Source organism: Tasmannia lanceolata, unplaced genomic scaffold (genome assembly GCF_043159265.1).
Source record: "Tasmannia lanceolata isolate RefF3 unplaced genomic scaffold, GAP_Taslan_0.1 ptg000018l, whole genome shotgun sequence".
NCBI lineage: Eukaryota > Viridiplantae > Streptophyta > Magnoliopsida > Canellales > Winteraceae > Tasmannia > Tasmannia lanceolata.
The window spans coordinates 11,704,234-11,776,322 of NW_027518695.1; the positions used below are offsets into that span (position 1 = coordinate 11,704,234).

A 72,089-nucleotide genomic window follows, 5' to 3' on the forward strand; every position below is an offset into this window, starting at 1 on the left:
ATTTAAATACGCCTGGTGGACTTCTTTGAAGTCTAAAAGAAGTTGGGCTGTAGTTACGTTCTCATAGGGTGGCAACTTAATTGGGTCAGGTTTGGGTTGAGGCCAACCCGACCCGAGGAACCATTTACTCAACTTGAGCCCGAACCTGAACCGAACTCAACCCGAACCCGACCCGAACTCAACCCAACCTGACCTGACCATTTTTCGGGTTGAACCCAATGGGTTTGGGTTGAACCCAACCCGAGTTGCACCCCTCATTCTCATCGCTGTCAATGCGTGTGAAATTACGCAGACGCACTCCTCCACCGTCCACCGACGTGCGAAAATCTCTCTCTCTCTCTCTCTCTACCGACGCATTAGTCTACATTTTTTGTTGGCTATGGAAGTTGTATAGAAATATCGTGAAAACATGCTCTATATTGGTTCCCTTTTCTCCTACAAACCGTAACAAAACCCTCAATCTACTCTCCAATGGCAAGAACTCTAGGACTTTTATGGGTTTTTGTCATTGTCTCAACCCCAGCTTTCTCCCAACTCAACGAGTTTTTCTACAGCGGATTCAGCGATGTGGGTACCAACATAAGCTTAAACGGATTTGCTGAGATCCTGAAAAATGGTATTTTACAGCTGACAAACCATACGAGCCGATTGATCGGCCATGCTTTCTACCCTTCTCCCCTACAATTCAAGAACACGTCCGATGGAAATGCCTTCTCTTTCTCCACGGCTTTTGCTTTTGCGATCGTCTCCGAAGACCTCAACATCGGCGGTCATGGCCTTGTCTTCACCATCTCCCCCACAAAAGAGCTCAAAGGCGCCCTTCCCAGTCGGTACCTCGGCCTACTCAATTGCACCAACAATGGTAACTTGTCAAACCACATCTTCGCTGTGGAATTCGACACCGTCCAAGACAAGGAATTCGATGACATTGATGACAACCATGTTGGTATAGATATCAACAGTTTGCAGTCTAACAAATCTGTTAGCTCCTTTTATTTCGTTGGTTCGAGCAAGAACGACCTTAATCTCAAGAGCGGAAAGACGATTCAAGCATGGATTGACTACGATGGTGCGAGAAAGCACCTCAGTGTAATGATTTCGCCCTTCTCTTTGAAGCCCGAGCTACCCATTATATCAGTTGATTTAGATCTTTCCCCGATTATACATGATTCCATGTATGTGGGCTTCTCAGCTTCCACAGGCCGAGATGATACAAGCTCCCATTACCTATTGGGATGGAGTTTTAAGATGAACGGAGTAACTCGCTCTCTCAAACTCTTTTCCCTCCCTTCTCTCCCAAAACCCAGAAAGAAAAACAAAACTGCAATTATCATAGGAATTCCATTTTCAGCTGCTTTTATCATGGCAACAGCCATTTATATGTTTAAAAAGATCCAAAACTTCGAGACGATCGAGCCGTGGGAGCTCGAATACGGTCCCCACCGCTTCTCTTACCGAGAACTGAGGCAAGCCACAAAGGACTTTCGAGATAAAGAGCTCCTCGGATTCGGTGGTTTCGGACGGGTTTACAAAGGAACCCTCCCGAATTCGAAAACACTAGTTGCTGTCAAGCGCGTTTCCCATGAATCAAAACAAGGTTTAAGAGAATTCGTGGCGGAGATAGCAAGTATAGGCCGACTCCGTCACCGGAATCTTGTCCAATTACAAGGGTGGTGTCGACGAGGAGGCAATCTCCTCCTTGTGTATGATTTCATGTATAATGGAAGCTTAGATAAGTTCCTCTTCGACAAACCCAAATCGATTCTGAATTGGGAACAAAGATTTAATATTATCAAAGGGGTTGCATCGGGGCTATTATATTTGCACGAGGGATGGGAGCAGATTGTCATCCACCGCGACATAAAAGCTGGCAATGTGTTGCTAGATGAAGATTTGAATGGACGTCTGGGAGATTTTGGTATGGCTAGATTATACGAGCATGGAGCAAACCCGAACACTACCCAAATGGTGGGGACTCTGGGTTATATGGCTCCCGAGCTAACACGTACCGGTAAGGCCACGACGAGCTCGGATGTGTTTGCTTTTGGGGCTTTGCTGCTGGAGGTGACATGCGGTAGGAGGCCGATTGACCAGAAGGCGATGCCGGAGGAGATGGTATTGGTAGACTGGGTGTCGGATCGATGGAGTGAGGGGAGGCTTTTGGAGGTGGTGGATAAAAGGATCAAGGGGAATTTTGTGGGTGAGGAGGTGGACATGGTGTTGAAGTTGGGGTTGATGTGTTCGCATCCAGCACCAAGCGAGCGGCCTAGCATGACGGATGTGATGTGGTATCTGGACGGGAATGCGCAGGTGCCGGAGGTGTCAAAATATCCGCCGGAGGATTATGAAGGGACTAGTCGCGCATTTGATGATTTTGTTAATTCATATCATTTGTCGTCGGAGAAGTTTGAGACATGTTCGAATGAGTTGTCCCCATCGGTTGATTCGCATTTGACCACTAGTGCTAGTAGCTCGAGGGAGAACGACTTGTCATGAGAAAGAGAGAGAGGGAGAGAGAGAGATTTATCACTTTATATCTTTGTTTTATTTTGTTGATGTATACATTCATGGGTAAGCTAGGGTGAGGCGGACCCCTACCCATATATTAAATAAAGAAAGATGATACAATAGCAGGAACAAGACCACTGCCCAATCCTTAGAACAATATCTAAGGAAGTGACTGAAAAAAATTTCATATACAGTGCCTAATCGATTTGGTGACATGCCTATGTAGTGTGACTAAACTCTTTACATACAGTGGATAATGTAGGTCTCCTGTCATATTCAATTGTTTGTCTTGTGGACCCTCGAGGAGTGGCTATATCGATGAAATCAGGGAGATTAGCTCTAGCCTCTATTTCAACACAAATTCGGGCATAACATAATCTGCTTGCTTCTGTGGTCTCTTGTCAATATAGAGTGGTTTTCCAACTCCACCAGTAGTTTGACTTAAAGCAGATGCTGTCCAATAGTCCAAGGAGAGGCTTGGAAGCCGAATTGAGATGGGAATGGAGGTGAGACAGAGCTTTTCCAGGGGCATGCTAGGGTACCATTTACGGAGGATGAGTGTTTGTCCTCCACTGTTGAGATCTGCCTCCAGCGCTCGAATGCAGTCATCAAGGCTTGTAAATTTGAATAGAAAGAAACTAATTGACAAAGTATTGAGTTGTAACCCCCTTTCAACTTACACTTCTTGGAGAGATGGTCTTTCAGTGCAATGGAGTAGTGCCTCCTTCCGAGAAAATAGCCAACCAAGCAGTTGGCCCATTTCTTCTCCGCCTCTTGGATCTCCTCAGCTAATTTGATTTCTATGTTGCCTTCTTCATCTCTAATGGGAGGGATGTAGTTCAGTTGCGAAGAGTCTTGGCTTTGTTAATTTGCAAAGAGGGCGTTATAGGAGAGGTTCTTGGTCTGTGTTCAGTGGGTTTAGCAATGACTAGAGCTCCCTGATCGTTTTTTGTTAGTGTTTTCTAGGTTGCAGGCTTGTTGGTACAGCTCAACAGGTTAATGGTCAAGTCTTTTCCTTGACTTTCTAAAACTGTTATAGTCTACTGGTTGTCGCCCTTCCACATTTCTATATTTTCCTTTGCCGTGATTGGAGCTTTTGGCGTATTACTAATTTGTGACTCATTCTTCAAGGGGTCATTAATCTTTTCTAATTTCAGTATCTTCAACCTCAGAAAATTTTCCTCAATGGTCATGGTGGTTTGAAGCTCCTGGTTCGTCTTGGAAGATTACTGCACTGAAACGTGGTTTTTAGGCGCTAGTGGTGGTTTTCCAATGGAGTTGTATGCTAGCTCATCTTCTTCGACATCGCGCTGAAGAAGAGCTTTTGACTTGTGCCTGGCTCCTTTATACTTCTTTTGTCTTGGTCCTTGATGAACTGTTTACTATTTCGTTCAAGGGAGTGGGAGTGGTATTAAGCTCATCCTCAATCCTCTTCAACAAATCCATTTTTCGTACAATGACATTTTTGGTAGGGATGTCAGTAGTTCATCTAATTTTCCCACTTTGGCTGTATCCTTCAAATCTTTCACCCATTCACTTATCATAGGGGAGTTTGTAGAGCTCGGCTTGTGGCTAATGAGTTGAGCTACAGATAGTGATGGGGGGAGGGTGGCTCCGGGGGTTTACTATCGTCTTCCTCCATGAACTCTCTGAAGGAAATGGCAGGAAAAAAGAGGAAACTTACCTCTTCTTCTTTGTTATCTCAATCTTGAAGGAGAACAGGTTGCAAAGGAGGCCTCCAGACATGCCAAAACCGTCAACCCAAACCTACTAGATTTAGATGCGAGACCCCTAAACCGACCACTAATTCCACTGCCAAAGAAGAAAGACCATCCAGAACGCAAAATCCTAAAATCTCCACCATCTTTCCTTTTGTAGCCAAAATGACTCTTCTCTCTACCAATGTTTTAGAAAAAAAACCCTAGATTTGTTCTCCTTTCGCTTGAAAGCAGCAAAAAAATATGATAACCTTAGAAAGTGGGGAAAAGGAGAAGAGAGAAGAATGCTTACGATCTCGGCCGCCACGAACGCCTTCTCTCGACGGATAATACATCTCGCCGTGAAATAGAGGCTTTTTCGCCATTTCTTCCCCACTACCCTTTTACGAGGAAGAAATGGGGACTTCTTATGAGCTGTAGATCCACGAAGGAGAATCGAATAAAAACCTTCATTTTTCATGCTTCGAACAGCTCAATACCCTTGGCTTTACTCAATCTCTCTTCTTTCTTCATACAAAGGAAGAAGAAATGAAAATGAAAACCCTAGAGCTGCTCTCAGGGTTGGTAAAGCATCTCAGCCATGAAACACCTTCATCTTTAAACGAAGTTTTATGTTTTTTTTAAACACATTCATCTTCTCCTGCAATGTAGATTCAGGTAGGATAAACGAAGTTTTATGTTTTTTTTTTAAAAAAAAAATTAATATTATCTTTTCTAATTTGAATTTAGGGTGATTTTGAAACGCCTAGGACCACATTATAATTAAAGGTATTTCTGTCAAACTCACTGCTCGGGAGATACTTGAAATTCTAAGAATTGAGAAGGGTAATTTAGTCAATTTGCTTTGACCTAGGGTTTCCAGCAATGAAATTTGCTAGGGACCATCGCACAAGGCATTTAGCGGCTGTGCCGTTGCATGTGATCGCAGTCACTTCATATGAATTAATGAATAAGACAAAATCTGAGCCTGAGGGGCTGTGATCACATGCAACAACCTAGCCGTGAAATGTATTCTGCGATGGTTCTTAGCAAATCCCTATATACATAAATTTTCATAATTGGCTTCACTTTCCCAGACCCCCTAGAGGAAGAAAGAGCAACGATCGAGGAAGATTTTCTAGAATCAGAAGATCGATCATGAGGTAAGAAGTTGAATCCAATAATCTATTTATGCAAAATATTACTGATGGCATGTAGGATAGGTCGTTTAGGGATTATTTAATGGAATATTATCTTGTTTTCATTGCCGGCCACCTAATGCAGGAGCGACGTAACTCATTGTGTCCCACTGGGTGTGCCAAAAAAGTGTTGGTGTTTCCGCGTCTTTCACTTCCATGACTTAAATCAGATCCCCCAAACGATTGTAGTTTGATCATCTCAGAGGGAATAGCATTCTTATCCATCGTATTATTTATATGATAGGAAAAATTAGAAAGAGTGCACCTGATTTGCGAATCGCAATAACCGTATCACGAGAATCAAACCGAGAACCGAATCGCGAACCACGAAAGCTGAATCACAAAATCTGCGTGAACCGAACCACAAGAACGGAACCGCGAGAACCGCAAGACCGGCGGTAAAACCGGTGAAGAACCGGTGGGATCCGACTGAAACCTGCGTGCAAGATCTAAGACCGAGTGCGTGAACTGGTTGGAACCAGTTGTAACGGCGAGAGGAACCGGCAGTGGGTGAAACCGGCTCAAGAATCCGGCAAGATAACCGGCGGTTTGTGCAGATTTCTCTCCCTTCTACTCTCCTCGGTGGTACAAACCAGTGGGAACTGTGGACAATAACTGGTGGAAACCAGTGGTGGTAATAGTCGGTAGGATTCGGTTTAAGCAAGGAACCAACCTCAAAGCAAGAAGCCACACCCACAAAAGACAAATCAGGTGGTGGTAATAGTCAGTGGGATTTGGTTTAAGCAAGGAACCAACCTCAAAGCAAATAGCCACACCCACCAAAGACAAACCAGGTGGTGGTAATATTAGAGAGAGAGAGTTTATGAAATAGGGTTTCAAAAAGCAAAGATCTGTTGCTCTTCTCTCATGTGTGATGTGTGAAATAGAGAGATTTGGGGCTTGACCCGAACAATAAAGAGGGAGTGAAAGGTGGACTCTCTCCCCAAAGATGAGTTGTCGGTTCTTCTTGTTGAAGGACGAGAGTTATTCCAAGGTAGGAGAGAGAGAGAGAGAGAGACAGACGTCTCTTTGGGGAGAAAAAAACCCACGCCCAAATCGTTTTGGAGAGATCGTCCCTTCTTAATTTTTTATTCCAACGAGGGTTGCTAAATATTGCTTCAAGTTTGTTATGTCAAGCAAGGATTGCATGAAGCAATACACCCTAGGTATCTAGTTTAGAATACTTAGTTTGCTGCCTCCAGCCCCTGTATAGAGATACACTAGGGTTATTAACTAATTGATGGACTCTAGCCCATGTAGGCCCACTACACCGGTCCATTATCTTATTGGGCTTATATAAGAACATATCTAGGGTTATACTATATACCCAACAATAACCATGCCACATCCTTTAGTCAACCCAAACGAATAGCATCGTGCTAACTCGGTCCGATTTGACCGATTGCATGTCTGAAGATGAACGTGCTCTACTATCCACCTTTATCATTTCTGGTTCATGCACGTTGTCCTATATGTCCATTAAGTACCATCGTGGCACATGATTCTGCTGACCTAGCCCACATGGACTTTCACTTGTTAATTTGGTCATAGATTAAACCGTAAAATGAGTGTAAACACTAGGGTGTTGAAATTTCAGCTTGAAATTCCAGACATTTAAAAATGGCAGAGAGTTGCCATGGAACCTTTACTTCTCTATTGATTGGCTTCTATAGCAAGGGGCAGTGGCGTGTGGGAAGCGGAAGGAGGTTAGCTTGGACGTCTTCTATCCTTGAAAGAAAATTCCGCTGTGAGAACATTCTCTGACTTGGAAAATTTGAGCAAGTTTGATATTCATGAGGTCCATTCTTCAATTCAGTCTGTGATGAATGACTGGCTCTAAGTTGTGGATGTACCTGTTGCACCAATATATAATAAAAAATTCTGTTGGAAGGTGATCTCCCTTCCTTTTGGTTGGATAAATGCCAGGAACATATGTAAAGTTTGGTTTAGTATACTCGATGTGCTAATAACAATAACAGGATTCCGGTGTTTTTCTTTTCTTACATCTGTCTCCTTTCCTTCTTGATTGTCACGTATACGGCACGATTTTCTCATTTCAGGATTGAATTTTATTAGAAAGCAGTTTATCATGGTTAGATTGTCATTTGCATTGCACTGTTTTCTCATTTCAGGATTGAATTTTATTAGCAAGCAGCATTCAGTGTCCTTTTTAGTTTGTGATAGTATATTCATTGAGGTGTATTACATAGAGGTGTATGGATGACCTTTTCCCTTAAATGGAGTCAATAAAGATCCTCATTAGTCAGCTAAGAAATTGGGCGAGTCCAAGTCTTGAGGCTTTTCATCTTGGCTTAGTTGTGTATAGTCTGCAGATAATGTAAATGGGTAATCTTTATGATATGCCAAACCTAATTATTCGGATGATCTAAACCATTGTCCAAGTCTTGAGGCTTTTCATCTTGGCTTAGTTGTTCATCTTTTGCAGGTAATGTAAATGAGTAATCTTTATGAGATGCCAAACCTAATCCTAATGCCCCATTTGGTTATTAGGTGGAATCGATTGGAAACCGAAGAATTAGGTGCAAAACTAGTCAAATGGTCTTAAATATTACTATATAATGGATCATATATAGTGGGACTTAATTATTCGGATGATCTAAACCATTCATTTAGTGGCCTACATCATAGATAAGTTTTGGTACAAAAAGCTTTTTAAGTTCATGTTTGTAGCCCTTAGATCTAATTAGTGTTAAATGGGTGGTAGAAAAGATACATTTACCCCCTACCATTTCAAAAATAAAAATAAAAAGAAATGATACATTTAACCCCTACGATGTGTGGTCAGTGGAATGTTGGAAATCAAATACTTCGTAAGTTTACCCTGCACATGAGAACAATAGAAATAAATTTAGGGAACGTTTGGCTATGATTATTTTCATGATAAATTAGGCGGTGTTCTGCAAGGCTTCCCATTCTCGCCTAATTAAACAGGCGAGAAACAGATAGATGAGAATTTTTCAAAACTACTATTAGTCGCTTCAAAGAATTCTATTTTTTAGTCTAAAAAGAAGGCAAAATTTTAGAAAGGGATTTTAGTCGGTCAGATAGCCAACTGAGATTTTTTTTAGATATTGTTGCTTTTGTCTTTCTCCGCACCTAAACAGGGGAGAATCCCGTAACTAAATGGTTGCAGAACTTTTTTCATTATAAAATAGCTTCTCCAGGTGGTGAGGGAGAGATGGAAAGGGTTAGAAACCGGAGTGATTGAGTGAAAAGCCTAGAAAACCAGGAAACAAAAATCTCACCACAAAATATGATCGACTTTTTCCTTGTTTTTTAGTCACTTCCCACCCTCAACTCAGTCGTGCCCTCTCAAGTCTCTCCTCATACCGGCACTCTACCCGCTTTCTCACCACTTGAAGAAGCTAATTTATAAAGAAAAAAATTTCATGGTTGTCAGACATGCCCTTAAGAGTAAACCAATACAGGGTAAGTTTACCCTTTGAAATTTCCTCTTGTAAAAACTGTCACGCCCCGAACCCAGAATTCGAGGTAAGGCGCACGTTACAGCCGCCGCACGCCCATAGGGTCGCCCCCACAAGCATGCAAGGCTCCTTTACAATCAACTATTCTCAACATTCAGAGTAACTAATAAATGTGGAAATTTTAGTCTCAATTAGAGCTCAAATGAAATACAAATATAGATTAGGTCCATAAGTCTAAATCCAAACAATTCTTATTAGACGACAATCACCTTAATAAAGTAACAAAAGTCTCTAACTCGAATAATGAAACAAAGCAAGAAATTTCCTAGCTCCAATCCAAGTGCCTGATCTCAGCAAGTCTACTATCACTCCTCTGTATCTGAAAATTGTTAAACCACATAATGAGCTAACAGCCCAGCCGGTTTTTCAAATCCAAGCCAGCTAATAGGAAAACGAAAACAAAGCTGGTGCGGAAAAGAAGTAACATGCCATAAAATTTAGGCAATGCAGAAATTGATAAGAATCAAGAAGATCATTTCTACAGAAGCTATATAAGAAAATACATGTTTTTACAAAAATAGTTCCAACCACTTGATTATGCAGTTTTCCACTTTGAAATCAATGACAAAGAATATATATTTTCAAACACTTGATTTTTGCATTTTTCCACTTGGAAATTAAATACTTAACAGTCTTCTCCGTGGCCAATTTCCAACCTTATTGGCAAGTAGCATACCCAAGGCGAACACTCGTTCGCAGGACTCACAGGTCCTAAAGTGCGCAATGTAATATTATCAATAGCCAGAGGACTCCCTACTGGCCGCCCGAGATCAACCTTACGGGCAGATAAAATTTGATCGGTCAACGTGATCACGTCCAGTGTACTCACCCACTGGCAGGTTGGGCACTAGATCCCCACCAGAGATCAAGCTTACTGGCGGAATCCATTCCATACCAAGACTGTATACAAATATAGAGAAAAGCAATTTAATGTTTTCAATACCGTGCCATAAATTTTGAAGACGTTTCAAACCATTGGGGGCTCCCCCGTTCCAAACCATTGAAACCATATCATATATAGAATGCTTTTCAATAGTGTTTCATGAATTTGAGTTTCCAAAAACATGTTAGTCACAAAACTCTTTTTTGTATAAATAAGGAAGCATGTTCGGACTAAAAACATTTCATGGATAATGACAATTCAACCATTTAGTATGACATGCTAAAAGATATCAGTGAGAAACCTTTTCAAAACAAGTTCCATAAAATGAACTGTAATAAAAGCTTGCAACAAATCTAAATATATGCAAATATACGTAATACACTGACATAGGGTAGGATCACCTACCTTAAGCGCTACTCTAAGAATTTCCTTTAGCGAAGCACCCAGTTGAAACTTGTGGCTGTTATTTTGGCATCAACACAATCAAAGATTTGTCCAAATTCTGTTTGCAAATAGTACAGACTCCCATCAATTTTTGTATGTAACATACAAATATCACTTATATATTTATAAATCATATTAGATGAATGATTTAAGTGACTGTGTTCAAGATTTTGGCCCAAAGTTTGGGGTAAGGGCTATTAAATGGACGCCTTGGATCAATCAGAGGAGGGACCCACAAGAGGAAATATCCCTCATTAGATCTTACCCTCCGCCACTTCTGTAATGCAATGCCAACATACTCATTGCTACGTATAGGCCCCTACCTCCTGTATTTTTTAAGCCTTATGATGATCTCTAATCGCCTGATACACTATCAATCAAACAAAATATTTTTGGTGGGAGAAAGCAGAAAACCTCCAACGTTCAACGAGCAAAAATACACATTGGACCATTACAGCAGACCCATAATAGCGCTTATCAGATGGACGGTTTGGATCACCTGAATGTAGGACCCACTATGCAATAGGAGGTATTCCTACCAGATAGAGGCTTAGGATCAAAGAAAATATAAATACCTTAATAGTCTTAACTGCTGGTTTGTTTAGAATCTTGAATTGTCTCTCCACCTCCATGTATTCTTCTTTAGATAGACTACTTGTTGCTCCTTCAAATCCATAGCTAATAAGAACAAGAGACAGAAGAAAAAACAAGAAGCAAATTTTCTTCCTTCAAACCCATACCTCTTCTCACAAACAAAATACCTTTCTTTTCTTCCTCTAATAAGAATGGAATCCCATCTAACTATGGAAGCAAGGACCTCCCATAAGCCTATGAAGCAGCTCCTTTCTATAGATACGATAACCCAAAATGTCCCCCATAGGAACTGTCCAAAACGATGAGGCTCACATGCCTTTTCTTTTGTTATGCAAGCAATATTTCTAACAAGGAATTATTGACCTGTCATTTTCCTTTTGAATAAATAGAAGCTACCTTATTTTCTACTAGTTGAAAAACTATAGGAGGAAACCTACGAAGCTTGAATCTTGAAATGATAGAGCTTCCAAAAAAATCCTACCTACTAAAGAGACATTCTTTTCAAAGCCAATTTTAACTTTAGTGGAGGTGTTATTTTCGGTCAATCTTATGGTGCTTTCCAAAATGAGCAGCCTTTTAAAAAGAAGGTTTAAATAGACTTTACTCCATTGATGATAATAGCACCCTTTACCATTTTCAATGTCTCTTGCCTAAACATTATGCTTCAAATTGAAAAAGACACCCGCTTCCAAGTAATTATTCTTATACTCGACTTGGTAACGACACTCATTTCTAAGCAATTAATCCCGAGCTTGATTTTTGGTAATGACACCCATTTCAAGAAGTTAAAATGAGTTCAAGCATTGGGGCTGGGTGTTACAAAAACCAAGGTCAAGATCAATGTAAGAAGCAAAGAGAATGACAACAAAGATTGATCATTAGTTCTGTCAAAACTCATAAAGTGCAGAAACTATGACAGTAATGGCGGGTCATGAATCCCCAAAGTGGGCAAGAATTGCAACAATTGGAGGATGGCTTGAACAAGAGCTTGGAAAAGAGAAGATATGACTATCCTCGAACGGTCTACAAATCCTTGGAGAATTGACAACTTGGTGACAGAACAATGTCAGCAAGTTGTGTCTTGATGCAGGAATCGTGGACAGACAATCCAAGTGAATGTACACTCTTTGCTGGAGCTTGTGGAATAACAAACAAGAGTTGGGTGGTTATACATGTTGGACGGCATAGCAAGCAGAGACCGTGTAGTTTTGAACAGCCCACTCACATGGACAATACATGTTGGAATGACAAACAGGGGTGTGGTTGTTTCCTGGCAGAAATTTCAGCAACATGGCTGAAATTTCTGTGTGAGAAACAACAAGCATTAAGGAGTGTTTATAGCTGGAAAAGTTCAGAAAATTTGAACTCAGTTGAATGGAAGAACACAGGACAACAACAATCAATCTCAGGTTATGAAATCTCTGCAAAACAAGGGTCTCTTTGGCGGTTGTAAGTTTAGCAAAATCTGAACTTTAGATATTTCTTGATGATGAACAGGCCAATTCACAGCTAGCTTTTGGCTGAAATGAAATGCTTTCACAAGAGAAGCATCAGAAGAGGAGTATACTTAGTTGCAACAAACAATTTCGTTTCCTACAGTAGTCTCCAAGAATTTCAGCTTTCTCACGATTTTCACATTCACAAGAGATTTATTTCAATGAAGAAGAATGCCTTTTCACATTGGATTCCATCCAACTTTAGAAATCCAAAAGGAAATAGTTACTTCTAAAATTTCTCCCCCTCACATATTCAGCGAAATAGGAAACCAAAGCAGGTTGTTGGGGGGAGAGTATTCTCTGGTTCGATCATCTTCCCCCGTAGTATAATTTTGTAATTTTTGTTATCTCTTTTCTTCTTCTTTCGTGTTTCTTCTTTCTTGTTTTTGTTCTCTGGGTTGCCCCCTCTCGGGTGCTCCCTTTTCATTTAATACAAATCACTATTTCAAAAAAAAAGAAAAAAGACCAACAGATAAAAACTAGGGAAGAAAATAAGGCCAACTACCCTTAGTCAACCAAAACATACCAAAGCAAAATAAAAAACAGGGAAGCATATACTTGTTATTTAACAAAAATATCTAAACCAAAATCAGTAATTTAAGAAGCAGTGAAAATATGGCAGTCTTTGCGCCGGGAGTTATAGCATTCAATGTCTGCTTTGAATGGGACCAAGACACTTGGGTCCCATGATGCTCTACATATTCAACTTAGAATGATTAATAAAGTTAAAATTATAATATCTTCTACTACTAATAATAATAGCCAAATTTGAAAGCATGTCTTTTGATAAATAACACCCGAGACTAATTTACTTTCTTTATATTAACAGAATGGTAGCTAAACACTTTTTTTTTTCATGGAACATTACATTCTTTTACCTGTCGGCGACATCATTTTCAAGGGGAAAGACAATTTTAGTGGCAACCAAGAGACCCTTGGTTGCCATGATTCCCCTTCAGATACCTCAACCCAACCTGCAAGAAACCCTTGGAGCTCCCTATTCCACCGAAAGGAAGACTCTTCATCTAAGCTTAAGTTCTATTCTCCTGATAAGGATGACTGGTAACAGGAAAATCCTTTTCAAGGATGAAGAAACTGCTGAGATCGGTAACAAATGGAAGAGTTCTCTTGTTGGGTATTTCATTGGGAGGCGGCCATACTTCCTCAACCTAAGAGAAAACCTCTCGAGGAAATGGAAACTGAAGGGAGAGATGCAGATCTTTACTTTGAGCAATGGCTACTATCTTTTTCACTTCACATGCTCGGAAGACAGCAATTTTTTTCTAGAATCGTGCGATCACTCCTATGGAGGAAGACCAATGATTTTGAGGAGATGGAGTCCTGGCACTCCTTTTGAAAAGCTTAAACTTACTTTAGTTCCCATCTGGATTCGTCTCCCAGGTCTACCTCTTGAGTTCTGGAGTACAAAATGAATTAGTATGATAGCGAGTTATATTGGAAATCCGCTATATATGGATACTAAGACCTCGGAACAAACAAGACTCAATTTTGCTCGTCTTTGTGTTGAAGCTGAGGCAAGCTCCCCCTACCCAGGATCCATTCCTATCCATTCCTCCAGTGGTATACATAACCAAGCTGTTGAATATGATTGGAGGCCTTCTGCCTGCAATCAGTGTGATAACTTCAGCCACTCCTCTGAAGCTAGTCCCAAAAATATTACTTCCTCAACTGCAGTAAGGCCATCCCATTCCAGCAAACAAGTTTGGAGAGCTATTTCTTAGCCTAACAAGGCCCTTGAATGCCCAATCCAAGAAGACAGTCCTTTGAATGTACCCAGATTCCAAAGTTGCAACCTAATCTTACTCATGAAAATGCCAGAGGAATTTCTAGCGAAGTTAAAGCGCCAGTTGTCACGCCCCGAACCCCACCCTGGGCATAGGACGTGGCATCGCCATACACCTGCAAGACGAATCTCACAAATGTACAAGGCTACAAAGCAATAGCAGAAAATAACCTGGCATTTCATAACTAAAATATCAAAGTAATGATTAATAACTGCGGACCATTACAGTTAGATCAATCTCAGCTCTCCCCTGAGTCAAAGCAAAATGAATTAATAAAGTCTTTACATACTATTTAAGTACTCACTTTCAAATAAACTAAATTTCTGAGCCAAAGTCAAAATTTCATAACTAAGCGTCTTGCTCCCCGTTAACCTCACGAGGATCAAAACCTGAAACTAATATATAACCACAGTCAGCTGAAAAGCTCAATACATAATAAAGCACTACTCTAAGCACAGTCTAACATGATAGGATTTCAATAGGATCAGATAGTCAAAGTCAAAACTGAGTTCAAAGGTCTTAGCTATTTCATAGGCACAAACAGTTATAAGTGCATGTCAACTATGGTTCTGAATTGAAGGTGCATAAAGCAAATTCAAAGTCTAAGTTTGGATCAAAGTCAGAGATTTCAGAGTTCATATACAGAAGGTTCAGAGTTTAAATACACTTCAGAGTCATCGACATGGTTCAAAAGACATGTTATTGCTTATACACCGACAGTCCACGGTGTTCGGAAACAGTTCTTGAAGTTCAGATACAAGTCGACAGGGCCAGCGTTTTATCCCACTGACGGGCCAGAAGTTCCAATGTACTACCCCCACGGTGGGTCCAGAGTTGCCAAATGTTTTACCCCCATATGGCAGGCTCCAGAAATTATCTAAGCCTCCACAGAAGTGTTCAAAATGTTCAAGGTTCATATTCAAATGTTTCAGAATATTCAAAGTTCAAACTAATAGTTCACAAGTTCAGAGTTCAGAACATGTGTTCATAACAGTATTTCAGAATAGTTATTTCAAATGTTCAGAAGAGTAACAGTAGGTGAAACAGAATAGCATGATTGACTCAAAGCTAATTCAGAAGTTCAAAGTATCAATACAGGTTTTCAAAGTCAATACTTATTCAAACGAGAAGGGTTTATAACACCCAAAGTAGTACGTTATTACGTACCTCAAAGAAGTTTGATTACTTTCTTAATCCGGACTACGATTCAATATCTTGATCTGGAAAAAATGTCGCGTCAGTCGTCCGAGAATTACGGACGTCTGAGGATCCTACTGTCGCCAAACGTGGTACTCACAAATGTCCGCTATTTTTCGGACGTCCGCCCCACGCGCGAACCCAGATTTCTCCATAACGCGATTTTTTTCCGTTTTTGCACTAAAACAGCCATAACTCTTTCGTTTGGGGTTCAAAACGTGCGAGGTCGGATCCGATGGATTCGTATCGGCGAGAGGATTCCATTAAATCCAATTTCACGCTCCGAATTCACATGTATAATTTAAGAAAGAAATCACCAAAGATTCTACGTCGAATCTCCAAAGTTCTAGTTCCTGAATTCATATTCATATATATTGATTTTGAGTTCTTTGGAACCGTAAATCAACATCGGATCCAAGAAAACTCAAGATCTGCCCAAAGATTTTATTTCTAATCCATATTAATCAAAGTTCTTGTTTCTTTTCTCTTTTCAAACCCTTGTTTTAGGATTTCTAACTATCCAAATCTTTTATAGTTCATAGATCTTACCTAGATTCGCGGTTTCGACTCCGAATTTGCGATCTACATGCTCTTCTCCTTCTCTTTCTCCAAATTCTTTCTCTATGGCTTAAACAAAATGTTTAGGGTTTGTTTAGCCATAAAAAGATGAATTTATAGGCTTAATTAGGAAGCCCTAATCTGAGTTAAACGTGAATAGACAAAAACGCCAATTTAAGTGAGGGGTATTTTTGGGTATTTACACCAGTCAATATTCACAACCCTTTCTCTGCTCTTGAAATTCTGGATGGGGAAGAAAGCTCTCTTGCACCTACCCAAGAAGAACCAAATCTTCCTATACACCATCACCAACCAGAACACCATCATGATCAGGAAGACACCTCTGTGTTTGCCTCTAACTCAGAAGTAGAACCTGGAACTGTCTGTCCCTCTTTCCTTGTTCCAAATGTTGATGCTTCTCGAGAAGCCCCCCCTTCCCACTCCAATTCATCCTTATCTCCTTAGAGCAATGTCTTGAAAAAAAAAAATCCTACAGAGGACCTCGATGAGGCAAGGAGCGATGATTCAGAAAATTAGTTTTCTGATGAAGAAGCAGAGAATGAAGAAGAGAATAAACTAGAAGATGGTGAAGAAGATCGCCCTCAACAGAAGCAAAATGAAACCCCCCATCAAAGGTTGAGAAGTTGAGGAAGAGCATAAGAGCTAGGAAATTTAGCCAAAAGATGAAAGAAGTCTTCGGTCACTTGGGGCTAAAATGGGGCCCGGCTCTAGAGTTCACGTCTATTCTCTCTTGTTGTGCTTGTTTTAAGTTTTGACGTCAAGGGTATCAATGTCCTTGGTTGTTCGGCCCCCTTCCTTAGCCATTGTGAAAAGGATTGGGGCGTTGTCTTCTTCCTTTTATTGTATCATCTTTCTTTAATCAATATACTAGTAGGGGTCCGCCTAACCCCAGCTTACCAATATATAAAAAAAAAGACGCTTCGGCTCGGTTTGGTTTCACAAAAGCCCAGATTTTGTAGGATTTTACTTGGATTTTGGAGTTTAGGCTATTTGAAATCCCTGCAGACTACTAGGGATGTCTCCTAGTCCTAGTTATCCCTTCCTTGTCTGGTGAGGTATCATCCTCCTCCGAACAAAATCCAAGCATTTATTAAGAATGATGATTTTCTCTCTTTTTCTCTCCTCTCTATCAATATTGGTAATGACACCCCCTATCACAACTCAATGTGGTCAACCACCAAAACACTATTTACCACTATTATACTAGGTAAGTTCTTGGTAAATCCAGGCTTGTTTCCTTCCTGTTGACTACTTATTATGCCAATAATCTCGAGTTTCCTCCCAAATAGAGAGGAAAGAAGTAATTGCGAATTTTAATTATACTTTGTTTTACTTAGAAAATGATGTCTTTTTACTTTCCTTCTATTTAATGTGCATCCAAAGGGACAGTATTCAACCACAAATCCTAAATATAGATTGATCTGGGGGCAAATATAGACCACACTTAGATATAACTTGAGATTAACAGTTATAACGATGGACTTAAATGATGGTGATTACACCTATCCGATTGCCACTCGTTATTGATCCTTAGAATTTAGTCCTAAGGGTGGTTGTCCACATAGTCAACTCTAAATCTTCAAGCATTTATCATGCTACTCCACTAATGTACCATAATTCCTCGAAGATAAAGAAGAAAAAGAATCTTCTATAAGGTTGTTGTAAACTTGGGCCTCTTGTTTTGCCTGCTAAGGTCATGCCGGTTGAAAAGTCGACCAACCACTTGTGCAATGCGAAAATGCGAAAGAAGACCAGGACGTGAATTCTAATCCCCACCAAACGCAAAAGGCACTGGAAATGACCAAATTGTTGGTATATTTCACTTTCATCTTTATTTTTCAAACGAAAACTGTTTTGGAAGTGTTTTTCAACTTTGGATTGTAAATCAATATCATGACATCAATGGATACACAGAAAGAGAAAGTAGACAAACTAGTGTAGAAGCACATCTAAATAGAGAAGCTCTAATTCTATACAATCTGAAAATAGAGATAGATGGATAGTTCGTGATGCAGGTGTTTTCTCGCCATAATGCAACGTACAGTTTTTTAACCTAACTTTTGGACTACTAAATGGTAGATCTCTAAAAGCATCCTTTAAAAACGTATGGGTGCATCCCTTAAACATTAAATACGTTTTTATACGTTATTAAGAAGGTATCTAACGGTCAGATTTAGAAAGAATTAAATGGACGTTACCTTTGGGTTTAAAAAGAAAAGACACGTACGATTGGGTTTAAAATAAACATGACTCTTGGTGTTTAAAATAAACACAACTCTTGGTGATTAAAAAAAAATTAATCTCGTTTAGAGAAAACCCAAACTCAACCCACACATGCCCCGACACGGCACGGCTCGGCTCGGGACGCCCGCACGTGTTTTTATTTGTTCCATTTGTTCTTTGTACAAGTCCCAAGGCAAACAAATTGAATGCCCTTGAAAGGCCCAATACCCACACATGCCCCGACACGGCACGGCTCGGCTCGGGACGCGCGCGCGTGTTTTTATTTGTTCCATTTGTTCTTTGTACAAGTCCCAAGGCAAACAAATTGAATGCCCTTGAAAGGCCCAAGCCTTTGCTTAAAAATCCCTCTTATATGGATGGAGGAATCTCTCAATCAAATTTCCCATCTTGGACTAAACTTTTGAGAGGTGAGAGAGCTTCCTTCAAAAGCACTTTGAAATTTTGGTGGAAACCTAAAAATGAGAGAATCTCGTTGAATATTTCAAACTTGGGTGGGAAACTTACACAATTGGTATCTTTTTCAAAAGTAAAAAGACTTCTTCATTTTTAGTATTAAAATACTAACACTAACCACTTTATCACATTTAAAGAATCACCCTCCACTAAAACTTTGTCTAAGCAATCTTTCCCCAACATCCTTATTCCTTGGTGTACCGTCATCATCTCCGTCTCGTTAGAATCGGCGACTCCAATAGGGTCTGAAAAAGCCTATATTGTATTGCCATTTTTATACCTTAGGATGCCACCTATCCCCACCGATCATGGATTTCCCATGTTTGAGCTGTCAGAGTTCAATTTTAGGAATCTGACGCTAGGACGCTCCCAAACACAAGCAATTACCGTCCTTGCCTCCCTACTATTACACACCATTGATAATTCTTTCCGTAGTTCATGTAATGAAACAAATCCAAAGCTAGGCAAGGCTCTGACTGAAGCAATTGTAAGGGCAATGACCTTTATGTATGTAGAGGCAATCCGGAAGTCTTCCATAAAGGGCATTGTATGAAAGAAAACATAAAAGGTTTATTAAGGGCAATGACCTTTATGTAGAGGCAAATCCAAACCAAATTACCATTTTGTTCAATCCGGAAGTCTTCCATAAAAGGTTTCATAGAAAAGGGCCTCCATATAGAAATGGATGTGACATTGCACTCCCCTCCACTGGTTCATTACTTCATTTCGGTACCACTAATACGGGAAGAGCCAAAGCATAATGTTTTTTTTATTCCAAAGAAAAACAACGCGGGTGTGGCTAGCAAGAAGCAGACAAGAAATATCCTCACCGAAAGCATTTTTCATGTGGAGTAATGCTAAACTCAAGGGCAGCGTTGAAAAAAACGAGACGAAAAGGCGCCCATTGGGTGCCCAAACACATGGTCCCACATTTTTTGTGGTGATCCAAACCATTCATTTACAAGGCCCCATCATAGATAGGGTGTGTGCCAAAAATCGGCTCCATTGGATCATCCTAACCCCTCCAAAAGCGGAAGGCAAAAATGGGCAAATTTGTGGCGAACGATGTCCGTCCATTTTGCCCTCCACTTTTGGATGGGTTAGGATGATCCTATGGAGCTAATTTTTTGTACACACCCTATCCATGTAAGGGCCTTTCAAATGAATGCTTTGGACCATCCTAACAATATGGGCCCACATGTGTTTGGGCCCTCAAGCTCATATAAGCTATATGAGCTTCAAGCTCACAATCATTTTCTTCTTAATTATAATACTCATTGACATGCATTTTTTCAGTGCTACCATCATTGCACTTTGGTGATGTGAACCCCATGGGGGTGCACTTTCATCTCATTTTTACACGGGCGTCTTTGGTTTAACATTCCTCTTTCATTGGACACGTAGGAATCGATATTGTTCTATATGGTTTAGGGCCTAGGGGAAAAACATGTGGAAACATGTGTAGTTTGACACAAAGGACACGGCTTTTGTATGCAGCACGTGGTGCGCCAAGTGGGTTTGGTGTTGCCCCACGGCGCATATAACACCAAATCGTCAACAAGTCAGGGCAATCTTTTAAACGTTGGCTATTGCTGTGGATGACAATTGTTTCTACAAGAATAATGAAGAAGAAAAGAATATATTCGGAGTGGTCATAGACATGGGGTCTTCTTTTCTATAGTGACCCCTGTTTGGAATTCCATAGAGACTAAACAAAGAGTATCATAGAAAGACTGCCCCAATGAAGTGGTGGATTTGCGAATTGTTTTGGAATATGTGCAGGGATGGAGACAGGAATTTGCTTGAGGGGGTGAGAGAATGGTTGTTATGGCATGTTGGGTCCCACTATTTTACACTTCATGTTTTGATATGTTGGGCCCACTGTCTCCCCCTAACCCATGCGCATAAGGTCGAGCCAACAATTTACACCTCATATTTTGATGTAGTGGGCCCACTACTTCCGCCTGAGTGGGGCCCACTATTTCACATCATGAATAGCATGGCCCAAGAATGTTAGGCCACGTTTGGATACCCACAAGATTTAGATTTGGATTTAGTTGATATTTTGAACGGGATTAGATCCTTAGATTTCCAAATCAACTACAATAGTGCAAAAAAATTTTATTGTCAAATCTGTTCTGCGAGACATTATTTGGAAATCAATATTTGTGGCAACTTCCTTCACCGTATTTGCTCCTCGACGTTGCTCTGGCAGCAGCGAGACGTCCCTCCCTCCATCTCTCTCTTTCTCTCTCTTAAAACATGATCATGAAGATGATTGATGATTTTGTATCCAAAACTCAAATCCAAATCAAAATACAAATGCATAAGGTATCCAAACAGGCCCTTAGTGATTTAACCAAGATTTTATATGTTGATTTAACCAAGATTTCTTTCTATAAAGAGAGATTCCATATACCGACACAACTGCCAGAGTAAAAGAATGTTGTATCTTTCATTACCATGTCAGTGGAAGTAATATTATATAAACTCATTGCAAATGTGGAATGTATTTTGGAGGAAAATGACATCTTGACTGCCTTGTTTTAAGAAAATTTGACAGCTTAGGTTCGAATAGATGTTGAAATGCCGCGTGAGATTCACTTTACAACTTATTGACCACTTAGGTTTATCTTAATGAACAAAACACAAATATTCCCTTACCACTTTCTCAAAACATTTTTACTTTTCACATTTTATGGTTCAATAGTAGGTCTCTCTCTCTCTCTCTCTCCTTCTTCACTTCTTCCATTTACCATTTCTTCTTCCTTTTCTTTTCTTCGCTCTGTTGTCTCATTCCTCCTATCCTTCTTCTTCCTATTAGGTTGCATTCTTCAACGCTTCTCATCCATCCTTTTCCAGAGCGGGTGAAACGTTATCATGTTGAGTGAATTTGCTTTGTTTGAAAAATATGGAGATTCAAAAAAAAGTAGAAGAAGAGTAGAACAGTTCAGTGTTGCGGAATGTCATTCCCCACTTTTTTTTTAAATTTTCATTATGCAGATGTTAAAGTATAAAAGATCTAATAACTCCTTCCCCAACAACTTAAGCTTTTGGAGTAACTAGTGGTTTGACATGGTATCACACCAAAGGTCTTGAGTTCAAAACTCTCTGATATTAAAAATAAATCAACATATGATGGCCAACCCAAAAGAGGGTCTACATGTGCCACGTGTAGGCCAACCCTGAAAAAAAAAAGAGGGGCTACATGCCTACATGTGAGGGGAGAGTATTAAATTATAAAAGATTGAATAACACCAACAACTTAAGCTTTTGGAGTAAGTGGTTGTTTCACAAGGTATTAGAGCAAAGGTCCTCGTTCAAGCCTCCTTGATAGTAAAAATCCACATGCAACCCAAAAGAAGGGCCACATGTGCCACGCGCAGGCCAACCCTAAAAAGAGGGGCCACACATGAGGGGGAGTGTTAAAGTATAAAAGATTCAATAACACCTTCCTCAACATCTTAAGCTTTTGGAATAACTGGTGGTTTGACGTGGTATTAGAGCAAAGGTCCCGAGTTCAAAACTCCTTAATAGGTGGCTTGTTTCCGGCTACAATTCTAACGACGAGCAAAGGTCCTGAGTTCAAAACTCCTTAGCGGGTGGCTTGTTTCCGGCGACAATTCCAATGACAAGACGAGGCACGATTCGGAGGCAACAAAAGGCAACAAGTTTTCAAAGCAAATTACTAAGTTTTTTTTATTCCATTACTTGAATATTTATAGGAGAAAATCTCCTTTACATCGTTGATTTAAAATGAAAAAGGAAAACTAATAGTAACTAAACTATTCCTAAACTCTATCCCTAGAAAATCTCTAAAACAAATCCTAAAAGATCTCACAAATCGTCTAAAACTTCTTTTCCTAAAATTTCTCAAAGATCAAATCCTACTCTAAAAGGAAGTCTGCTACGACTAACTCTTAGGAAATTAAAATTCAAATAAAAGGAAAAAAAAAATCTAAGAAATCCAAAATTCTTGAACCTTGTTAGCCGTTGATCTCTACAATCCGGAGGGATGCACCTGCATCACAAATATGCCACGTTCTTAAGTCATCCAAACAGATAGTATCATGCTGATCGGGCCTATTTGGCCGATTGTCTCTTTTAGGATGAACGTCCTCTAATGAGTGTCTAGTATTTACTCACTCACATCATTTTGGTTCATGCAAGTTTCCCTATATGTCCATTAAGTGCGAGCGTGGCATATAATTCCTCTAACTGAGTCCACGCTTACGATCAATTGTTGATTCAGTCATTTGTGACCCAAAAAAACCCAAAATGGGTGTAAACAGAAAATGAAAATATGCATTTTTCTTGGTATGTTCTAATTTTTTGTTTAAACATATTAATGACGTACACTTTTTGTAGCTTTTGTCGAATGAAAAGGGGAAATGGTAGTGCTAAACCAATTATACTTTCAATTTGAATAATCTCAGTTAGTATACACTTGCTTCCATTGGAATCTCACCATTAACGAAGTAGAGGATAAAAATAAGGAAACAAAATATATATTGGCAATTTTCGATACATAAATTAGGCACATTCATCATTTCATCATTTTGACTTCACTTCGTTTTTTATGTCTTCTTTCATACAATGAACTGAAAAAACTCGTCTTTCAAATGGTTTTGCTTCCTTTCTTTATTTCTTACTGAAAAGCATGATACTATTGTACGAGAAAAAAAAGGTCATATAATTTCTCTATTTAAAGAAGCCTCCTGGTCTTCTTTGAGACAGAGAAGTGTGAAAATTATACAGACCCGTCTCTCTCTCTCTCTCTACACCTACCCATTTGATTCCTCTACATTTTATGTTGGCTGTGAAAGTTGGTCCTCTACATCCCTATCCTTTTCTTCACCAAACCCTAAGAACCCTCATCCCCCCTGCCACTAAACCCTCGAATCCACTCTCTCCAATGGCCAAAACTCTCAGATTTTTCTGGGTTTTTGCCATTCTCTCAACCCCAGCTTTCTCCCAAATCGACCAATTTTTCTACAGCGGATTCAACGATATGAGTACCAACATAAGCCTAAACGGATTTGCAGAGATCCAGAAAAACGGTATTCTCCGACTAACAAACGAGACAAGCCGATTAATCGGCCATGCCTTCTACCCCTCCCCCCTCCTATTCAAAAACAAAACCGATGGAAAATCCTTCTCTTTTTCTACCTCCTTTGCTTTTGCCATAGTCCCTGAATACCTCAAACTCGGTGGCCATGGTCTTGCCTTCACAGTCTCCCCTTCAAAAGAACTCAAAAACGCCCTCCCAAGTCAGTACCTTGGCCTACTCAACTCTACTGACGTTAGTAACTTCTCAAACCACATCTTTGCTGTAGAATTTGACACTGTTCAAGACTTCGAATTTCATGACATAAATGATAACCATGTTGGAATAGATATAAACAGTATGCAGTCTAATATATCTGTTACCCCCTTTTATTTCGATGGTTTGATGAAGAAGGAAATCAATTTAAAGAGTGGTAAGACTATTCAAGCTTGGATTGATTATGATGGCCCCAGAAAGCTCCTCAATGTAACGATTTCGCCTTTTTCTTTGAAACCCAGTAAACCGATTATATCATTTGATTTAGATCTGTCCCCAATTATACAAGATTTTATGTATGTGGGTTTCTCTGCTTCCACAGGCCTACTTGCAAGCTCTCATTACTTATTCGGATGGAATTTTAAGATGAATGGAGAGGTTTTATCTCTAGATCTTTCTTCCCTCCCTTCTCTCCCAAAACCCAGAAAGAAAAACACAGTCTTTCTTATTGGAGTTTCCTCCTCGGTCGCTTTTCTCATGGCAACAACCATCTTTACTTCAATTTACATCTTTAAGAAGATTCAAAACGCAGACGTGATCGAGCCATGGGAGCGCGAATATGGGCCCCATAGGTTCTCCTTCAGAGAGCTGAATCAAGCTACAAAGGGATTCCGTGATAAAGAGCTCCTCGGATTCGGTGGTTTTGGACGGGTTTATAGAGGAACCCTCACGAATCCAACAAACCTAGTTGCTGTTAAGCGCATTTCCCACGAATCGAAACAGGGTTTAAGAGAATTTGTGGCGGAAATTGCGAGTATTGGGCGACTCCGGCACCGGAATCTGGTACAATTACAAGGGTGGTGCAGGAGGCGAGGCGATCTGATGCTTGTTTATGATTTTATGTGTAATGGAAGCTTAGATAAGTTGCTATTTGATGAACCCAAAAGGATTTTAAATTGGGAACAGAGGTTTAATATTATCAAAGGGGTTGCATCTGGGTTGTTGTATTTGCATGAGGGATGGGAGCAGATTGTTATACACAGGGATATAAAAGCGAGCAATGTGTTGTTAGATGGGGATATGAATGGAAGATTGGGAGATTTTGGTTTGGCAAGATTGTACGAGCATGGGAGTAACCCTAACACGACTCGTGTGGTGGGGACTCTGGGTTATCTGGCTCCTGAGTTAACTCGGACGGGGAAGGCGACGACGAGTTCTGATGTGTTTGCTTTTGGGGCTTTGTTGTTGGAAGTGGTATGTGGTAGGAGGCCGATTGATGCAAAGGCAATGCCTGAGGAGATGGTTTTGGTAGATTGGGTGTGGGATATGTGGAGTGAGGGGAGGGTTTTGGAGGTGGTGGATAGGAGGTTGGAGGGGAATTTTGTGGTTGAGGAGGTGGAGATGGTGTTGAAGTTGGGGTTGATGTGTTCTCATCCGGTGCCCGGCGAGCGTCCGGAAATGAAGTATGTGGTGAGGTATTTGGAAGGAACTGCGCCAGTGCCGGAGGTGTCAAGACGTCCACCGGAGGATTATGGAGGGAAGAGTCAAGCATTTGATGATTTTGTTCATTCGTATCCCTCGGAGGAGGAAAAGAGCGACCTGCCATGAGAGAGAGAGAGAGAGAGAGAGAGAGAGAGAGGAGTTTGTGGGGGTTATAGATGTGCAAGATTGGATCAAGGTAAGATGAAGGAGGGTTTTCTCTTTAGTCTTTTCTTTTGAATCTTGTATTCACGAAGGATTTCACTTGGGGTTATAGCCTCTTCTTGGTTGTCTGTACAAACTATACTGTTCGGATGGACGAACCCAATCCTCTGGGTTGTGGAGGAAAACTTAGTTGTAAAATTCTTGTCAAATAATTTGAAAACTTTTTCTTCTTAATAAAACCCCTTTTACGGTGCTAAATCTTTAAATGGGGATTGCTTGAATTAAAAACGTCCAAGCTTTTCCACTAACTAGCATACGGACATAGCTGGAAGATGATTGACCCCCTGGATCACAATAAACAATGCTTCGCTTGAGTATGGGGTCTTGCTCTTGGGATCACATGTCTCCCAAGCCTCATCAATCAGCTCGTGTATTTTATTTTCTCTTACTTGTATTGAGTTTCTCTTCAAGGATATCACAGCCTAGTTGTTCTACCCTTTTCCTTATGTATTGTTCTAAGGATTGGGCAGTGGTCTTGTCTTGTTCGTGATATTACATCATCTTTCTTTATTTAATATACTGGTAGGCGTCCGTCTAATCCCAGCTTACCCATTTAAAAAAACTTAGTATAGGGACTAACATACACATAATTAGCTTAGGGACTCGTAAACACACAGTCAACAAAAAAATATTACAACTCTCCAACCACTTTTCTAATTTACGAGCTCTTATACTCGTTGGAAAGAGCACCTTTAATATGATTCTGCCATTAAAAAGAATTCCTTTTTTCCCACACAGACAATAGGGTTGGAGCTTGAAATTGATGCCACAGAAAAGAGCATCGAGAACCATATCAAAAGGTTGGTTTTTGTGAAAAGCCGTGATAATGGAGGTGTGATGTGGTATTGGTTAGAAATCTCCTCCAGGAGACATCACCTTTAAAACGTGAAAAAAAAAGAAGATAAAGTAAGAAAGATAGGAGTGCAACTCTGGTCGTCCGGTTCAACCCAAAAAAAAAAAGTCAGGTCGGGTTGGGTGTCTTTCGGGCTGGGTTTTCCTAACCCGGGTTGAGTTTGGGTCGGGTTGGGAGAAAGGTTCAACCCAGACTTGTCCGGTTCAACCCGAAAAAAAAAATCTGGTCGTGTTGGGTGTCTTCTGGGTTGGGTTTTCCTAACCCGGGTTGAGTTTGGGTCGGGTCGAGGTTGAGGGCTTGGACAACCCTACCTGAGCAAAACCTGGCATTTTTTTTATATATCCTTGTTTTTAGTTTTTAGTAAGCTTAAAAACTGGCTTGGGTCGGGTCAGGTTGGGAAAAAGGGTTCCTCACGGGTGAAAATAGTAAGCTTAAAAACTGGCTTGCGTGTGTGAAAATATCATCTCCCTTTTAAAGAGTCCCCACCAAACCCGAGCTTACCTACAAAAATAAAAGGAAAAAAAGAAAATGATATTTCAAAGGGACTTTATTTTATTGTCGAACCGTGGAGGCATGCACATGGGAAGCATATGTGCTCTTATTTATGACTAGATGACTAGAGAAAAAAGTCTTTCAAAATGGAGATATATTTATGTTAAATATGGTTCCAAATGACCGGTAAGCCAGACTTCTAATCAAAACAAACATAAACAACATGCTCTCACACACAGACCGATATCACAATTTCCATATGCACACACCACGAGATCCATAGTTTTCATTGTCCTTGTCTTTTAGTGAAGCCGATAAGTTGGAGTAGCCATTAGAGGAGTGGCTCTAGGGATGATGAGGCTAAACTTCTCGCTCATATCCAATTCACTGGGCTTCATGCCATTCGGAAGCTCCCAATCAAAGCAATGCATCAACTGTGCTAGTATCAATCGAACCACTAAAAGGCCCAGTGAAATTCCAGGGCAACCTCTGCGCCCGGATCCGAAAGGAAGGAATTGGCAATCCATTCCCCTGTAGTCTATGTTGGAAGTGGCAAACCTCTCTGGGTAGAATTCTTCTGGGTTGGACCATGCACTTGGGTCTCGTCCTATTGCCCATGTGTTTACAATGACGCGTGTCCCTTTCGGTATATCATAGCCGTTGATCACAATATCTTCCATGGCCTCGCGAGGAACGAGCAATGGAGACACAGGGTGGAGCCTTAGGGTCTCTTTTATCACCATGTCTAGGTACTCTAACTTTGCAAGGTCTGATTCCTCCACCATGCGATCCATGCCCACCACATTTGCTAATTCATCTTGAACCTTCTTCATCACTAGTGGGTTTCTGAGAATCTCTGATAGCACCCATTCCGTAGTGGCAGATGACGTATCCACACCACCTATCAACATATCCTGCAAACAAATGAATCAATGAATTGTCTTGGTAATATTTATGTAATTAATGGGATTAATTTTTCCCTAGGTAAGCAATAGATTAATTGGAAAGAAGAGGGAACTGATCTGACAACAGGGGAATCAGCCCATTAAACAATGTCCCTTTACATTAGTGTCTTAATAGCTAGTTAGACAACCTTTATTCGTCATGAAAATTTTCATTTCGGGAGGGGGAGATGTGATGACTTTGTTAGCAAACCAGTAGTTAGTAAACTAGCTAAGGGTTCTTAGTTTTGCAATTGGAAATGGTTGAAAATGAACACAATTCTTGCCATTAAAGGGCTTGTTTGGATTGTAAGAAAAGTTTGGAAGCAAATTTTTTTTCGACAATTCCTTTATTTTCTTAAGCTTGGATTGCCAAGAAAAAAAATTGTACTGGATGTTTTTTCTTTTTCTAAGGCCCTGTTTTGACTGCAGGATTTTCAGCAATTGTGGAAAGGAAAATATTTCTAAAATTTCTTACCTTTTTTACTAACTAAAAAGTAGGGGTGGACATGGTTCGGTTCAGTTCGGTTCGGTTTTGGGGTATAACTAGAACCAAACCATATATAATCGGTTCCCTGAAATTGAAACTAGAACTGAACCATATATGTTTGGAACCGAACCGAACCGAACCAGAACTATATATAATCGGTTCGGTTCGGTTCTGGGTTTACCCGACCTTCACCAAATGTAGATATTTTGCCTAAACGTATTTATAATCGGTTCGGTCCTGTTTATATATGAACTACAAAGACTAACATGCACGAATTTGGAATAATCAGGCACAAATTTGGGCAATGCGAAAATTATATATGACCTACAAACATGCACAAATTTGGAATAATCAAGCACAAATTTGGGGGGTGAATTAAAATTTTAAAGGCAAAGCAACACGTTAAAGAGGGGTGAATTAAATGGGGGTGGGGTGATTTTATCAAGCGATGAGGCATTGGGTTTTAAGGTGAGGGTCGGTTCTCGGTTCGGTTTTCGGTTCCGGGATCCCAAACTCAGAACCGAACCGAATTTCCATCGGTTCCAGGGCATCATAACCAGAACCGAACACCGAACCATATGTGCCGGTTCGGTTCGGTTCCTCGGTTCGAACCGGAACCATGCCCACCCCTACTAAAAAGCATAACTTAAACCAACTCTAATCGTTTTTTTTGCTTAGAGGGGCCTTCAATTTATCATAATATCCCTCTAAACTAACTATAATCATATCATTTCCCAAAAGAAAAAAAATTTCCAAAGAAAATATTTTTCTTTCAGAAATATTTTTCTCACAATCCAGGGCCTAAAGAAAAATTTGTTCCTTTTCTTTCAAAAATATTTTTAGGACATTTTTGGATTAGAAGAATTTTTTTGGAAAAGTTTGGACAGGAAAAAAATTTCTACAATTTCCTATTTTTTTACCCACAAAAAATACAACTTGAATCAACCCTATTGGATTTTGATAATATCCCTATAAATTAATCATAATGGCATCATTTCCCTGTAAATTGCAGAAAGGGGAAATTTTCAGAAGAAGAAAAAATATGTATAAGAAATATTTCTCTTGCAATCCAAACAAGGCCTAAAGAAAAAGAATAAAAAAATGTGTATATTTCCTTACCAAGAGGAGCCCTTTGATGCTGGTTCGATCGACTTGAAACTCACTGTTTTTGGATTCCATGATAGACAACAACGCATCGATGAAGTCTCTGTGATGCCCCTCCTCCCTGGTAAGAATATGCTCGTCGATGACCTTCTCGAAGAAGTTGTCGTAGACCTTGCTCAGCTCTTTCATTTTCCGGCATAGGCCTTGAAGGTCCATTGATTTGAGGAAGGATATGAAATCTGCTATATTGAAAGATCCTGCCAACCTCATAGTCTCCTGAATGACTACCTTAAATCCTCCCTCTCCCAACTTCTCATCCATACACTTCTGCCCGAATAAAGTCCTACATGACATGGCCACAATAAGGGATGCTGTCTTCATACTAAGATCAACGGAAGAATGGGCCTGGACAGCTCCCTTTATTGATTCAATGAGGGCTCTTAATTCCTCTTTTCGCACTGATTTGAAGGACTCAATCTTTTGGTTGCTAAGCAATTCTATGGTACATAATTTCCTAGCGTTACGCCAATAGGGACCGTATTGGGAAAACCCGAGCCCCTTTCGCCCGTAGAAGACAATATTTCCAAACTCACTGATGGGTCTGGTGGCGAAAATGGCATCGTGGGTCTTGAGGAAATATTGTGCCACCTCTGGAGAAGACACAACTATGGTTGGAACGAGTCCAAGACGTATGGACATGATCGGACCATATTTCTTGGCTAACCCATGAAGGGTCCGATAGGGGAGGTCCCCTAACATATGGACCATATTTCTTACCTGTTTAGCTGTAGTTCTCGCATGTTTAGCTGTAATTCTCTATCTTTATTAGGTTACTGATCATTATCCTTTACTATGATCTACTGATGTTTGCTCATTGCGCAGGTTTATCTTCTTAGCTGTAACACTTTACGGTATTTCTGCATTTTCTATCTGTCATTTACTGCTTTCTAGATGAGATGTGTTAGGATTTTATATTATGCGCTATATATTCGCCCCATTGTAGATAGGCGCTATGTGCACGCCGTAGGTTTTTATTTTTGCATTTTCTATCTGTCATTTACTGCTTTCTAGATGGGATGTGTTAGGATTTTATATTAAGCGCTATGTATTCGCCCCATTGTAGATAGGCGCTATGTGCACGCCGTAGGTTTTTATTTCTACAATTGCTATCTGTCATTTACTGCTTTCTAGATGGGATGCGTTAGGATTTTATATTAGGCGCTATGTATTCGCCCCATTGTAGATAGGCGCTATTGTAGACACCCCATTTTGACCGTACCCTGCACCTCCATGTTTTGTGCTTAACTTTTTCAAATTAGTGTGGTAGGACCTCAAATTACACTAGTAGGCGGTTGTCCAAGCGAGTGAAGGGGGTTGAATATACCATTTTCTCATATGAAAAGGGGAGTGAATTATATGAAAGAAGAGCTGTCCATAGAAATTGAAAGGGTCGGATTTATCATTTTTTCCTAGGGCTTACTTGTACCCAGGCCCCCATGTAATGTGAAGAGTAACCACAAATGCAATATGTGGATGTCCAGAAAAGAGAAGGGGGGTGCTAAAATATCATTTCTTTTCCTTTGCCCTCGCTATTGCCCGAGCCACCCCTATAGGATTAAAAGAGTAGTGATAAAATACATTAAATAGGGTTGTCCAAGTAAGAAATAGGGGGGGGGTCGAATGACTCATTTCCTCTTTAAAAAGAGAAAAACGAGTTAGGGTTTCGAGGGGGGGAGCCACATTTTCTGAGGAAGAGGGAGAGGGGCAGCCGCAAGAATGGCAGAGAGAGGAGGGATGAGGGTTTTGGTGGCTGGCCACCACTCCAACCATCACCATCATCACTGGTGATGGCACTTGAAGCATAAGGGGGGCAATTGCCCCCCTTATTTTTTTGTGAAAAATATCTACTTGAATATTTTAATATTTTTTTTTATACTTTATTGTTTTCACTTATAAGTAATAAGTTATAACTTTCATTTCTTATAAACCTCCTCTGTCCTCACTCCTCACGAGTTCACCGTTCAACGGTTCAAGGCAAAAGAAAACCCTAGCAGAGTAGCTGCCTCTTCTCAGTTTTCACTTCTCACCGGCTGTTCATGCCGCGGCTTCATTTTTCCGGCAAAAACGTAAACTTTGCAGCCAGGTACTCACTCTCTCTCTCTCTCTCTTTATTTTTTGCCCGTTTTTTTGTTGAAACTTCAAGCAGACATTTCTGCTAATCTACTATTCTAGACTTTCTAGTCTTTTGGGTCTGATTTGGGGGTTTCTATATGCTCTCATTTTTTGATTTTTTTGCAACAATTTCATGGTAGCCAGGGTTCAATTTCTGATTTGGGGGTTTTTGATTCATTCGGTTTTTAGTTCATTCGGTTTTTGGTTCATTCGGTTTTTGGTTCCACGCATAACGGCATGTGGTGGAAAGTCATAAAGGAGGGCCTTTACTGCCTGTAAATTTATTGTTTTTTGTTACTACTACATTTTCTAAGTTAGTTGGGAGAGAAAGAGAAATTTCCAAATTCCAATAATCTGTTTGATTCAGAGCATTCTGTATTACTTTTGCGGCCCTCTACTGTTTGATGACGCATCAACATTAACTAGAGGCACCATTTGAAAATGAATCGACACTCATCTCACCGCTTGGTCCAGTGACTCCCTTTTCATAGAGGAGGTGTTTGATTAAGATAGAATAAGTCTGATGATTAGGCTTGCATCCAACAATAATGAAACAGCTGCTGCGATTCTCACTTGATGTAAAAAAACATGACCTCTAATTCTCTAAATGTGGACCCAAGCTAAAATTGAAGGCTGTGTTAAGGTTGTGTTAAGCTCCTAAATCATTCTATCATTAAATGCTAATACACAGCTCATTGGTGTGGAGTAGAAACTTCAGACAAGTGGGCTCATATAGTCATTTACAGAGCAATTGTGAATTTGTGAGCGGAAAGCTCTATTGTTTGAGTTCATCATAACTTATTCCAAGATTTCTTTTGGCCACAGTTGCTTCCTGTGGGACATGATCCCGCGAGAGGGGCGTGGGGCGCGAGCCGCCGCGCGCTCTCCTTTGGTCTCTCGTTCCCACGCGATTGGCGTGTGCATTTTAATATTGATTTGAATTCGTCTTTCCTGTGGACTTGGGATCACTAAGGCGATCCGAATTCCACACGAAAGAGACTGACAGAGTCGCCACCTAGATGTGGGATCTAGGACCCATAATTAACCAGAAATCTAGACTCGCTACCTGGTTACGAGAATGGAAGGTATGGGGAGTTATCCACCACATGCACCATTCTTGTCCGATAATCGGTCTTCGATTCCAAAAGCTAACTCTTTTAAATTTATTTTAAATGGCTCATTCAACTCTATGTTAATGTGCGAACTAAGTGACATGCATCCTAGAATCTAATTTCAATGTGAATCCTAGATGTGTATCTTGATTTATTAATTTGTCTGGATTCATTCTAAGTGAAAGTTCTCCTAGAATTCTAATTTCATGGAAAGCCCTAAATGATTTGATTAAGCATTTACAAGAAAATTAATATCCAAAACACCACAATTTGTTGTGGTGCCGACTCGCGGGTGGTATGCCGTCAGACATCCAAGCTGCCTACGTACCCAAGCCTCACTGGGATCAGAGTCGACGTAGTTCGGTGCACCTAAGCCAAGCTACTTATGCCTAACTCAACTAGGACACCGACCTAGACAGAATTGACTGTTTCAACAGTTTTGAGAGAAGTTATTTAATTCAAGTTGAGGATTTTATTATCTTAGGATTTCATCTGAGATGCTATATGATTCTTATCTAAATGCAAATTGTTCCTTAGACTAATGCAGGTTTGCCTACATCCTAGGTTACTAGGCTCGTCTTAAGGAAATATTGGGTGACTAGTGTGACTAGACCTATGGCACGGTTGTTATACATAACAAACGTCCGTGATGAGGCTGGACTCCTAACTCTAGGACTCCCTAAAACTTAGGACACGACACAACACTAGTGTTCCTAAATTGGGCTCTAATGGTTCTTAGATTGGAAACCATAATCCAATGGTTCCGGAAGACTCGAGACAAATCAATTCAAATTCTTGAAGTTAATTAATTTCAGATTTCATGGATTTTCGATTTATGGACACTTGAGGATTACCAATGGTTCTAGGGTTCACCAATTTCGGCCCAGAATAGCATCCAAGGAAGGGAATCGTGCGTTCTTTCCTTGCGCAATTTAATATTTAGGTTATAACATCTTATTGCCTGGCATATCTCAGGATTTCCGTGGACAGTAACCTCGGAGCCAACAACATGCTATAGCTTAAGTATTCAAATTGTCAAAGATCGGTTGCAATTGGGATACGATTATGGATGCACTGACCATTTTTCCAGGGAATTCTAATGATCCTAAGATTTCTGTTTCAATGGATTAAGGAGTTAATGTGTGACAGAGATTTAAGGTTCTTTAGAAATATTCAGATGATTTTCAATTAATTTCGGATTTTCAATGAATTTTATCAATTTTAAACATATGAGTGATTTTACAAGTGAAATTGTAGCAAACGAATTCGAAATGAGTTGAAATTTCTACAGCAGCAAGATATGATGAAATGTAGCTTACGGAAAGAGTTTTACAGATTTTTACATTAAGCTCATATTTAATTTCGATTTAACAATTGATTGACCAGATTGCACAAATAACACAGAAACCACTAGAAATATGAATCTAAATTCAATGAAATTTCTACATTAATAAGATATAAGTAAAAATAACATACTGAGAAATTTTCATGAATTTTGGAAACCATTTACTATCAGTTTCAGATTTTTTAATTTTCAGACCAGATTATGAATTAACCCTACATCCCATATGAAAACAGATCCAAATCACTTGAAACTTTTACAGTAACTAGAAATGTGAGATTGAAGACTACTGTAAAAATTTTAAGAATTTTAGTTGTGATCTGATGTCAGTAACAATTCCTCCAAAAGCTGGTAAATTTCAAAGAAAGCATAAAATAATATACCAAACAAATTCTCAAAATTCTCAAAATTTCATGGTAGAATGTACTGGTATCATATTAGTTTCCCACGAAATTTCATTAATTTTGGAATTCATTTAGTATATATTTTATTTTCGAAACACTCATGGAGATCATGATTTTGAGCATACATATTTAATTTTCAACTAAATCCAATTAAATACTAAAAATCATGCAAATATACCAAATAATTCTAGAAAAATCTAAAAATTAAGTACCTACCTGTGATCGAAATCCTCGCCGAATCCGAGAGCCGAAAAATTCGAAAATCGCACCGCCGCTTGATCCGCTTCCGCTTTCTTTCTCTTTTTCTTTGTTTTATTTTCTTTTATATTTTTTTTTATATGGAACAAGGGAGAGAGATGGGGAGAAACAAATAAGGAGAGAAAGTAGATAATGATAGTGTGAGAGTGAGAGAGTGAGAGATATTGAGGGAGAGAAAGAGAAAACTATCCAAAAACAATGTGTTGTTTTTTTTTTTTTCTCCTCTCATCACCTCTCTTTATATAGTGAAAAACTTAGTGGAGAGGTGGAAATAAACAATGAGAATGGTGGGTGTGGTGGAGAATAATGGAAATAAACAATGAGAATGGTGGGTGTGGTGGAGAATAATGGAATATATAATGGTAATGGTGGGAATTGTGGTGGGGAATAATGGAATATATAATGTGAATGGTGGGTGTGGTGGAGAATAATGGAAATAAACAATGGTAATTGTGGGAATGGTGGTGGGAATAATGGAATATATAATGGTAATGGTGGGAATGGTGGTGGGAATAATGGAATATATAATGGTAATGGTGGGAATGGTGGTGGGAATAATGGAATATGTAATGGTAATGGTGGGAATGGTGGTGGGGATAATGGAATATATAATGGTAATGGAGATAATGGTGTTATTTTAAAGGGAAAAATGAAGTTAGTGGAAATGGTAGAGAAAGTTAAGTCATGCTAATGGTGAGTCCCACATCAGCGGGTTCCGCACAAGCGGGTCCCACATCAGCGGGCCCTACACAAGCGGGTCCCACATCAGCGGGTCCCACACAAACGGGTCCCACATCAGCGGGTCCCACACAAACGGGTCCCACACTAGCAGGTCCCACACTAGCAGGTCCCACACCAGCGGGTCCCACACAAACGGGTACAAATTCTCCCTAGTTTAGATTTTCTGAATAATCCTTCTCAACATTTAGCGGGAAAATGCGAAACACGACGGAAATGACCAAAAATATTTAGAAATGTAACAAACGGATGCGGGAAAGAAAGACATTGGAAAACCGACGGAAAACAAACCCTAATTTCTTTATCGATTAAGGTAGAGCAAAATGGGGTGTCTACAGATGCCCCTCTTTGGTAGAGATGACGTAGTCATCGAATACCAAAGTCAAAATGACAGAGCCATTTTGCGTAGCTTTAATCGACAAAAGACTCTGCACAAAATGGAACTTAGACGCAAACATTTACTACCTAATGCAAGGCCCTAAATGAAATCCTAGAATTAGAACATAATAAGAAATCCTGATGCGGTGCCGTTTACAAACGAGCAACGAGAGAATGAGATACCACTTTCGAATGGATTCCGAACAGAAAGAACAAAGATCGTTCTCAAGCGGTTTTTTTTTTTTTTTTTTTTTAAAAAAAAGAAAATGAGACATCTTTCACAAGCGGGCTCAAGGAGGATAAGAGACCATTCACAAATGGACTCAGACAATGAGGTACCATTCACAAACGGCCTCAAGGAGGATATGAGACCATTCACAAATGGACTCAGAAAATGAGGTACCGTTCACAAACGGGCTTAAGAAGAAGATGAGACCATTTACAAATGGACTCAGAAAATGAGGTACCGTTCACAAACGGGCTTAAGGAGAGGACGAGACCATTCACAAATGGACTCAGAAAATGAGGTACTGTTCACAAACGGGCTCAAGGAGAAGATGAGACCATTCACAAATGGACTCGAGAAACGAGGCACCGTTCACAAACGTGCTCAAGGAGAACATGAGACCATTCACAAATAGACTCAGAAAATGAGGTACTGTTCACAAACGGGCTTAAGGAGAAGACGAGACCATTCACAAATGGACTCGAGAAACGAGGCACCGTTCACAAACGGGCTCAAGGAGAATAAGAGACTATTCACAAATGGACTCAGAAAATGAGGTACCGTTCACAAACGGGCTCAAGGAGAAGACGAGACCATTCACAAATGGACTCGAGAAATGAGGCACCGTTCACAAACGGGCTCAAGGAGAATAAAAGACCATTCACAAATGGACTCAGAAAATGATGGAAAATGATGTACCGTTCACAAACGGGCTCAAGGAGAAGATGAGACCATTCACAAATGGACTCGAGAAACGAGGCACCGTTCACAAACGGGCTTAAGGAGAAGACGAGACCATTCACAAATGGACTCGAGAAATGAGGCACCGTTCACAAACGGGCTCAAGGAGAATAAGAGACCATTCACAAATGGACTCAGAAAATGAGGCACCGTTCACAAACGGGCTCAAGGAGAAGATGAGACCATTCACAAATGGACTCAGAGAATGAGACACCGTTTACAAACGGGTTCAAGGAGAAGACGAGACCATTCACAAATGGACTCGAGAAACGAGGCACCGTTCACAAACGGGCTTAAGGAGAAGACGAGACCATTCACAAATGGACTCGAGAAACGAGGCACCGTTCACAAACGGGCTCAAAGAAACAAGATAGCTTTGATTGATGAATTCAACAATGAAGAATTTAGAGTTTTTTCATGAACTTGAATTTGACATAGGATTGGATTTGATGAATTTTTGATTTTTCAGAAATAAGGCACCGTCCACAAACGGGCTCAAGGAGGACATGAGACCATAAATGGACTCAGAAAAATGAGACACCGTTCACAAACGGGTTCAAGGAGAAGATGAGACCATTTAGAAATGGACTCGAGAAAAGAGGCACCGTTCACAAACAGGCTCAAAGAAACAAGATAGCTTTGATTGATGAATTCAACAACGAAGAATTTAGAGATTTTTCATGAACTTGAATTTGACATAGGATTGGATTTGATGAATTTTTGATTTTTTGAACTTAATGAAATCGGGGATGTTACAGATCGTGCTTGACAAAGATATCGGAAACTAGGACTTTGACGAATGATGAAACGGCAAACCGTGACGAATGATGAAACGGCAAACCAAAGAACCATTACTAACAAGAATGGATTAGAAACACTTTTATGAAACTTCAACAAGATTTTTCTCAAAGAGACTGCTGGTCTTGTCTTTGGGGATTTGGATGACTGAAACCTTGAACAAGACACTTGAAATTGGTAATCTAGAACAACGGCTCTCTTGGATATAATCATGGAAAAGTGGGACTTGCCTCTTGATAGGTGTTTAGATAAACATTTCTTGACCAAGATAGTATTTAACTAACTGGAAGGAAATTCTGAATTTTAACGGTTCATCTTTCTGAGAAATTGGCTCGACCATCATTGCATCTGAGGCTCTTCCAAGCTTAAGATGCCTTCCTGGAGTATGATCTTTTTACGGAAACTGGGCTTTCTGATGTTTCTACTTCTGAATTCTTCTGGGTTGATCATCTTTGAAATGAAGCTGTTTGACTGGATTCTCAAGCTCTTTCAGGTACAATCGCAGGGAGCTGACGAAGCCGGGCCTCCTTCACCGAGACAGTTGCATCATTTTGGACACAAGGACGACGATTGACTCTTTTTAAAGAGAAAACTTATATAAAAGACACTACTCAAAGGATTGAGGAGCTCTGAAGGAATGAACATAGAATAACAACGATTGATTAACTATACTGACAGACACAGTAATGCTTCTGACTTAGTTAACGTTTTATTTGGTAAGTCTATCCTTTCAAGGAATATTTTTTTTCAATTGGTAAACACTGGACTTTTTCCTTAAAATAGTAATGCCTCAATGATTTAATTACAACTCCTAGGATTGCTTAGCTCCAATGCCCCCCAGTTTTGAGGATGTCACTTGAATTTGCTTGAACTTCAGTTGATCTTCAGTCCTGATACCGGCTGTAGCCTTCTTACAATGATTCTCTTACCATGACCAAGTCACCTCTTCAGGGTTTTTAACTTGGCGGACCGTGGTAGCCTTAACTTTTGCCTGAACCGCCCTTCTAGGTTTTCGATTCAGCAGGCTATCCCCTTAGCTTTTGCCTGAACCGCCCTTCTAGGTTTTCGATTCAGCAGGCTATCCCCTTAGCTTTTGCCTAAGCCGCCCTTTCGCGTTTTCAACTTAGCAGGGAATGATCTTAAATTTTGCCTAAACCGCCCTTTCAGGTTTTCAGTCTAGCAGATCTTCAAACTCCATTTTTTTTTATTCATCATCATTTTTTTTTTTTCGGGACCTAGATCATTAGTTCTGAACATCGGAAGGACTTTATAGGTAGGATAGGGCTTTTCAAAGAATGGCTTAAGGTTCAACAAAGATTTCGACCGAACCTGTGAACAGGTTGCCTACATATCCCAAGGTAGGAATCAGGTCGTGTGTAGTTCAGGGCGAATGCCCCTAGTTTGAAGATAAATTGTTCGAAGGTTTATTGATTTTTCTTTTTTTTTTCTCTTCTTTCTGGAATAACTGACTTCTCTTCTTTAGGAACTTGTCCCTCTTTTTTCTGAAAGGATTGAATTTCTTTTTCTTTTTTTTGGAACGATTACATTTCTTTTCCTTTTTTCTTTTTTTTTTGAATCGACCGAACTCGGTTTAACCGAGCTGCCTACGTACCCCAGTGTAGGGATCAGGTCTCGCGTAGTTCGGGGCAGATGCCCCTAGTTTGACGGGTTTTCAAGAAAATTTTATTCAGGCTCGAAGGGTTTGCAAACAGGTATTTGTTTTGACATTGGGTTCTGATTTTGGGATTTATTCGGCCAAAGGAGGCCTTCCGATGTTCAGATTGGGAATCGATCTAGGTTACTAGAGTCCCTCTGGTACTGATTATTATTTTTTTTTTCATTTTTTTTTTTCGGAGTTTGACGGCATTTCCAGGTAAGAGATAATGGATCTTCTTCTTTCAAGATTCTAATACGTGCTTTCGACTTTCATAGAGCGAAACTTGTTCTTTGACATCGTCCATTTATGGATTTGTAACTCTTGATATCTGATGACCACTTTTCAATACTTGCTCTTGAACTTCTTATCTTGAATTTGTTAGCTTCATGTTATGAATTTGAGAACCAAGGTCATTGATTGGAAATATGAAAGTTGTTTCCACTCCATGCCCTTTGCATAGCATATGATATTCACTTCATTCTTTCTTGAACCTTCTATCTGGGTCTTTCTCTTGGCATTAATGGTAACGCTTACCGGACCATCTTTTTATCCTCAAAATGGGTTTACCAATTCTTCACACTCTTCAGAGGGTAATGTATTTTCAATCGGCATTTACTGGATCAAGGTTTCAGTGCCAGTGTTTACCACTTTAATTTCATCTTTGAAAGGCTGAGATTGGCGCTCCTCCTCTTGTTCAAGTAATCGTTGTGAATCAAGTGGAGTTTCGTCAATTTTGTCCTCATTTGAGGAGGGAGTCTTATTTTAAGATCAGAAGCACACTTAAGAAATAGACACAAGTGAACTATTGGAACTGAAATTTTATTTAAAGAAAAAAATACTACATCTCACAACCTATCCTGAACATGTTCAGGATTCACAACTCTAAAAGAAAAGCAAAAGATAACTTGCCTGGACTAGGCATTAACCTTGAACTGTAGAACCGGACTCAACAATTGTACTGACCATGATGGCTGACTCAAAATAAAATAATAAACGACTAAAACTTTAACTGACGCAACTGTCTAGCTTCGGAGGCTCGGCGAAAGCTGGCTCATAAATGGTACTTTCAACTTCTGATTCTTTTCATTGCAACCGGACCTGTGCCCCTTTGAACCTTCAGTTATTTAAGCATTGCGAACGGCTGGCGGCAGTACTGCATGATTTGATAATGGGTTATTGGTAGCAACGGAACTTGGCTCAAACACAAGGCTTTTATTGTCGAGCAACCTCTGGATTCTGAATTTTAGGGCAATGCAATTATCAGTGAGATGGCCAGAATTTCTATGGTATTCGCAGTGTTGATCTGTTCGCCAATTTGCTGGTAAAGGATTAGGAAGAGCCCTAATGTCGGGCAGGATTATGCGACCTGAGGCTAGACACTCCTTGAGTATCACAGATGGTGGAAGAGGGAGAGGGGTAAATTCTGTCTGGGCCTGTGGCCGAGGTGCGACAGCAGGTTGGGTATAATCCATCACCATGGGGTTCTGAGGTTTTGAAGGCTGAGGCTTGGAGCGGGAAAGGTTATTAATTTCAGCTGATGGAGGCTTCCTGAATTCTTTGGTATTCGGGTTACTTCGGTTGAACACACCTTGAGCCATAGCCTCCTCTATTTGGGTGCCTGCCACGATAAAGTGTTTGAAGTCCGGATAATACTGCAACGACATGTGATACTGGAGCTGGGGGGAAATATTTTTCATGATTATTTGGACCTGCTCTTCCTCAGAAGGGCGCTCCATCATCTGAGCTGCTATTCTCCTCCATCTTTTCACAAAGGTCAGAAAGGATTCCCTCAAGTCTTGCTTTGTCCTTTCCAAATCCTTTCTGGTGATTTCTGTCCCGTCATCATATTTGAATTGCCTGATGAACTGCTCGCCGATATCCTTCCATGTCCTGTAACGAGTCTTGTCCAAGACCATGAACCACCTCCTGGCAACCTTGGTTAGGGAAACCGGGAACAATTGAGCCATTTGCTCAGAAGATAAGCCTTGAGGCTGACACATGATGGTGAACATTTGCAAATGTGTGATTGGACAACCCACACCATCATATTTATCAAAGTCCGGCATTTGAAAATTGGCTGGGAGACGGATTTCTGGGAACAGTGTGAGGTCACTTGGATTGAAACCACCCTGGTCCTGAAACTGAATGTCCTGAACCTTCCTGGTAAGACTTTCTAATTTCTCCATAACTACTTTATCAACCATGGACTGAGAAGGCCTGCTGCGATCTTCGCTGTACTGCTCTTTTTCAAAATCTTCTTCAGTTTTGTCAGGGATAGGAATGAACACTGGCTGGGCAGTGCGGCTGAAGTAACTGTATGGTGCATGGACCCTTTATCTTTGGACAACGATGGCCCCAACTTTTCAGAAAGCTGGGCCTTGATAACTTGGTTCTCTTCTTTGAGTTCTTGAAGCTGCCGGAGAATCAAGGTGAGAGTATCGGTAATAGCAGCGGGTGGAAGACTACTGTTCTGGTTTTCTGCCATTGGGGAGGATGAGGATGGGAAAGAAGGAGATGCTGGGGTCCTCAGAGAAGGTGGCGGGGAGACAGATTTCCTCTGCAATCGAGAAGAGATCCGAACCCAAGGAATAGTAGGGTTAGCTATGGTGTTTAGTGCCCTGTCATGGAAATAATGAACACGAGGTATATGAGCTTGACATTCATGGAGTGTTTCTTCTCAATGACTGAAAAATATTACACATTTAAGCAAGTAATTGGGACAATAGAATGAATCCAAATGATGAGGGGAATGCCCTTAGTTCAAGGATTATAAGAGTAAACTCTGAAGGATTTAGCAGAAATATTCTTGAAAAAGGTAGCTCCTAGAGGAGGAAGAGATCAAGGGTACAGGCAAGATTGGATCATCAAGATTGCACGATCAAATGATTGAGACACAATTTCCGCCAATGAAGACACAATCGAATCCCACAAGAAACGAATGATAGACACATGATCAAAATGTGAGATTGCATAGGGTTACTTTCAACGGGTAGATCAAGAATAACTAATCCTATGAGATCTTTGGAAATGATGGGATTTATATCCTAACCCCAAAGGAAAAGTTTTTAGTCTTCGCACATTTTAACAGTGTTACCTGAAGGCATCAACCCTAATCCTAATCTAGCGGAGTGGAGAGAGGATCTCGACTCATGACTTTGTTTGTGTACCTAGGACCGATCGTAGCCATTGGAAGATGGACTACGGCCTAATCTAGACACAAATGGGTAAGATATCCTAAACTAGGCTCACACATGTGGTGCACATGTGTTCGTATACTGCATGCATGTGTGGGTTAATCTAGGGGTAAGGCCAAGAGTCCCCTTAGCGCGAATCCATGTTCGATATACTGTACCAGTGTCCGGCGTATCAGTACGTGAACAAGAGATCCGTTTACGCACCATAAAGGTACTAGGCTAAGGGTGGAATGCTTCTCTAGCACAGAGGCACCAGGTGATGAAATCCCAGTCAACCATGCTAGATAACACTCCGGGTTCCTAAAATAGGACGTGTGTGCATGTGAAATGCAAGGGTTTAGATGCAAGTGATGTAAGTGTGTGCAATAAGTTCGCGCAATCTATGATGCCTTCAGGTTTTGTTAAATTAAGTTCGAGTAAAATATGATGAGAAAATAAAACGAGACAAACTAATCTAACAAGTATAGAGTTTTTATGAGCCAGTTAAATTAAATTCAAATGAATTATCTTTTGAAATTTTAATGAAGTTAGGTGATCCCCAGCAGAGTCGCCAGACTGTGGGACATGATCCCGCGAGAGGGGCGTGGGGCGCGAGCCGCCGCGCGCTCTCCTTTGGTCTCTCGTTCCCACGCGATTGGCGTGTGCATTTTATTTGTTGATTTGAATTCGTCTTTCCTGTGGACTTGGGATCACTAAGGCGATCCGAATTCCACACGAAAGAGACTGACAGAGTCGCCACCTAGATGTGGGATCTAGGACCCATAATTAACCAGAAATCTAGACTCGCTACCTGGTTACGAGAATGGAAGGTATGGGGAGTTATCCACCACATGCACCATTCTTGTCCGATAATCGGTCTTCGATTCCAAAAGCTAACTCTTTTAAATTTATTTTAAATGGCTCATTCAACTCTATGTTAATGTGCGAACTAAGTGACATGCATCCTAGAATCTAATTTCAATGTGAATCCTAGATGTGTATCTTGATTTATTAATTTGTCTGGATTCATTCTAAGTGAAAGTTCTCCTAGAATTCTAATTTCATGGAAAGCCCTAAATGATTTGATTAAGCATTTACAAGAAAATTAATATCCAAAACACCACAATTTGTTGTGGTGCCGACTCGCGGGTGGTATGCCGTCAGACATCCAAGCTGCCTACGTACCCAAGCCTCACTGGGATCAGAGTCGACGTAGTTCGGTGCACCTAAGCCAAGCTACTTATGCCTAACTCAACTAGGACACCGACCTAGACAGAATTGACTGTTTCAACAGTTTTGAGAGAAGTTATTTAATTCAAGTTGAGGATTTTATTATCTTAGGATTTCATCTGAGATGCTATATGATTCTTATCTAAATGCAAATTGTTCCTTAGACTAATGCAGGTTTGCCTACATCCTAGGTTACTAGGCTCGTCTTAAGGAAAGATTGGGTGACTAGTGTGACTAGACCTATGGCACGGTTGTTATACATAACAAACGTCCGTGATGAGGCTGGACTCCTAACTCTAGGACTCCCTAAAACTTAGGACACGACACAACACTAGTGTTCCTAAATTGGGCTCTAATGGTTCTTAGATTGGAAACCATAATCCAATGGTTCCGGAAGACTCGAGACAAATCAATTCAAATTCTTGAAGTTAATTAATTTCAGATTTCATGGATTTTCGATTTATGGACACTTGAGGATTACCAATGGTTCTAGGGTTCACCAATTTCGGCCCAGAATAGCATCCAAGGAAGGGAATCGTGCGTTCTTTCCTTGCGCAATTTAATATTTAGGTTATAACATCTTATTGCCTGGCATATCTCAGGATTTCCGTGGACAGTAACCTCGGAGCCAACAACATGCTATAGCTTAAGTATTCAAATTGTCAAAGATCGGTTGCAATTGGGATACGATTATGGATGCACTGACCATTTTTCCAGGGAATTCTAATGATCCTAAGATTTCTGTTTCAATGGATTAAGGAGTTAATGTGTGACAGAGATTTAAGGTTCTTTAGAAATATTCAGATGATTTTCAATTAATTTCGGATTTTCAATGAATTTTATCAATTTTAAACATATGAGTGATTTTACAAGTGAAATTGTAGCAAACGAATTCGAAATGAGTTGAAATTTCTACAGCAGCAAGATATGATGAAATGTAGCTTACGGAAAGAGTTTTACAGATTTTTACATTAAGCTCATATTTAATTTCGATTTAACAATTGATTGACCAGATTGCACAAATAACACAGAAACCACTAGAAATATGAATCTAAATTCAATGAAATTTCTACATTAATAAGATATAAGTAAAAATAACATACTGAGAAATTTTCATGAATTTTGGAAACCATTTACTATCAGTTTCAGATTTTTTAATTTTCAGACCAGATTATGAATTAACCCTACATCCCATATGAAAACAGATCCAAATCACTTGAAACTTTTACAGTAACTAGAAATGTGAGATTGAAGACTACTGTAAAAATTTTAAGAATTTTAGTTGTGATCTGATGTCAGTAACAATTCCTCCAAAAGCTGGTAAATTTCAAAGAAAGCATAAAATAATATACCAAACAAATTCTCAAAATTCTCAAAATTTCATGGTAGAATGTACTGGTATCATATTAGTTTCCCACGAAATTTCATTAATTTTGGAATTCATTTAGTATATATTTTATTTTCGAAACACTCATGGAGATCATGATTTTGAGCATACATATTTAATTTTCAACTAAATCCAATTAAATACTAAAAATCATGCAAATATACCAAATAATTCTAGAAAAATCTAAAAATTAAGTACCTACCTGTGATCGAAATCCTCGCCGAATCCGAGAGCCGAAAAATTCGAAAATCGCACCGCCGCTTGATCCGCTTCCGCTTTCTTTCTCTTTTTCTTTGTTTTATTTTCTTTTATATTTTTTTTTATATGGAACAAGGGAGAGAGATGGGGAGAAACAAATAAGGAGAGAAAGTAGATAATGATAGTGTGAGAGTGAGAGAGTGAGAGATATTGAGGGAGAGAAAGAGAAAACTATCCAAAAACAATGTGTTGTTTTTTTTTTTTTCTCCTCTCATCACCTCTCTTTATATAGTGAAAAACTTAGTGGAGAGGTGGAAATAAACAATGAGAATGGTGGGTGTGGTGGAGAATAATGGAAATAAACAATGAGAATGGTGGGTGTGGTGGAGAATAATGGAATATATAATGGTAATGGTGGGAATTGTGGTGGGGAATAATGGAATATATAATGTGAATGGTGGGTGTGGTGGAGAATAATGGAAATAAACAATGGTAATTGTGGGAATGGTGGTGGGAATAATGGAATATATAATGGTAATGGTGGGAATGGTGGTGGGAATAATGGAATATATAATGGTAATGGTGGGAATGGTGGTGGGAATAATGGAATATGTAATGGTAATGGTGGGAATGGTGGTGGGGATAATGGAATATATAATGGTAATGGAGATAATGGTGTTATTTTAAAGGGAAAAATGAAGTTAGTGGAAATGGTAGAGAAAGTTAAGTCATGCTAATGGTGAGTCCCACATCAGCGGGTTCCGCACAAGCGGGTCCCACATCAGCGGGCCCTACACAAGCGGGTCCCACATCAGCGGGTCCCACACAAACGGGTCCCACATCAGCGGGTCCCACACAAACGGGTCCCACACTAGCAGGTCCCACACTAGCAGGTCCCACACCAGCGGGTCCCACACAAACGGGTACAAATTCTCCCTAGTTTAGATTTTCTGAATAATCCTTCTCAACATTTAGCGGGAAAATGCGAAACACGACGGAAATGACCAAAAATATTTAGAAATGTAACAAACGGATGCGGGAAAGAAAGACATTGGAAAACCGACGGAAAACAAACCCTAATTTCTTTATCGATTAAGGTAGAGCAAAATGGGGTGTCTACACTTCCACATTGAGATTTCCCCCTTGCTGTGTAGTTTCCTAATTCCTCCATAGAAACCATCTGCTTCATTTCCTCTAGCTCTGTTAAAATGAAAGTATCAACAATCATGTGCAGGGAGCAAGTAAAACTTTCAATTGTTAAATGTATCAACAATCATGTGCAGGGAGCAAGTATCCTGTTTTGGTGTATTTCTGGGCGTAAACAATAAAAATTTTAACCACATGATTTCAATCACTTCACCAAACATTTTAAATTTTAGCCACATGAAAATTATATATAACTTGAACAATGTGATAGTACAATTGAAAAGTTACTAGTCTAGATGAAATTAAATGGATAAGAAAAGCTAAAAGGTATGATTAGATCTTTCTAACCACTATTATGACAATGGTTAAGTTTTGTAGTTTATTTTTGTTGGGTTTTCAATCTATTGGGTTCTGATTTGTGGAAGCTTTTTATTTAGGGTAAGTCATTACTAATTGTTATTGAATCAATAGTTAGTGAATAATTTCTTTAGCATTCTTTTACATTGATATAGTGATTGATAATTAAATATTTTTTTGATATAGTGATAGAAGTTCTTTGTCTTTCTTGTTTGTTTTTTTAGGTATGGAAAAATATTTTTCGAGAGTACCGTCGTTAAGGTTGATAACCCCTCCTACAACTTCAATTATCCCCACCAAAGAACGAGAAAATTCTAAAAGAATTCGATTGGAACTTGATCCTAAAAATCCTCCTGCTGATCCCGGATTAAGAAGGCCAATAATTGATTATCATCATAATGATAGGGCAAAAGTTCGAATGATATACTTAGGAATGGGTCCAATTCAACCACGTAATCATGATTTTCCTCAAATTATGCAAGGAAAAGAGAATAGGCAGTTTAATCAAAAGTGGTTTGATGATTATCCTACTTGGTTGGAGTATAGCATTGCAAAGGACGCGGCTTATTGTTTGTGTTGCTATCTTTTTAAATCGGATAGTAAGGAGCATGTGGGAAGTTGTGATGCTTTTGTTGTTAAGGGGTTCTCTAATTGGAAGAAAGTAGAAAGATTTGGAAAACATATAGGGGGTCCTAATAGTGCTCATAATCAAGCTTCGAGTAAATGTGAAGCTCTTAGGAATCAAGAGCAACATATTGAAGCGTTGGTAAATAAGCAAACAGAGCAACAACAAAGTGACTATCGAATTCGCTTGCATGCTTCAGTTTTGAATGCTCGATTCCTTTTAGAACAAGGTTTACCTTTTCGCGGGCATGATGAATCTTGTGACTCGCTTAACCAAGGAAATTTTCGTCAGCATTTGAAGTTCATGACCATGATTAATGAAGATATGAAGAGGGTTTGTGTGGAGAAGTGTCCTGGGAATCTCAAACTAGTGACTTCAGATATCCAAAAGGATATAGTGAGTGCATGTGCAATTGAAACCACTAACTCAATCATTAAAGATCTCGGGGATTCATTGTTTTCTATTTTGGTTGATGAAGCTCGTGATGTTTCTAGCAAGGAGCAAATGGCCGTAGTTATACGTTATGTAGATAAGCTTGGGCATGTGGTTGAGCGTTTGTTAGGTATTACTCACGTTCCCAACACCACTGCTACATCCCTTAAGGAAGAAATTGAAGCAATATTGGCCAAGCATAAATTGAGCATATCGAGACTTCGTGGTCAAGGATATGATGGGGCAAGTAACATGCAAGGGGAGTTTAATGGTCTTAAAGCACTAATCTTGAAGGAGAATGAATATGCTTACTATGTTCATTGTTTTGCTCATCAATTACAGTTGGCATTAGTTGGTGTTGCAAAAAAAAATATGAACATCTCCGATCTCTTTTTTTTAGTTACAAATGTAGTAAATGTGGTTGGGGGTTCTTGTAAGCGCCATGATATTCTTCAGGAGATTCAACTTGCAAAAATTAAGGAAGCACTTGAAAATGGTGAGCTTTCAAATGGACAAGGACTTAATCAAGAGACCACACTCAAACGTGCGGGGGATACACGTTGGAGCTCACACTATAGAACACTGGTTAGTTTGGAATATATGTTTTCCTCTATTCTTGATGTGCTTGATCTTATTGTCAAAGATATGAAGTTAAGTTCAGATCAAAGGCATGAAGCACATAATCTCTTGAAATCATTGCAAACTTTTGAATTCACATTTTCCCTTCATTTGATGCTAAGTTTATTGGGAATTACAAATGAATTGTCGCAAGCATTACAAAGGAAGGATCAAGATATTGTGAATGCCATGACATTAGTGAGAATATCAAAACAACGACTACAATTGATGCGAGACAATGGATGGAATTCTTTGTTAGATGACATTTCTTCATTTTGTGCTAAACATGACATAGAAGTCCCTAACATGGTTGATACTTATGTTGTTCCCGGAAGAGTGCGACGGCATGTAGATAAAAGAACGGTCTTGCACCATTTTCAAGTTGAGTTGTTTTTTCAAGTTATAGACTTGCAACTTCAAGAGCTCAATGGTCGTTTCAATGAAGCAAATACAGAGTTGCTTCTATGTGTAGCATGTTTGAATCCAAGTGATTCATTTTATGCATTTGATAAAGAGAAGTTGATTCGACTCTCTAAGTTTTATCTAAAAGAATTTCCGGAAGTTCAATATTCTACAAAAGAATTAGACAACCAACTTGAAACATATATTCTTGATATGAGGTCTAATACTCACTTTGTGAATTTGAAAGGAATTGGAGATCTTGCTGAAAAAATGGTTGAGAAGGGAAAGCATGCCTTGTATCCACTTGTTTACAAGCTCATCACATTGGTACTAATTTTACCAGTAGCAACTGCAACCGTTGAGAGGGCCTTTTCTGCCATGAAGATCTTGAAAAATCGATTACGCAATAGAATGTCGGATCAATTTATGGCCGATTGCTTGATTCCATATGTTGAGAAGGATATTTTTGGTAACATCGATGATGAGACAATCATGTGTCGTTTCCAAAAAATGAGACCGCGTCGAGGAAGCCTATAAAATTTTCTTATGGTCATGTTATTAGGTTTTGCACTCTAAAATTGTAAGATGTCATTTTTGTTTACCTCAATGTATGTTGGTGATGGAATATATATGAGGGTTTTTTTTGGAAACTATAATATTGCTTTCATTTGTTTGGAGAAAAAAAATTACTATAATTTTTGCCCCCCTTATTCAAAATTTCTGGCATCGCCCCTGACCATCATCATCATCATCTCCATCAAACCCTCTCCACCATAGCAGCCACCACTCCAACCGCCTCCACCAACCACCATTAAATCCGCCCAACCTCCACTCTCACCATCTTCGCCTCTAACCCCCATCTTTATTAAACCCATTCCATCTCTTTTCTCAGCCACCATCTTTACATCCATTAAAACCCCTTCCCATCTCCTCCACCGAGCCACCATTTTCATAAAACCCATTTCATTGTTTATCCCCACCATCACAGCCACCATCAAAACCCATCTCCTACGATTCAACCCCATCTTCTTCCCATCTTATCTTCACCAAATCCCTCTTCAGTTAAAACCTCCACCATCACCGTCCCCATCTAAACCCATCTTCCCAAACCCACAAATCACCACCTTCATAACCCAACTATCAACAAAAATAACCCCTCCCTCAAAACCACCCACCAACCGTTCGACGAAATTCCTCAAGTGGACGTCGCTTCATGGACGTCCTCCATTGCTCGCCTCTGCAAACAAGGCCTTCTCTCCAAAGCCGCAACCACATTCTCCAGCATGCTCCCTTCCGACATCGAACCCAATCACGTGACCTTTGTAATTTTGCTCTCTGCTTGCGCCAATTTCCCATCCAAAGCTTTCTATTTTGGTTGTTTAATTCATGGGCACGTCCTTAAATTATCTATGGATGAAGACAATGTAGTACTGGGAACTGCCATAGTTGGTATGTATGTGAAATGCGGTCGTGCCAATTTTGCCCACCAAGTGTTTGATAGAATGACCGTGAAGAATTCGGTTACTTGGCATACGTTGATTGACGGGTATGTGAGGAATGGTGATGTTGCCAATGCAATTTTGTTGTTCGATCGGATGCTGAGAAGAGACAAAGTGTCGTGGACTGCAATGATTGGTGGGTATCACTGCCGAGCCAACCACTGCCTCAACAGCTCTATCAGCAGTGCACCCTGGTATCATTTTTATTTCCCCCCTTTTATTCTAGTTTAAATTTGGTACGGTCCCTTCTTTGAACATATGGTGTTTGGTTTATAGAACTGATTTTTTCATTTGATGTTCTTGCCGTTGGTTTTTGTCCCTGGGCGATATTATTATGGTCAATTTTTAAATCGTGACTTTATCTTTGATTCATTTTTGCATGCCCTGTATGTAAGGGAATTGGACTATACCTGAATTTCACAGATGGAGTGGCCCAACAAATCTGTTCTCACTCGATTTCTTGGGTTTGGATCCAAATGCACTAGGTTTAATCTTGGGATCCGACAACCTACTTGTGATGGCAATATTGTGTTTACAAATCAATTTAATAATGCTTCATAGTTTAGTGGGTCTAATGCATCAATTTATATCCTTCAATGTCTTGGATCTTTATTAATTCATGGCCTGATAATATCCATATTGTTTGATTATTTCATTTAGTTTGTCAGGTTTGTGATAACTGAAGCTTTAGATAGCATTTGTGCACGAACTATATTGCCAGTTTTGTGTTTTCAAGGTGTTTGATAAAATTTCAAAATTATGTTCCTGATCAACTTGATTTGATGATGGTGTTTTCCTAGCCTTTGGATGTCTCGATATGAGAGTTAAAGTTAAGAGTAGCTTGTCAGGGCATTCTTTCATGACCCATTTTTGTTGATTATGCATTGTTAAATTCTATGTCTCTTCACATCGCATAACCACCTAGTGTTATTAAGTCGTGTAAAATTTAGAGCATAAGTGTTTTTCACCTGAGCAAAAAAAGAATGCCCTAGATTAAAATTTGTTTTAAGAGTCTACATCGCTCCGTAAAGATTTTAACTCTCCTTGAATGGTTGTTACCCTTTTCTTGAACTGTGGAATTAATATCTTTTGAATAAAGGTGATTAGTCATAGGTGTTTGGGTAATGAGTCGGTGTCTTGACCCGACTTATAAAATTCTCTGGGAATTGTTGATTCAAGCTGTAGGGTTTCTAATGAGAGAATCATTTCGGTTAGTAGAGCGGAGAGTGTAGAGTGGAGGATTTATCATTAGAGCCTCTCTATCCATTCGTTGCCCTTCAAGTCTCTTCTCCTTACCTAGGATTTCTTACGAGACTTAGGGGTCCCACCTCTTTCTAAGCCAGCACTTCTTATGGGGCTCGGGGGGTTTTCTTCTTCTTCTATTTCATCATTTCCTGTGAGGCTTAGGGATGCCCTTCTCTCTAGGTTCACTACTTCTTTCAGGGTTTGAGGGGTTTCCTTTCTTTTCGGGATTGTTCTTCATACGTTCCTTGGGATCCTCTTCGAGTTTCGATGTTCCATCATGTTTTGGGAACACTTTGTCGGGTAGGGCGATGAAGGCGCTAGCCCAAGCCCATCCTTAGGGGACTTGCTCAGTCCAAGTAGCGCTCCCCTCCTTTGTATATAGGAGACTTGCCCAGTCTCATCATAACCCTTGCTTACGTCATTTGTGTCTCGGAGACAAGCCTTGTCTCATATAGAGAGTTTCCCCTTTAGGAGGCTTACCTAGCCTCATGTTAGAGCCTTCCCTGCTTGAGATCTTAGATTGTTTTCTCTGTTCTTGGGGCGCTATCTTTCTTGTTGTGGTTTGTCTCTTTGAGGCGCTAGTTGCTTATTTGGGGTTTTCCCTTTAGATTTAGGGCTTTGCCCTAGTTTGTGGTGTTACTTGCGTGTTCCCTTTAAGATTGAAAACATTTAAAAGTCTAGAGCATTGGAAAAGCTTTAAAATCCAAAAACATTAGAAATTTGAAATTCAAAAACATTGAAAAAACTTTAAAAATATCAAAAAAATTTAACAAACAGAAAAATCCAAAATCATCTAAAGTATTGAGTAGTTTTAGGAGTGTAGTAGGAGAGTTCGATTTTCGAACTACGTTGGCTTGATCCTCTTTCACGAGGTACGTAGTGCAGCTTGGGATTCTTATCCCAGGTCCAGCCAAACCTTTGTAAATAAATCATTCAAACTCTTTAAAAAAAAGTACAAAAATATTTCATAAACCTGTTTTCGAAAAATCTTCCTCTAGAGTTAGGACTTTGTCCTAGAAAGAGAGTTTTAGAGTTAGGGGTTTGTCTTTGGTTTTAGTCTTTGATTTGTTATGTGCTTGTTTACGTTTGTTTTAGAGTTAAGAGTTTCTCCTTGATGTGTTGTTTGATTTGTTGTGTGTGGTTTGTGTTAGAGTTAGGAGTCTGTTACGCCTCCGTCCGGTCAGTTGGCGATTCACATCGCCGACTGATGACTAGGTTTAGGATGCGCTAGTGACCCCTTTGTTTTCCTTAGGAAACACAGCCTAGTTACACATAGGTTGTAGGAATCACCTGCATTTAGCTTAGGGCTAACTTGCATTTATTTAGGGCATATAGGGTGTCCTAAAATCTACAATTCACTGGGATTTAAATAATCGTACAATAAACTTTAATAATTGGTCTGGTCTTTTAGATCGAGTCTAGCATAGAGGGCTAGGCCTCTTAGGCATCATAGTTTAGAATAGGTGCGAAGAACTACGTTGCCTTGATTCTCGTAGAGGCGGGGATACGTAGGCTTCTTTGGATGAATACCAGACCATCCGAGGACTCGGGCTAAATCGTTTAGAGTCTTAGGATTTGTTGTGTTGTTATATTGTATATTTTGTTGTGTTTTCTTACTTTCTTGTGCAGACCTATACCTTTAGCTGTAGCATGCATGTGTTCGTCCATCAGAACTTAGACACCTGTTAGGCATGTCACTCATAACCTAGTTGTCATTGGGTGACACATCTTTTATCTTACTTTATGTGTGTTTATTATTTCATCCCCGAGTCATGCATGATTAGGTAGACGTTCACTCGGGGATATTTGTTCCAATTTCACATGATTTTTACCCAAACTTCTTCAAAGTTAATGAAAATGGCATAAGAGACCAAGTGTTCGCACTCGGGCGAATTGGGGGCGCTCTTCAGACCTTCTCCATTCGTCATCAGGCACGGACCTTTTGTATCTCTGGTTATCCATTGCAAACAGAGCATTTGTTTTGGTTCTATGGCGTGTCCATGGATGGCGACTTTGAGTTATTTTCAGATATATCTTGGTTTCGAGCCCTGGCTCCGGATCAGGATGTATCTTTTTCTTCTTATATCGCCACTCATGCTATGCTGTGAGGGTGGCACCTGTTTCGAGAGTTCCTTGGTAGAGCTCTCCTTCACGTTGTGGAGATCTAGAGGCTGTAGGGACTCGTTCCCCCACCGTCCTCTGATCGGGGTCCACAGCTATGTGCACGCCGTAGGTTTTTATTACTGCAATTGCTATCTGTCATTTACTGCTTTCTAGATGAGATGTGTTAGGATTTTATATTAGGCGCTATGTATTCGCCCCATTGTAGATAGGCGCTATGTGCTCGCCATAGGTTTTATTTCATTCTTCTATTATTTGCCTGGCATTTTTGTTTGTTCCTTATTTCATTTACTATTCATTATCAACTGCTAATTTTAGATTTCCTTTCTTGTACAGACCTATACCTTTAGCTGTAGCTTGCATGTGTATGTCCACCAGAATTTAGACACCCATTAGGCATGTCACTCGTAACCTAGCTTTGCTTAGGTGACACCATCTTTTATTTCATTTTTTGTATGCTTATTTCTTTATCCTCAGGAAATGCATGTTTAGGTAGACGATTCCTGAGAATTGTTCCTATTTCATATGATTTTCGCCCGAAACTCTTTAAATTTAATAATAAATGGCGTAAGAGACCAAGTGCTTGCACTCGGACGAATTGGGGGTGCTCTCAGACCTTCTCCATTCGTAATCAGGCACAAACTCATATATATATCTGGTTATCCATGGTATACAGAGCATATTTTTGTTTAAAGGATCCATGGCCGTATACCGTGGATGGTGACTCTGAGTTTGTTTAGGTACGTTTCGAATCCGGACTTGTTCCCGAATCGAGAGATATCTCTTTTATATCGCCACTTGTGCTATGCTATGAGGGTGGCAACCGTTTTGAGAGTTCCTTGGTAGAGCTCTCCTTTCACGTGGATGATCCTAAGAGGCCGCTGGGGGCTCGTCCCCCACCTCTCTCCCGGATCGGGGTCCACACATTCTAGCTGGTTTCGAAATGATTCTGGTTTGTTAAAAGCCTGATCTTCTCAGGCACCTAGAGATACAAAAGTTTTGTTGGATTTAAATTCTATTTGATTTCATGCTCCAGCTTTGTTATAATCTTCTCAGGATATTAAGTGCCGCATATTGAACACAAAGAGGGTGCTTTTGTTGTGAAAATTAGAATTGTAAAAGAGGACTTCCTTGTTTAGGCATATGGCAAGAAATCTTCTTTGTCATTCTAGGCATGAATTTGCGCTATTTGATACCCTTACAAAATAGCTGAATCAGCTGATTACATATTAAATTTTGATCATAGCATAACTTTGAGCTATATGTTTTAGTCATAGTTATCAAATGCATTTGTCGGTTTGCCCTGCTTGCGTATAATCATGGTTGAGTTGAGATGATAACTGCATTAAATACTGTTCATGTGCTTATCAGCCGGATGAATTGGATACCCCCACCTAGCCATGGACCTGATTTTGGAAAAATATTATTAGTTCAGCTATGCTTTGATTGTTACGAAGCTTGATTTGCCGCTCATTTCATTTGTCTTACAAAGATTCTGTGCAAAGTGATAATATTATCCTAAATTCTTTCGGAGCCTGTCTGAATTCTTTTTTTTTCCCACCTCACATTTATGTTTTGTAAATCATTTATAGGCATATGGTTGTTGTCCCATATGTTTCACACCTCACACTTATGTTTTGGAAATCATTTATAGGTGTATGGTTGATGTTCCATATGTTTCACACCTCGCATTTATGTTTTGTAAATCATTTATAGGTGTATGGTTGCTGTCCCATATGTTTCACACCTCACATTTATGTTTTGTAAATCATTTATAGGCGTATGGCTGCTACCCCATATGTTTCACACCTCACATTTATATTTTGCAAATCAGTTGTAGGTGTATAGCTGCTGTCTCATATGTTTTCACACCTCATAATTGTGTTATTTTTTTTATAGGTGCATAACAGCTCTCTTTATTTTCGTATTAGCAACCCTCACTTCAATTTTGATAATAATAGCCTGTCATTGTTTTGTTCAAGCACACACAAGGCATTATTTGGTTGATTGTTTGCTTTGTCATAAGCTGCATAGGCTATTCAAATGAGGTTTATGTTATCTAGATTGCAGAATTCCTTGGTTAGTTGAAGGTGCAAGTAAAGGCCAATGAATGAATCTTTACCTATTATCTTTAAGTGAATCAGCAGACATGTGTTGCGGCAATAGGTTTATGTTGGTTGTGTTACATTTACTAACCTGGTTTGATTAAGTTTTGGATAAGCTTGGTCTGTTGAAGAATGCGAGTGTCTTATCAGTTTGGTTTTCGATCTTCATAAATTTTGGTGTAGTATTTCTTCCTTTAGAAGACTTTCCTAGTCTTTTATACTTGAATCATAGATAGTAGTTCCCTCCATTGCAAAGGGCGATGAAGGCGTTAGCCCAAGCCCATCTTTAAGGGACTTGCTCAGTCCAAGTAGAGCTCCCCTCCTTTGTATAGTAGACTTTACTAGTCTTTTAGACGCCTTTTAAATATCCATTCCTTCTTCATTGCAAGGGCAATGAAAGAATCACTTAAACCCCCATTTAGGAGACCATGGTGGTCTCATTAACGAGTAACATTAGGAGACACGCTCTGTCTCGCTAGGCGGCTCCCCTCTGGGGACAAGCCTCGTTGCTTGGAGCCTCTCCCTTTAGGGGCTCGACCTTGGTTTTGTGAAGAGAGCTAGCTCATAGGAGGCGTGCCTTGCCTCATTTATGGAGCCCCTATTTGGAGACAAGTCTTGTCTCATTTAAAGAGAGTTACTTTTAGGAGGTTTACCCAGCCTCATGTTAGAGTGGTCCCATCTTCTAACGAGTCTTTGACTTATTTGCCTTCTCTGTTGGTAGTGCTATTAGAGAGTCCCTGACTCGTTTGCGCTCCCATTTTAGTGTGCTTAGTTAGAAGTTTTTTCATTAGAGACTAACTCTGTCTTATTAAAGCTTTGCTTACTCGGGTTTTTAGATCGTTTTCTCTGCTCTTGGGGCTTGTTTACTTGTTGTGGATCGTCTCTTTGAGATGCTAGTTGCTTATTCGGGATTTTTCTTTTAGATTTAGGGCTTTGCCCTAGTTTGTGGTGTTACTTGCGTGTTCCCTTTAAGAGTGAAAGCATTTAAAGGTCCTAAAACATTGAAGAATTTTAAAATCTAAAAATATTAGAAATTTGAAACTCAAAAGCATTTAAAAACTTTAAAAATATCAAAAACGTTATCCCCGGAGGAGCGTGAAGAATTAATCACTTTGTTTAAGGAATACAAAGAAGTTTTTGCTTGGTCCTATGATGACATGCCGGGATTAAGTGAAGACATCATCCAGCATCGTCTTCCCCAAATCCCAGGTGCCAAGCCCAAAAGGCAAAAACTTCAAAAATTAAAACCAGAATGGGAATTGAAAGTCCATGATGAAATCCAAAAGCTATTAGATGTGGGCTTCATCCAAGTGGTTGAATATCCCGAATGGCTGGCTAACATAGTACCGGTGCCCAAGAAAGACGGAAAAGTTAGAATGTGTGTGGATTTTAGAGATTTGAACAAGGCAAGTCCCAATGATGACTTTCCTTTGTCGAGCATTGATCTCCTGGTGGATAATACAGGTGGTCATGCTTTGTTATCCTTTATAGATGGGTTTTTCGGATATAATCAGATCAAGATGGCCCCTAAGGACATGATAAAAACTGCGTTCACCACTCCATGGGGAACGTATTGCTATAGAGTGATGCCATTTGGGCTGAAGAATGCTGGGGCAACCTATCAAAGGGTGGCTACCACCTTACTGCATGACATGATTCACAAGGAGGTCGAAGTTTACGTCGATGACATGATTGTTAAATCTAAGACTCGACCAGAGCATGCCGTGGTCCTGAGAAAGTTTTTCGAAATGATCCGGAAGTATAAGCTTCGCTTGAACCCGAGCAAGTGTGTATTCGGGGTTACTTCAGGGAAGTTGTTGGGGTTCATGGTTAGCAAAAGAGGAATCGAGGTAGATCCTCAAAAGATCAAAGCATTCCCAACAGAGTCGCCATCCTGTGGACCCCCGATCCGAGAGAGGCGGGGGGACGGGCCCCCCCAGAAAGTCTCTAGATCATCCACGTGAAGGAGAGCTCCACCAAGGAACTCTCGAAAGAGTGCCCCTCACAGCATGAGTGGCGATGTAAAGTGAGATACCTCTCGATTAGGTGACTAGCCCGGATTCGAGACGCACCTTAAACAAAGAAAGAGTCGTCATCCAAGGAAGTAGGCCCTGGATCCCATGCTGTGCTCTACCTGCATTAGTTAGGGCATATAGGGAGTCCTAAAAATTACCATTCACTTGAACTTAAGTAATGGCGCAAGAAGCTTTAAAAACTAGTCAGATCTAGTTGATCGAGTCTAAGATAGCGGTCCTAGAGGGTTAGGCATTGTAGTTTAGCATAGGTCGCCGAACTACGTTGACTCTGATTCTTCCCGAGGCCGGGATACGTAGTGCAGCCAGGATGGATGGCCATCCTGGTCCGAGTCAAGTATCACCTTAGAGTTTAGGGTGTGTCGTGTCGAGTCATGGGTTGTGCTGTATGTTTTGCTGTGTTTTTCTACTTTCATGTACAGATCCTATACCTTTAGCTGTAGCATGCATGTGTTTGTCCACCAGAACTTAGACACCAATTAGGCATGACACTCATAACCTAGCTATTCTTAGGTGGCATATCTTTCATTTCTTTTTGTGTGTGCTTATTATTCATCTCCGAGACATGCATGGTTAGATAGACGTTATCTCGGGGATATTCGTTCCCATTTCGCATGATTTTCGCCCAAAACTCTTCAAAGTTAATAATAAATGGCATAAGAGACCAGGTGCTTGCACTTGGGCGAATTGGGGGCGCCTAACTCCTTCCCCATTCGTCATCAGGCACGGACCTTTTATATCTCTGGTTATCTGTTGCGACAGAGCACATCATGAGATCCAGGGCCTACTTCCTTGGATGGCAACTCTTTCTTTGTTTAAGGTGCGACTCGAATCCGGGCTAGTCCCCGAATCGAGAGGTATCTCACTTTACATCGCCACTCATGCTGTGAGGGGCAGTCTTCGAGAGTTCCTTGGTGGAGCTCTCCTTCACGTGGATGATCTAGAGACTTTCTGGGGGGGCCGTCCCCCCGCCTCTCTCGGATCGTGGGTCCACAAAACCGCGTGTCTTCAGAAATCATGTGATTCCCGTAATACATTTATTATGGTCGGCGTGTTCTTTTGGCGGCAGTTTCTAATACCATCGCTATTTGTAATTTATCGTGACAGTATATATCCTTCTGTCACAAAAGTAATAATGGGTGGCAACGTTTGGCGCCAAAGTCGGAAAAGTAATTCGCGAGTGTTAGTAATAGTTGTTACTGCGTGAGGGTTCCGCACCTCACACAGTAACAATAGTTGCATATTTATGGATCAATTACCAATGGGGGACAAAATTTAGGTGGAATTATCAACAGGACCCATGCTTTTCAGAAATTATCAACGAGGGACGAAAGAGGTCTTGTCAATAAAAGCTGGACGAAAATGCTCTTTTCTTAAGCAACACGTTTTGATACTGGATAACCCCAACCCCAGAGACTTGAAAACCCGTTCCAAAACTCCAGTACCCTTGGGCAATTTTAAGGGTCTTGATAAGCCCATTCGTAAATTGGTAACTCCATTTTGATACTAGATAACCCCAATCCCAAATACTTGAAAACCCCCTTCCAAAACTCTAGTACCCTCCGCCAATTTTCAGGGACATGATAAGCTCATTCGGAAATTGGTAACCCCATTTTGATACTTGATAACCCCAATCCCAGAGACTTGAAAACCCCCTTCCAAAACTCCAGTACCCTCGGCCAATTTTCAAGGCTTGATAAGCCCATTCAGAAATTGGTAACCCCATTTTTTATACTAGATAACCCCAATCCCAGAGACTTGAAAACCCCCTTCCAAAACTCTAGTACCCTTGGCCAATTTTTAGGGACTTGATCACCCCATTCGGAAATTGGTAACCACATTTTTTATACTAGATAACCTCAATCCTAGAGACTTGAAAACCCCCTTCCAAAACTCCAATACCCTCGGCCAATTTCAAGCAGGGGCGATGCCACTTGAAAGGAAAGGGGGACAATTGCCCCCCTTAATTTTTTGGAAAAAAAAAAACCTTTATTTTTTATTATTTTTTTATACTTACTCCCTTTTAAAAAAAATATGCCCCCCTTTCCAATCATCCCTAAGATAGAAAATAAGGTTAAAATTTTAATTTTACCATTTTTATCTCCCTTCCTTGTGCAAAATTTACTATAATTTTTGCCCCCTTGTGAAAAATTTCAGATAGAAAAAAAATTACTATAATTTTTGCCTCCCTTGTGCAAAATTTCTGGCATCGCCCCTGTTTTCAAGCACTTGATAAGCCCATTCGAAAATTGGTAACCCTACTTTTGAGAGTTACTAACCCCTTTCCAGAGAGTTGATAAACCCTTTCTACTACAAAACCCCTACCTATAGCAACTCTTCTAATGGCATTACAATTCTGCTCATGATAGAAATAACAAAAAGAAATGGATGTTGTTTTCATTAAATGTGCTTCATGTATTACATCCCAATTTGTGTATTACAAAAAAAAAATTAAGTAAATCAAAAAATGAGTAGCCATCCATTCATGTATTACATCAACTTTTTCTTATACAACCACTTGTCTTCCAAAAAATTGCGTGAAGCCATCCATGGATTATCTCCAGAACTCATCCTAAAATACAAATCGCTTAAACCCTAAACAAGATAAATCAGAAATAGAGGAATGAAAGATAGTGCAAAACCCTAAAAAAAAAAAAAAACAAAACATAAATACAAAGAGATAGATGGTAAGAACTCAACATTCAAATTTTCAAGATTTGCCAGCAACAATGGTGGCTGAACAATTAGGAAGATGACTAGTAGGGTAAAAAATCAAAAAAGTGATATTGGAAAAGTAGAAGAATAGGGAAGAAGGAAAAAAACAAGGTCAAAACGTGTTGTAAATGCCAAAGGGCATTTTCATCCAGCTTTTACTGACAAGACCTCTTTTGTCCCTCGTTGATAATTTTTGAAAAGAATGGGTCATGTTGATAATTTTGCCTAATGTTTGTCTCCCATTGGTAATTGTTCCCATATTTATTACAACCAATGGTTTTTTCATAACCGTTGTACCAAACACAATAATTGGCAGCAAAGTTTGGCGCTAAGTTGAAAAAATTATTAGCGACGGTTAATATCCATCATTAATTACACTTTTAAGAGACGGTTTTTTCATTACCATCGCCGCAAATGGAACATATGGCGGCAACTGTTGGGAGGAAAGACGATGAGAAAATTATCCACCATGGTTAACTGTAATTCGTTGCCAATAAGTTTAAGAAAAAACGTTTAATATATTTTTTTATTTTCTACGGCGACAGTTTATCAATAACCGTCTTCATAAAAATTCGTATAACGAAAATTAAAAATCAACCATCGCTAATAATGAATAAATAGTGACAGTAAATTTTACCATTGCGGAAATTATGTTATAGCAACAATTAAGTTGTGGCGGAAATATTTCCGTCGCTACAATCCCTTTTTCTAGTAGTGAGAAGAAACTTGTTCTTCATTACTGCAACGCGCCAACCCAAGCAGAAAGAAGCATTTGTTGAATAAAATGTCTCACAAATCCGTTTTATGGTAAACACCTTCATGATGTCACAAATGCTACCAACAAATGAACTATACCATTTGATCCCTCTTTTAATTTAAATTGGCATAAAATGCATCGCGGAGGGATTTAACCATGAATCCATTAATCCTTTCGAGCTTATTCCCTATTGTATTTTTATTAGGACATGGAGTCGAGGGGAAATTCTTATTAACTTAAGGACTGATTTATTTTTTTATTTTTGTTTTTTATTTTTGTTTCTATTCTTATCCTTATCATAAACCAACAGTTTTTTCATGTTTCATATGCTAGAGGAGTTGTCAAATTCGAACACTTTTAATATCCTATGTCTGAGAATGACAATTCGATGGAGTGACATTAATAGGGGTGCAACTCAGGTTGGGTCCAACCCGAACACTTCAACCCCCAACCCAACCCGAGTTTCAACCCGGCTTGGCTAACCCAACCCAACTCAAATTGATTTTTCGCTAACCCGACCCCGACCCGACCCGACCCGATTTCCCAAGTTGGGTCGGGTTGACCGTGACAATCACCTGTTTACTTTTTACTTTAGTTTGTTGTTTGCCTTTACTTTTTGGATATAAGTTAATAGGAAATATTAAATAAGTATTATGATTGTAAGGGTGGAAAGAAAAAACAAAAAAGTCAACAAAAGGTCAAAAACTACAAAAAAAACATGTATTCTGACAAACTGTGTTTATCTTTGGCGGGTTCACAGGTCGGGTCGGGTTGCCGGGTCCCCAACCCAACCCAACCCGAACCCAACACGAAATTGGTCAACCCAACCCGCCCAAAAATCGGGTTCAACCCGTCAGGTTCGGGTTCAACCCAACCCAAGTTGCACCCCTAAACATTAACGTGGTACTATCTTCATTAATTCTCCACACGCTCTCTCCTCGAGGGTGTAAACAACACAATAAATTGGGATTTGCTAGTGTCCATCGCAGAAGGCATTTCATGGATGGCCTGTTGCATGTGAGAGCAGCCACATCATAAATGGAAAAAAAATCTGCTGAAAAGTGAGCCTGTGTGTGGCTGCTCCCACATGCCACAAGCCTTTCAGCGAAATACCTTCTGCGATGGACCCTAGCAAATCCCCAAAAATTATATGGTGTCCGTATCGGATGAAAAATATAAGGGAGGAACCATGTCCGACCACTGACCATGCAAAATCTCACGTTACACATGCTTGTATTTCCTTACGAGCTTTTATATACATGGCCCCACAAAAAGGTACAATAGACCTACATGTTTGGTCAGTCCTGCTTGAGAAACCCAAACTACTACGTATTGCTAACCCCTCCAATCCGAGCTTACCACCTGGTTACTAAAAACCGTCCATGTACTTGCCTCATATATGGTGCTAACACATGGCACATGTTAATTGTGATTCTTCTCTTCCGAGTATTACAGTAAATACGTCAGCCTGTTAGCTAGGATCATTAAATGCAGAAACTTTTTGTCGGTGGGTCCACAAAATGAATAATTTAAATCACTAGAATAAAATGTGCACACTTTATATTTGGTGCGTGCACACTTATCATATAAAATCTTCCCCTATCTTTTGATTTCTTGTAAAGATTTTCCCTTTATAATTAAATACACGGCTGAAAGTTGTCCTTACCTACTACTTACACATTTTTCTTATATAAAGGCAACATGACCACCTCCCTTTCCTCACAGCCTCTCCGACTCTAAAAATAACCATGGAGAAAAACACCATCACCTCCTCCTCCTTCCTCACCTTCGCGCGCGTCCACAATGGCAGGGCAAGGACTCCTTTTTGGCCCACCATTATATTACTCTTCATCACTTTCATCTTCTTTTTCCTTCTACTCCAATCCTTTTTGGCCAGGCTTAAGAAACACAAGAGGCCCCCTCTCCCACCCGGGCCATCTCCATGGCCAGTCGTCGGGAACCTCCCTGACATAATCATGAACAAGCCGGCATTCCGATGGATGTTGGACGTCATGAAGGAGATGAAGACTGACATTGCATGTTTCCGCCTAGGAAGTACCCATGTAGTTTCTGTCAATTGCCCTGAGATCGCACGTGAGTTCTTAAAACAACAAGACGCAATTTTCTCATCGAGGCCCATCACCATGGCAACGGAGTACTCGAGCCTAGGATTCCTCTCGACCATATTCGTACCATGGGGTGAACAGTGGAAAAAGATGAGGAGAGTGGTGAGCTCTGAGGTTCTTTCTCCTTCGAGACTCCACTGGCTGCTTAACAAGAGAGTTGAGGAAGCAGACAACCTTGTTAGATACATATACAACCAATGTCGGAGCCTCAAGGTCTCCGGCGGGGCAGTTGTTAATGTCAGAGTCGCAGTTCAGCAATACAGTGGCAATGTCATAAGGAAGTTGATGTTCAACAAGAGGTACTTTGGCCATGGGAGTAAGGATGGAGGCCCTGGCTTTGAAGAAGAAGAACACGTCGAGGCTCTCTTCACTGTGCTGTCTCTTATTTACTCCTTCGCTGTTTCAGACTACTTTCCACGCTTGAGATGGTTAGATTTAAATGGCCACGAGAGGATCATGAAGAAGGCTATTAAGGTTGTAAACAAGTATCACGACCCTATCATCGATGAGAGAATCGAGCAATGGAGGAATGCTCAAGATGGGTTCGTGAAAAAGGAGCCTGAGGATCTGCTTGACGTTCTAATCTCGGTGAAGAACAGTAGCGGAAAGCCATTGCTGTCTGCGGAAGAGATCAAGGCACAAACTGAGGTATGATTATATTGAGTGAGCGGACATGCTCGTATTGGTGGTACGATGGAAGTACTACCCTTGATATTTGATCCAACGGCGGCTTCTTAAAAACTGAGCTGTTGTTGGATCAAATATCAAGGGTGGTACCTCCAACTTGAGCGTGTCCGCCCACTCAGCATATAAAATCTCTATTTTAATAACTCTTTTCATATTTCCTACTTCAGTTCTTTAAAAGAAAATCATATTAGCCGTGGCTGGAAATGATACTTAAAGCTAAAAGCTTAAGTGAAAACCCCACTTTTCTAAAGCTTTAGAACAGTGTATTTCTAAAGCTAAACCGTCGTCTATTTTCTTTGAAAACTTGGGTGATGTTGGACTGGGCGGCATTTTATTAAATACTTTATAAATTTAAATTTGCTTATAGATTTTAAATATCATATAAATGTACATTTCATTATATATGTACTATATATAACTAGAAAACTGAAGTTGCCATGAAAAACTCCAAAATATTTGATGCCAATTGAACTCAAATAAGTGGGATTTGGGAATGTTCATTTTTCATGTGCACATGTATATTTCTTTAAGTGATTTGCTGTGCAATTTAGCGGAAAACCATATTATAATTAGAAAAGTAAATAAATTTCTCATGTACGCAGATCTAACTAGGTCATTTAAAACCTTTTACGTATAAATGTCTCCCTCTCTCGATATTAAATTTACTAGTTGCAGACCCGTACGATGCACGGAGCGCCCGAAAAAATGCTTTATAATTTTTTTTAAAAACAAAAGAAAAGAAAGAAGAAACATTAATAATGAAGATATATTTGTAAATATACAGATTAGACATCAGTATTACATAGTTATGTCTTTGGACTTGCTATATGCAAAGATTAGAAGAAATTCAAAGGGGATATTTCTCAGATTTTGCTAATTTTCACATTGTTAATGAAAACCTTAGGTGACTCCTTTATCTGAAACCTAAGCACCATCATGCCCTGTCGTTGGAACTTCTAAGCCAAAGAATTGAATATCAATTGAAAGTTCTTTCATTCGTAATTGATGAATAAGATGAAACTTCAATTTGACAATCTATTCCATCCAACTGACGGTCATGCTCTGCAAGTAGACGTCCCTAATATCAATTGAAGATAGCAAGCTCAACACCAAAATTCTTCATGTGGAACCTATGAAAAAATGAACTACATAAGCGTTACTTCAGCAAATATCCCATGGACAGACTTAAGTCACAAGCGTAATCACAATCTAACTTGGGCCGAAAAAACCTGTAGATGCACAAAATTGAAAATAAAAAGTATGGGTTAGTAGTACTTAAAAAGAATCAAGTAATTCTAAGAGATCATAAGAGAATATACCAACTCCTACATCCATTGCAGTTAACTGAAGATAAGCGCAATCCTATATTATTTTCATGGCTGCGTTGAACATGGGGATTTGAGCCTTGATATGTTTCCTCATCCAGAGGAATCTCCCTAATATATGTTTCCTCAGCATATGGCAAGGATGTCGGCGGACTCTAATTTAAGAATAAGTACGACACGTGCCTTCAAAAACAATTAAAAAAGAAATAAACATGAATATTCAATTTACCACAAACTCAATGGGGTGGAAGAGAAAATTTTCCTTCCAAGAAGCCAATGACGCAGAACACTGCATATGCACAATTGATGGTCCAAAATGTTGATCTAACAATGGAAAGAGCCAACCGGTCACATCAGCACCACTTATCAATTGCACCAACCGGTCACACCCATTCTTTTCAACCCAAATTCCAAACCCCGGCCACAAACCCCGACGATGACCCCGAACCGCTAATTCGAACCCCGAGTCTAACTTGGAACAAAACCCGTTTCAAAACTCCAATTTCCATGTCCGAGTTTCCAATCCAAATTACAATTCCCAATTCGAATTTCCAATTCCTAATCGTAGCTTTCAAGATCCCATTCCTAATTTCATATCCAAATCCCCAAATCCAATCCCAAATTTCAATCTCAAGTATAATGGAACTACGTGTGGCTTGATCCCCACCATGGGGTACGTAGGCAACTTGGCACTCTCAAGTTCAGCCGCACATTTCTCCATCCTTCTCGTTCCCCTACACCCTTCCTCATCTCTTTCATTCCCCTTTTCACCCTTTCTTTTTCCCTAAACCCTTTTGCATGCTAGATATTTCTTTTTATATTCTAGTCGCATGAGTAATTGCATGTTTAGATTTCTTTGTTTGATAATTGTTCTAATCGTATGCTAGAAATAATATGTTGCTTGCTTGTTGTGCATAGAATTCGCATGTTAGGTTATTTGTTTCTGTTAGAATAATCGGGTTTAGGGGAGAAATCAGTGAGAAAGGTAATGACGTTTTGGGAATGGAATAACGGGTGTTACGTTGAGAGTTATGCGGAAACGTTTAGCTTATAAATGCGCTTTACTTCATTTTTATTTATAGAAGGAAAAATCTATTAATTGGGTGAAAGAGATATGGAGACATACATTGGTAGGGAATCGGCATCAAGATATTAATAACTAATTTTAAGGGATATTTCCATCAATGAGGAGAGAATTTTAAGAGGCATTCTAAACATCTTTTGCGATATTAAGAGAGATATTAATTGCTGATTTTAAGGGATATTTTCAGTAATGAGGAGATTTAGCAATGAGGAGAGAATTTTAAGAGGCATTCTAAATGTCTTTTGCAATTTTAAGAGAGATATTAATTGTTGATTTTAAGGGATATTTTCAGTAATGAGGAGATTTAATAGCTTTAATTGAAACACAAAACTCTTTTAAAATTTCAGGATAGAGGAGGGACTGACACGTGGTAGCACCTGCTTATAGGATTCCGCTTTACATATATATATATATATATATATATATAGGATTATGTGACAAAAAATTAACCAAAACCATATAAATGTAAATTTCTTGCTAGGTATTAAATAGCTTATACTAAAACTACTTAAAATAATCAAGGAAATCAGATATATCTACACTTTATGTAAATTTCTACATGGCCTTTTTTTTTTGAATGGCAAAATTTCTACATAGTTTTTAAATAACATTTGACGCAAATTTCTTTACAGACATTAAGCTATGGCTCTACTCTTATGTTATACATATTTAGTTATAAAAGAACATATTTTTAGCATGGATATCATTTGCGCATAGCGTGTATTGTTCCTTGTAACAATTAAATATCTTTTAGTTTATAATTTAATATCTTTTATTGCATAACACAGAAATATTCTTCCTTTCCAAACTGTTCCAAAAAAATCCTGCAATCAAAACAGAGCCTAAGAGAAACGAAAATGTTTAAGCAATGTGAAATATCAATCCTAATGTTTCCATTTCTACTAGGCTTATATTTGTCATTTCATAAGAGGCATTCTTAAAATGAAAAATGAATATCAATGTGATGGAACCTCCCTATATGGGTGCCTTCTCGCATTCTTTATAGCAAGTAGATGAAGAAACAAGAGAAAAGAGAAAGGGACTGACCATTTCTAACGTCTTACTCTAATTGTGTAGGAATTAATGTATGCGACAATAGACAACCCATCCAATGCAGTGGAATGGGCAATTGCAGAGATGGTCAATCAACCTGAAATTCTTCACAGAGCAGTGGAGGAATTGGATAGAGTGATCGGAAAGGAGAGACTTGTTCAAGAATCCGATTTTCCGCAGCTCAATTATGTGAAGGCGTGTATCAGGGAAGCATTTCGGCTCCACCCGATCGTCCCCTTCAACGTCCCGCACGTGTCGATGAGTGATACAACTGTCGCGGGTTATTTCATCCCGAAAGGTACCCATGTGTTGTTGAGCCGAAGAGGGCTGGGCCGAAATCCGAAAGTTTGGGATGAGCCTCTCAAATTCAAGCCAGAACGTCACTTAAAGGACGACTCCGCTGATGTCAAGTTCGATGAGCCGGAGCTGCGCTTCATTTCATTTAGCACAGGTCGGCGTGGGTGCCCGGGAGTGCAGCTTGGATCTACAATGACTATCATGCTATTGGCTAGGCTTCTTCAAGGGTTCACTTGGAGCGTCCCACCTGGCGAATCGGGCATCGACCTCACTGAGTCGACCAACGACCTATTCTTGGCTAAGCCTCTACATCTTCATGCTAAGCCGCGCCTGCCTTTGCATATTTATGGTTAAAGATTGATGCAGTTACGCTTAAATTAATGTTTTATTAATATTAAAATTCAAATAAAGAACAGGAGTTCTATGCTTATGTATCGTATCTTCCTTATATATATTCAAGTGCTTTATATAAGCACTGATTATGACTGAATGTAATTAATTGCGATTAATATATAAAATGCTTAATCTTATCATGGTATCAGAGTATCCGGATCCTACCCTGCCCTAACCAAAAATCTTCTATCCCTAGCAGACGACCGATCTAATCGTCGGCCCTGCTGCAAATCCTAAACACTCTCTCCTCTGTCCTCTGTCCTCTCCCCTCTCCTTCCTCAAACCCAAAAACATCCGGAGGCTAATGTATGAAAACTGTAAGAAAGATGCCTCAGTGAGGACAATGGAGAAGATTTTTGTGGCAGGGACAATCTATCGTTGGGCCACAAAATTAATGAACAGTTTAGATCATCAGATTAAATGGGCCCAATTCCATTTTGTTTTGGTGCAAACGTCTTTCCACCATATTACACGCGTGCATATCATAAAAGTCTACTCCTAATTAAATACCCGGCTGAAACTTGACTTGTCCTTATCTACGTAAACATTTTATTATATTAAGACACCACCACCACTAGGGGTGTAAATGGATATTCGAAAATTCGATTACCGTCCGCATCCGAATCCATTTAAAGCGAATATTATCCGGATCCGTTTCAAGCGGATATTATTCGAATCCGTTTATGAGATATCCGGCTATTAGCGGATGCGAATCTGGTAAATAATATATCCGATCCGTTTAACATCCGAATCCGAGAAGTAAATTTATTTATTTATTATTAATAATATCATTAATATTTATTTTTAGTAATGACACACTATCTTTTGTTTCTAAAAGAAAAGTACATTTTCTTTTTAGAAAAAAACAAAAACAAAAAGTGTTTTGCGTAGGAAATGAAGTAATCTCTCATTTTAAGGGCATTCTTGGTGTTTGACATGGCTTCTTTATGAAGCAACAAATGTGGGCTGTAGGATGAAAAAGACAAATGGATGATGGTGATTGAAAGAAGATGTCATAGTTTCTAGAGAATTCTAGAGCAAAAAGGCCATCGTCATTGATGGTAAATGGACGGCTCAGATCAATTTTCCAACTTAGGGTTGTATAAAAACCCAAAATACAATTAAAAAATGGGACTTCTAAGGTTTGCAAGAAGAAGCAAGAGAGAGGAGAAAGGAGGAGGCTGAGACACCATCTTCAGCATTCCTTGGTGCCTCCAATCCCACCAAAATCCATCGCCGCCCATCTCCACCTTCTCACAGCCACCTCCATCACCGCCAGTCACCTCCATCTCCAACCCAATCATCATCTCCATCCTCATTTCTCTTCATCTTCCACAATCAGCACTCCCACTTCCACTGTTCAAAATAGCCCAAACTCATTCCATCATATACATAAAAAAAGAAAAACCCAAAGACCACTACCATCATCCATCCCCACCGCCTCTCTCTCTCTGCCTTCGTTTTAAAAGGAAGAAGGGAATCTCATATATTTTAGGATTTGAGAGTTAATTTTGTGAAGAAAAGGTAGAGGTATGGTTTTAGGGTTTGGAAAATTTATTCGAGGAGTAAGAATGAGAAGAAAGATAAAGTGCTGCAATAAAATGTTTGAATTTACCGGATAAACGGATACAGATAATATCTGAATTCGAAAAATATCCGACGGATACGAATTCGGTAATAGATATTAAATATCCGTCAAATTCGAATCCGAATCCGAATTCGGACAGTGTATACTGTAATCGAATTCGGATATGGCTATAGCCATATCCGATTCGAATTCAATCCGTTTACACCCCTAACCACCACCTTCTCACAACACGTACTAAACATAGCCATGCAAAATAACAACAACACCTTCTCCTCCTTCCTCCCCTTCGCCGGCTTCGACAATGGCTGGGCAAAAATCCCCCTTTGGTCCACCATTGTATTTCTGCTCATGTTTTTCATCTTCTTTCTCCTCCCATTCCAATCCAAAACGCTTAAGAAACACAAGATGCCACCTCTCCCACCCCGGTCCATCGCCATGGCCAGTGGTCGGGAACCTTCCTGAGATAATCATGAACAAGCTGGCATTCCGATGGATGTTAGGCCTCATGAAGGAGATGAAGACTGATACCGCATGTTTCCGCTTAATTAGGAAAAACCCATGTAATTCTAGTCAATTGCCCTGCCATTGAATGCGAGTTCTTGAAGGAACAAGACACAGTTTTCTCGTCGAGGCCCATCACCATGGCAACAGAGTACTCGGGCCGAGGCTTCCTTTCGATTGCAGTTGTACCATGGGGTGAACAATGGAAGAAGATGAGGAGGGGGGTGAGCTCTGAGGTTCTTTCTCTTTTAAGGCTACAATGGCTTCTTAACAAGAGAGTCGAGGAAGCAGACAACCTTATTCGATACATATACTGTTGGATAAAATAGTTGGAAAAAATAGTATTTTAATCAAAGACAGAGAGTAGAAGTTACTGAGGCGTGTCGAATGACACTGTCCTTAAGAATAGTTTCGCCCCTCTGAGATGGTATCTCGGTGCAGCAGGTTCGTTGGCGATCTACCCTCAGGATTCAACAGCTCTTCACTACAAGCGTGCACTCGCAAGTGTAGTGGGTACAGGAACAGTACAAAATATCTGCACTACTAGATTGAACGGAAAATCAAGCAAAAGAATTTATAAAGAAACAAATTTGGGAAGGCAGTATTTAGGGAGAGAGAGCTTTTCTGTTTGTGTGTTTTCTGAATGAGGTGAAATCCTCTATTTATAGGGATTTCTAGGACAATAGAATAAATAGAAAATTAACTCATATTAATTTTCTACACTCAAATGTTCAAAAAAAAAAAAAAAACGTCACATATAGCATTGAAGGAAAATTAAATGGTAGACAAAATCCCACATTTAATTTGGTATTAAATGGGCTACAACGGTAATGAAAGGTTGTATCCAATTGTAATCTGACCATTCAATTTTTTGAACAAGCCAAAAGCTTTGAAATACTACAATTTTTACAACAATCCCCCACAATTTCAAAGCTATGTGAATAAGAAGTAGAAGTCAAACTAAATTAGAATTAGAAGTGCAGATGTGAGAGTGTAATGTATTAGCATTGGTGTCTTTTGGACTATGAACCAATACTTAGGATAAACGTGGCATGATTTACGGGAACTCGGTGAAATTAAATTTCTATGAACCTTATTCCGGATTGTAAATCAGGAGCACACGTTACCCACACTACATTCTCGATTTAGAACTGTTCAACGCGGGTTGGCACCAATAGGCCATGCGCCATTTCCTAATTTTCATGAGCGCTTTAGAGAATTTGCCAACACTCTCATAGAAGGCGGCCCCACCTTCACACTCACATAGGTGAATTCCATCAAGTGTGCAACCGCAACTAAACACACCACCCTATCAGGGCTATGGATCCATTAAGAGCATCAAGCTCAACCTACCATTTTTCAGTTATAAGCACTATCTACACCATAGGAAGGGATAAAATGATAGTGCAACACCAAGTTGACTAGTGACTTGTTATTACCCATATGAACCTACTTCCTGGGATCGTCATTCTCATAGGTTGGGTTACCATCACTGTCAGCTTTACAAATAGGCATTAGTCCCATCCCCCTCGATGTTTGGTTCACTAAGCTTCTTCCTAGTGGTTTAGTCAGAGGATCTGCCAAGTTCATCTCTGATCTCACAAAATCTAGGGATATAATCCCATCACTTTGCAGTTGCCTCACAATATTATGCCTTAGGCGGATATGCCTACTTTTGCCATTGTAGGTCTTATTCTTTGCACGGGCTATTGCA

At 39.8% G+C, this 72,089-nt stretch overlaps 2 protein-coding genes and 4 pseudogenes across 3 annotated transcripts; 5 read left to right on the plus strand and 1 right to left on the minus strand.

Annotated features, from left to right (window-relative positions):
- Window positions 1-471: 471 nt before the first annotated feature.
- On the plus strand, window positions 472-2,509 carry LOC143851981 (L-type lectin-domain containing receptor kinase S.4 pseudogene; annotated as a pseudogene).
- A 20,789-nt stretch (window positions 2,510-23,298) lies between these two features.
- On the plus strand, window positions 23,299-25,770 carry LOC143851684 (L-type lectin-domain containing receptor kinase S.4 pseudogene; annotated as a pseudogene).
- Window positions 25,771-27,056: 1,286 nt separating this feature from the next.
- On the minus strand, window positions 27,057-30,220 carry LOC143850053 (cytochrome P450 71AU50 pseudogene; annotated as a pseudogene). Its single transcript, XR_013235950.1, has 2 exons — window positions 29,468-30,220; window positions 27,057-27,831 (listed from the first exon to the last, which is right to left on the minus strand). The product of XR_013235950.1 is annotated as a cytochrome P450 71AU50 pseudogene (transcript).
- A 17,355-nt stretch (window positions 30,221-47,575) lies between these two features.
- On the plus strand, window positions 47,576-49,497 carry LOC143851972 (uncharacterized). The gene has a single exon (XM_077361490.1). It carries the CDS (start codon window positions 47,698-47,700, stop codon window positions 49,381-49,383), a length of 1,686 nt encoding a protein of 561 aa, XP_077217605.1. The 5' UTR covers window positions 47,576-47,697; the 3' UTR covers window positions 49,384-49,497.
- Window positions 49,498-62,967: 13,470 nt separating this feature from the next.
- LOC143851938 (phenylalanine N-monooxygenase-like) lies at window positions 62,968-68,424 on the plus strand. The gene is made up of 2 exons (XM_077361449.1): window positions 62,968-64,095; window positions 67,621-68,424. The coding sequence occupies exons 1-2, from the start codon at window positions 63,070-63,072 to the stop codon at window positions 68,245-68,247; spliced, it is 1,653 nt and encodes a 550-aa protein (XP_077217564.1). The 5' UTR covers window positions 62,968-63,069; the 3' UTR covers window positions 68,248-68,424.
- Window positions 68,425-70,120: 1,696 nt separating this feature from the next.
- Window positions 70,121-72,089, plus strand: part of LOC143850054 (phenylalanine N-monooxygenase pseudogene) — a 9,932-nt pseudogene continuing 7,963 nt past the window's right edge.

Excerpts from the sequence above, each read along its gene's own strand:
- LOC143851972 (XM_077361490.1), top strand. The coding sequence starts at position 47,698 with ATGACCATGATTAATGAAGATATGAAGAGGGTTTGTGTGGAGAAGTGT.
- LOC143851938 (XM_077361449.1), top strand. The coding sequence starts at position 63,070 with ATGGAGAAAAACACCATCACCTCCTCCTCCTTCCTCACCTTCGCGCGC. Across the intron at positions 64,096-67,620 it reads AGATCAAGGCACAAACTGAG|GAATTAATGTATGCGACAAT; the intron begins GTATGATTATAT and ends CTAATTGTGTAG.